A 58844-nucleotide genomic window follows, 5' to 3' on the forward strand; every position below is an offset into this window, starting at 1 on the left:
CTCTACTATATATCATATCATATTATATCATACTCTTTGTATATTCTTGTATGTACACATATTTATACATGTGTACATGTTATTATTATTATTATTATATTTACTATTATTATTATATATACTGTTGCTGCCATTATAACTATATACTGCTATTATATTGGTATAATTACTATCATATATAAATATATATTATGTTATATTATATACTATATATACTGTACTATTTTTATATACTGTCTAACAATAACATTACCATCATATCATCAGTACTATTACCATCATCTTGCCACTGCACTTTATCTACCTATTTATCTTGTGTTTCTGTTTTTATTCTTTCTACCTCAATATTTTTTATTTTATTGTATTTTATTGTATTTTATTGTATTCAAATATACCGGCTGCTATGACGACTTAATTTCCCTTCGGGGATGAATAAAGTAATCTATCTATGTCTCTATCTATCTATCTATCTATCTATCTATCTATCTATCTATCTATCTATCTATCTATCTATCTATCTATCTATCTATCTATCTATCTATCTATCTATCTATCTATCTATCTATCTATCTATCTATCTATCTATCTATCTATCTATCTATCTATCTATCTATCTATCTATCTATCTATCTATCTATCTATCTATCTATCTATCTATCTATCTATCTATCTATCTATCTATCTATCTATCTATCTATCTATCTATCTATCTATCTATCTATCTATCTATCTATCTATCTATCTATCTATCTATCTATCTATCTATCTATCTATCTATCTATCTATCTATCTATCTATCTATCTATCTATCTATCTATCTATCTATCTATCTATCTATCTATCTATCTATCTATCTATCTATCTAACAGTATCTGCAGGACTTGGGACAAAAGGAAGAACTCCACACAGCAGTGAGGAGACAGCTTGCCCCAACCTCCTTAATTCCGTTTAAGAAAATCACCCACAGTTGTGCAGCCAATTATCTTTTGTTCTGAGCATTTAACTTTCATGATTATATGAAAGTCACATTTTGAATACTAAATACTAAGACTTCTGTCACTGCTCAGCTGTGCTGTAATTACTGCAGAGCCAGGATTTCTAAACCACATCCGACTCAAACTTAGCATATGGACACGAACCCCTGCAGATATCATCAGTCGGCCTCATTTTTAACTTCGTCCAAACTTACATTTTAGTTTTTTGCCACCGTGAATTAAGTATTGAGGGCAACATTAGAAATACAGCTCACTGAATTGTGTTGTAGCAAATACAGTTTGTTTACTTCAGATATTCTTTGTAAACTGAGCTGTTGTTTTGTTTTTACAGTGCAGGTAACTATATATCTTGGTTCTGCAGGTGCTGCTGGGTTGAGTAGGCGGAGAACAAAGATGCTCAAATTCCAGAGGATTCCACTGTTCATCTTCCTCCTAGTTTCAGCTGCACTTCACATACACTACATTGAATTAACGAATGAGATTCATAACGTCTTCACGGTAGCCATTTTCTTAATTTATTCAGCAAAGTATGACATTTAATTTAGTAATGACTTGAAATGTAAAGGCTTAAATAAGGTCAACGTGAAATTGAACCCACGTCTGTCGTGGATCTCGACCATATTTAAATAACTGGGGAAATGAAATGTGACAAATGGCAGAGAAGGGGATTATTAATATCATATTTTTATGTGATTATTCGGTTTGTTTATGCTTTCCAAAAATACAGTTTATGTTTTCGTCTGTTAGGTTTTTGACATAATTTAAAAAACCAGTCATCCGAGTCGGAGCTGTCTGTGTTTCCTTGGTGTTTTAATTAAGCTCGTTCGTGACTATAGGAGTCAAACTGTAATCAAGGTGCAGCTGCGGTCTAGACAGTGTGTAGTTCAGTGGCATTAAGGTGTTTGCGGATGCGTCGACCTTTTTATCTGCATTGCAGCGGCGGGCGGGGGTGTCGGGGAATTCGTGACTTAATGCACCTTTTATCACGCCTGACCAACGTTTTGTGTTTCACAGGCGGCCGACCCGAGAGCTCACAAGGCATCAGGAAGGAATGTTTTAGAAGAGGAGGTTTTCTGTTCAGTGGCACCAGGATAAAAAAGAAGAGGAGAATCGTCTCTGTCGACAGATCTGTTTTATAATCAACTCATATATTCAAGTACTGGCTCCAAATTTAATTTAGGGGGATTTTAATCACTTTTAAACCTCAGCATGGTGTGGTCCCCAGTTTTATTACGGAGCTACTAACTCCCTATGCTCCAAGTCATAATCTATGATCATCCAACCAACACTTCCCAGTTGTTCCTGAGGCTGCATCCTACGTTCCTGTGTAAAAATGCGTCACCTCTGCTTGCCTCAACACAGACGTTTGGAGTTGATGACGTAGACACTGATAACCTGAGTTGAACCGAGTTAGTTCAGACACGATTTCAGTCTTCGCGGCTTCGTCAGATTAAATCTTCCACAGGGCCAGAACGCTTGTGTGGACTAAGATCATTTCTGTTTGACATCAAACACATTAGTGCGGATGTATCCTAAGTAGTTTGTAACATTGTTTAGATGAGTGCTAAAGAAATGAAGTGTTATTATTCTTTTATTTTATCCTTACCAAGGCTAGAACAGGGGTTTTCAACTGGTTTTGTCCCAGGGACCATTCTGACTAGAAAGTAATCTGCGGCCTACGTGTGTGTGTGTGTGTGGATAGAAGGAAGTTTTAACATTTGGTTTTCCATGTTGGTTTTTAAAAATCTCAAACAAATCTAGATTTATCTACTCTCTGTGTAAAAAACTACAAAAATGGTTTATTTGAAGTGCTTAAGAATTGAAAACAAAATTAAAATGCAGTTTGTAGTTGTACTGCATCTCAGAACCATATTTACATCAATATATAACGTTCATGACTTAAATGTACAGACATGTAGCTGACATGTTGAGAGATCGTTAAAGTAACGGAGATCAATAACAATCAACATAAACTGGGGCAACAACTGAAGAGGGAAGATGACAAAGTAATGCAGAATATGTCACAAATGATAATCATACAATATCACACAAACAATTGAGGCCTACTTAAGTTTAACCTCATGATCACCAGCAAAGTCCCCTCATCACCTTTATATTATTTTAGACATATTTTTCACGATATTCAAGAGTAATCTGGAAATGTGTTGAAATATCAGAGCGAATTTCGCGGACCGCCTGCAATGCCGTCGCGGACCACCAGGGGGCCGCGGACCCCCGGTTGAAAACCCCTGAGATAGAAGACGCTATGCACTTGAATGTGACTTGAAGCAGTGATGAGCGTGAACGTGCGCACATCCGTTTCTCTCCTGAATCATTGCCCCAGTTTTGGATGAGCAGTAAAGGCTCCTCGAGAGCAGCGCTTCAAAATACACGCTCAAGAAAGAGATCAAGTATCCTTGGTTAAGATGATTAGTGCATCAGAGAGGTGATAAATAGAAAGGATAGAGAGGAAATACTCTCATGCATTCTTCATGCTCCGTTCAGGGCGATGAACCTAAAACATAAAAAATAACGGAGGCCTCTCGGTCATTTCCTGTTTGTGACACAGCCCACCAGGAAGCACCATGCTGGCTGAACTCATTACAGCCTCAAATGACTTGGAAGTGCCTTCAGATTCCCAGAGAAGAGCCGGGGGAGGCTGCTGGGAAACAAGTCATCGGAGCCGCTGCTCTGCTTGTTGCACTCGAGCGACCTCGACACAGATAAGGAGCTAAAAAAAATAGTCAGATTGATGTTTGGACGTACTGTAATCTTCTGAAAGATGCTGCTACTCTTCTTCCACGGCCAGCACCCTGAGCGCCCTCAGGAGTGATGCTCTGAATAACACCAGCTGTGGCACTGGAAGTTAAAAATTGCTGAACCGAACACCTTTATGCCAAAAGTGTACTGAGACGCACCAAAAACAATTTATAGACACATACATTATAAGTGCTCGATTTGCACCAAGGGATATGCATGAAGTATGACACTAGACAAGAAAGTGTTCGAAACAGAGATGTAGCGCCGTGAATCTGATGAGGCCACTGCTTCCACTGGCTCCATCCGATGCTGAACTACAGCTCCGACCTCACACAACCGGTCAGTCGGGTTCATCAGCCGGGGGCCACCGGAGACAAATGGCCGCCTCCTGTCATACGTGTGCAGCACTGGAGTGGGAGAAAAACTGTGGCGCCACAAAGAATTAACTAAAAGTCCAATGTCTCCGTGGGGTCCAATGAAAGCGTTTTCTCATTCCTCCCCAGTGGTTGTGCCGCCAGCATTCTCAGAGATTGAAACAGAAGGGAAGGATGTGACTAGAAAGGAAATAGAGGGGAATTTCCTGTAACTTCCCGTTAGTAGAAATGAATCCCAATAAAAAAAACATTTGAATCACATTTCTACCTCCTCTCTGTTAAGTCGTTAAAATGATAATACATCAACATTAGTACCTTTATGCAAATCCTCGCATATCTTGTGGGTTTTGGAGAAACAAGTGTATAAACCATTAAAAGACATTTGGTCCAAACCACTAAACCAACAACTGCTCAGCCTCTCAGGGCAGTCGGAGTAGTTACAGCCTTTTAGTCTGGTTTCTATCTCGACTCTAATGACTGGCTTTAGAAATAGACTGACGCCTCTTGTTTTCCTCTCTCTCTCTTGTCCACATGCCCGTTCGCTCTTTTTATTTTTTCTGCCTCAGCCTCAATTAAATTGCTTTTTTATTTGTGTCCGGCTGTCTTTCTGGATTTCAGAGCGAGCAGGACGGAAAGACAAACAAGCCACCGTGGAGTTTTCTGTGTGATGTGGAGAAATATTGCATGGAGCTGTGATTCTAAACTTCAAACCAATGTACTGCGAAATGATAAAGACAATAATTTGATGACAGCGACTAAACACATTGAGCTGCTTCAGAAGAGGTGACTGAAAAGAAATTCATGAATCTGACTATGCTTGTTAATTGTTTGTTTAAACCATAACATCAATTTGCAGCCAGCAGACACATACTATCCCGGGTTTGTTTGGTGTTTGTCATTATGTTAGGTCCATATATCCTAATAATAAATTAAAGTGTAAAGTTTGGTTTCTGTTTATTGGCTGAGTTTCTCATTAGTGCATCTCTATTTCTTTGTTACCTCACCTTTACAGCCATGTGTTGCACAAACTAAAGGAGTTTGGCCCAGAAGTGGCCCAACACTTCCTGTATTCACACCTTTGGTGACATCATCAGTGATATCACTGGGAGCAACCATGTGTGAGGGGAGGTGTAATAGGTTTTGGCATTTTTTATTCTTCTACAGTAAGATATTGTAATGTATCGTTATATGGTTGTCTTGCAATATATCGATTATCGCAGAATCGCTGTATCGTGATTTTATCATTATCGTAGGTTATGTATCACGTATCGTAATGTGTGTTACTCTGTGATTACCGCCCCTGTATATAGACATAATGTAGTCAAATTTAGAATTGGATCCGGATTGTTCAATATCATCATCATCATCATCATCATCATCATCATCATCATCATCATCATCATCATCATCATCATCATCATCATCATCATCATCATCATCATCATCATCATCATCATCATCATCATCATCATCATCATCATCATCATCATCATCATCATCATCAGATCATAACTTAAACACCAGGGTAGTCTGCTTTGTCCTGGTTCTGAGGAGGGACCAAGAACTCCCGTCTCAAGGACTCACAAGTTATTCAAACACACACCCTGTTGCTTTCCACAAAACTCAAAGTGATTTAAAGTAAATTAGATAGAGAGCCGTGGCCTTTAGAGAAAAACAACAGCATTATAAAGTGGAGCTGAGCTGCAGAACCCTGGCGAAGGTACAGAGGCTTTGCAGTGTTGTTCCGACTCAGCTCAGAGAGCCATTAATCATGTGTGTGAGTGTGTGTTTAAAAGCCAGGGCAGGCCTAAATTTAGAGGTGTGTTTTTCCATCTGAATAACAAAGCTCAATTGATTTTTGTTAAACTTGTTGCACTTGTTTTAATAGGTAAATATTGATCGTAATTAGCTCGGTCAGCATCTGATGTGCATCTTAACCACACAACCCTGTCTCATGATGTCTGAGCTCATGAGAAACGTTCCCTGTGCGTCTCTGATCAGCAGAAATCTCAGGAGCTGAATCATGCGGCCGATGTCTCTGCAGGATTCACACATCAGCTCCCACATTTGCATATAATTTACAACCTACTGGTCTTAAAATGAGGATTAAATTTGACCATTGACAGTGAAACATGGCAACTGGCTGACATGTGCTTTGCCTCAGACACTCCTTGGTACGGTTTGTCGTTAAGCTAATTAATAATTGAAACACCATCGTTAATTAACATTGGAGCACGTTCACCTTTTAAAGTAATAACGCAAATTAAAATGATGAATCTGAATATGGTATGTATGTCTATGATATGAGGTCCAGTGTTTGTCTTTTCTTACTTTTTGTCTCTGCTACAACACAGAATCAATATTGAATTTGAACTTGGAAATATTATTTTATCTCAGGGAAGCTTTCTTAAACTGCATTCAGTACTGTCTCCTTGGAAGAACATTGTCAGGTTCTTAGAAAATGAACCGAAAAAATTAAATCAGAAAGTTGCCTGTAGCTGCCTGCAGAAATAATATGTTAAAATCACTGTATTTGAAGCTGATGAAACAATGATATAACAGTCTTGTATTTAAAAGGCTGTTTTAGTTCAGAAGAAGTTCAGAAAAATCCTAAATGAGCGACTGCAGGCTGTTTATTAGAATCACATATTAGAGTATTGTTTCTCTGGGAAAACAATACCCCCCCCCCCCCAACCAAAAAAAAGGAACATGCATTTGAGGATCTCTTCTCTGAAGTGCAGCAAAGTTATACGTGTTATTCAGTAGCTTCATCATAATGGGAAGGAGCACACAAAGACCAGAGGAGTTATTTTCTTAATTTAACCACAAGACACACGTGCATCCTTTCATTTCATCTCAAAACCTTGACGAGTATGAACTCAAATATGCCCACACAGAGTATTCAACTTTTATTCACCAACCAGGCAGTTGGTCACATGACCTTCATCTGCATAAAAACATTGACTGAAAAATGTGAAAGATAGAAAAGTACAAAAAACACTCAGAGCAGAGGGAATGTGAGCCGGGTAATATTCAACTGTGGAATGCTAACATATTTGTGTCCCACTGCCTGTGCAGGAAATTTCAAATACTAATATTTGAATAAAACATGACACCGAAAAGGAGATGAAATGTTAATAGTTCCCCAAATACACACTCACACATGTAGAACAATGCGATGAATGCAATGAAAGTATGAAGTGGATGAAGAAATGACCGAGGACCACAGCTGCCTGAGACAGATGCACAATTAATTTAGTGAGAATCTGATTTATTATGACCAACCTCACCAAACTGCATGTCTCCCATTCATATTGTGGGGAATAATTGAAATGCCAAGCAGTCTTACTGACTCAGTGCAGTGTGTGCGAATGAGGTGGTTCAGCAGCCTGTAGTGTGTATAATCTGTTTATGGGAGAGTGTGTGTGTAGACATAGATATTAGGGCTGGGCAATGATTAAAAGTTTTAATCGCAATTAATCGCAGGATTTCCCTGATTAATCACGATTAATCGCATTTGTATACGCAAAATCCAATAATGAATTAAAAAGTAGTGTATAGCGCAATTTTATTTTCAGTGTTCTGCCATATGAACGAAAGTGCCATAACATTTGTTGTGCAAAGACTTTTAACATCAGCACTTAATACAGTAGCAGTTAAATAAAATATTCAGTGTAAATCTCAACTTAACAATGTTATCAAAGCAAATACAAAATTAAAGCTCAATGCCACTGCCAGGGCATTAATGTTATCCTCTTCGTTATGAAAAATGTATACTCCTCCCTGCGTCTAACTGACTTTCACAATAAAACAATAAATAATCATACCTGAGTTAATGCGATGTAAAATAATTGTCTGGGTTAAATAAGTGATGAGTTAACTCGATTAAAACGAGTTAACTTGCCCAGCCCTAATAGATTTATATAGATATCTATACATATCAGGACATTTTACTTGTGAAGAATTTCTTCATTACAGTTAACTACAGCAGAAGGACAATCAGCAGCCTCTCTGGCCTCTGGCCCACACAGTCTACATGTCGAGCCTCGGGGAATGCTGGGAAGGGAATCCACTTTCTCGGGGAGGGCCGTGAAATATTAACCCGAACCTCTTTCCTGACAGTGAGCAATAGTTTGGCAAGGAATGTGTGTGTGCCTGCACGTGTGTGTACAAATTTGTGTTTTCCTCGTATGTAGGAAAACGGAAAAAGTAACTGGACCACGGTGAAACGTGGGTGTTGAGAAAGGAAGAGAGGTTCTGTTTGGTGTCTTCAGACGTGGCGGAGCTGCAGTGCTTCAACCGGCCATCAGGTCGTTTATATGAAGTGTTAATAGGATTCTTGAAATAACTTGTTTGTCTTTCTGTGGAGGTGCTGCGGTGGCGGCGGACTGTCCTCCTGTCTGTGCTTTGTGCACAAAGACTCACAGACTGAAGCAAGGCCGGAGTGAAGCTGCAGAAATCCTCCACGCATTCAACAACATGAAAAAAAAGCACAAACCATTCAGGAGTGACCGTGGGATGTGTTCGCAAGCAGCAGAGCCAGCCTCCACTTCTCACCTCATTCTCACTGAAGTCTTTTCTTGCTTCTCTCTCCAAACCAATTCCGCTCTCGGCTGACCCCGGCTGATCACCACCCAGAGGAGGGCTCAGATGGGAAGGGATGAGATGTTACATCCAGGAGGAGAGGCAGTGTTTCACTTAAGGGACGAGCAGTGGACCTCGAATGACACCATAACTCGATTTCAGAGCTTCTAAAACTTCTGCTAACGACGCTGTGGAGCCATAACGGCAACTGGAGACGGGAGTCAAGTGTCAAAACGACCACAGGGTTATTTGTGTGCACCTGATGTGAATTCTCATGGTCACAGGTGTAAACTATACTGACCGAGAAACATGGAACATCATGTGTCTATGCATGTTCTGTATATATGTATAAATATGTATACATATGTGTCCCCCAGCTTGTCCTACTTCTGCATAAGGTCAACAAATACATTTTATAGTCTAATTATGATGCTTCATGTTTATTGTATTAAAGGCATTAGAAATTAGCACTTGCTCCGAATGCTGCAATGCATTCCATTGGATTATTCCAGCGCAATTCTCGATGTATTGTATCTATCCCAGTCAAATAAACACTACAACAAATGAAGGCTGAAGAGATCAATCAGCATGTTTTACAGCCGCATTATTATTCCTATTCAAATATCTAAATTAAAGTTTTTGTTTTACAGCTGACCACATTAAACATTTCACTGCATCACAGAACATTATTGATTTGCATTAAGTCATCAAAAGACCCGTCAGTGTATTTAGGAGTGGTGAGAGCATCCACTGTTCATAAAGAAATATATGGCTTCCTGATATGAATGCTTTCATCTGGCATTAATAACGTCATTTGGATCCAGAGTCTGTGCAGCAGCGATCAGGTGATGGAGCCACGGCAGTGACCTCCTGTCAATCAAGATGTTTTTTCACTTGAAAACACAACTCCACCATCTTTGAGAAAGTGATTTTGACGTGTACTTTTATTTCAGTTTAGTTGGCTAACACATCTGCTCTTATTGTGGAAAGTACAAACGCCTGTTGCACTCCATCCAGGGACATAGTGTACAAAGAGTAAAATGGAAAAATTACACTTTCCCAGATCAAAAGCAGAGACAGAGAGAAAATAGGGGGAAGCTGAAGTCAGAGATAAATTGTTTTTGCAAAGGGTCGTTATTCAGCAGTGAAAGTGGAGGAGACATATGGCAGCAAAGGGAAGTGTAGGCTATTAATTTGGAGGTCAATAAAAGATGGGGCAAGAGGTGAGTTTTTTGAAGGAAGGATTTCAACTCTACAGTGTGTATCATCCTCCTTTGCTTTAAGTTTGGGGTGAACGGGTTCATCTGTCATCGCTGCTGCTGTCAGTGTCTGGATCATATCTGTGAGCTGGATACTTACACTGAATGTAAAATGAGACTGTGCTGACAGAAACAAACAAAGAAAACACAAAACATTTTCTTCATTTCAGAAACCAAATGTGTTATTTCAGGTCATCAGAACAATACCGCATTGCATTGGGACACAGTGTGTGTTTTATCTTATTCTGTAGTGCAACAGTGATATATACAGCTACACAGGAGGATCGACTGGCATAAGATGAAAATGAATATCGTAACAATACCCGAAGCTTATTTCACGGGGGGATAACGGTAGGTTTTTCTGGTTTGGAATTTAAATCCCTACTTTAATATAATCTTGTTTGGGTGTAGGAGCTGGAGCACCATTCAAAGGGAGTGGCCCGAGTGAAGCGAGATAAGGCAGTGCAGGTTTCTGCTGGGCTGCTGAGATGCTCTACTGTACTGTTATAGACTGTTTGTCACTGGGGGGGGGGGGGGGAGTGGGCTGTTTCCGATGACTAATCCTGCCTTAAACGGCTCCTGTGACATTCCCTATTTGCTTACTCTTTTGCTGCGCGTACACTAAAATAGAGGCGTAATAAATCACTGCACATGTGAATCTACAGCATATTTTATGAGTAGATCATAAAAGATGTGACTGTGATATTCAAATGTCATCGTGTTCCAGGCGACACACACTTAAAAGGCACGAGAAATACAACTTTTCCTGCGTCTGTGTGTTTGTAATTTTGCGATGCTGCAGTGATCTGCCTTCAGAGCTCCTCTGCTCTTCCTTCTTCCGTCTCTGGGTTGCTGTATTTGGGAAAAAATTGCAGGTTTCAGCATCGTTCACCAGCAACTGAGCCGGGTGACTGTGTGGGCGGGAATATGAAAGGCAGAAATCTAAATGTGTCTGACACAGCGTCCGCCGAGCCTCTGCAGATCCCTCTGAGAACCCTTGGTAGACTGGCTGCAGGTATGAGAACATAATTCAGGGGTGCCTGAAGCATTACAGATAAATGTTAAAGGAATAAACCAAGTGGCTGTGAAAAACACATTAATATAATGTCAGCGGGTCTAATAAACAAACCTGTCATTTCTGTTGTTCTCATTTCCATTGTCCTTTGCAGTTGAGGAAAAAAAGAGAGCAGGGGTATTTCCCTCTCAGCCCCTAAGTGACATGCCATGACAGACCCCGACAGCAGGGGTAATTGTTGCTCTCTGAGAAATGTCACAAACAATCACATTGTTTTTTGTTTTTTTTTAAAAGACAGGGGAGGAGAGTTTTATGACCAATGTTCTGCTAGGGCTGCTCGATTATGGAAAAAATCACGATTATTTTGGACGAAAACGAAATCACGATTATTCAAACGATTATCAATATGTGCCCTTATTTTTTTTAAATTACTAACCGGAAGTACGCACAGGGAACGTTTCTTATGAGCTCAGACATCATGAGACAGGGTTGTGTGGTTGAGATGCACATCAGATGCTGACTGAGCTAAATACGATCAATATTTACCTATTAAAACAAGTGCAACAAGTTTAAGCTGAACACATTAAACATTTAACTGCATTACAGAACATTATTGATTTGCATTAAGTCATCAAAAGACCCGTCAGTGAATTTAGGAGTGGTGAGAGCATCGAGTGTACATAAAGAAATATATGGCTTCCTGATGACTTAATAACGTCATTTGGATCCAGAGTCTGCAGCGATCATGCGAAATCACGATTATTCAAACGATTATCAATATATGCCCTTATTTTTTTTAAATGTCTAACCGGAAGTACCAGTCACTTCCGGTTCCGGTAAACACCTATTACGGCTGCGTGTCTTATTTCTCTGTGAAACCATGCAGGATATCGGTGCCTGGTTATTCAAACCCTTAATGATGACAACCCTAACACTCTCCATAAAAACACTTTGTAACTGAGAACTTTGGTGCTCTCAATATTAAATGCCAAATAATCGTTTCAACTCGATTATAGTAGTTTGGAGATCGTTTGATCCAATAATCGTAATAATATTTTGATTAATTGAGCAGCCCTATGTTCTGCACTCTCTCACAAAACTGTTTTTGCCCATCAGGGGAAAGCTCCATCAGCGGCTCGGCTCCTCGAGGCTCCGGGGGGGGCCACGGGAGCAGCAGCCAATCAAAACCTTTCATCCTGACGGCTTCTGAGGGACGGAGCAGCTCTCACCGCTGCCTCTCGCCCCTCAGCTCCTCCGTGTGAAGGGTGAGCGACGGCAAAGCAAAAGGTTCGGGGTCTGCTGCCTGATAACAAGCACAATTGCCCCGGCCATTACCTCCAGGGTCCGTTCAACAGTGAGGCCGCAAGGAACAGGAACCCCTCTGACATCTCAGCTCATTCTTTAGCCCTTAATTAAATCTGAATGTCATGGGGCTGCACATACAGTCTTATCACACTGGGATATATTTCCCACTCACTTCTCAGTCTGACAGTTGTTATCTTTTATGAGCAACCTGTTATCTGTCGTGATGGCTGATAACGGAGTGATTGTGTTTGCCGTTAAATAATTGTTCATCCAGGGAAGACAAATTATCCTCTCGGTAGTCACCTGCTTAACATTCATGCAGGTCTGATGGAGACGAGTGGAGCGGAGCGCGTATCATCTGCCTGATAACATGTAAGTGGAGGACGCAGGGAACGTGCTGTGCTCGAGGGCAGCAACACAGCTCTGGGTTGTTTTCATCCATGTTGGGCAACAGAAGACCAGATCTCGATGTCGAGTTAAAAACCAGGACTTTTATTAACGGATGCTTTCTGCTTTCTTTGTGTATTTTCTGTCTACAACACACATTCTTCCCCTGAAATAAGCTTTATTTTTTTAAAGGATATTTTTATGGGAAATTAAGACATTGTTTGATAGGACTGAATAAAAGTGTGAGAGCAGGGGAACTATGTAGCGAAGGGCCGAAACCCAACCTGCAGCAGGACTCGAGAAGTTCATGAGGTGCCTGCCCGAACCAGGTTGATGCCAGAAGAATGATAATTTTTCTACTTTTCCATTATCAACACTGTTTACTCTCTGGACAGGGTGGACGCTGGACGTAGAGACAGTGCATCCAGCTGGACGATAGGATAAAGTCGAGATAAACAGAAATGAGTCGGCAAAAACCAGGATTTACTATCCACTGAACCAGTGTGCCATCCCTGGTTGCTTCTACAATAACGCAAAACATCAGATGACTGTGTAGTAGAAAATTAACTAAGCAAGGTTGAAAAAGTATTTTGTATTTGGACAGTAAGTGTTTGAAGCTTTCTCAAGAGGCTTTTATGACTTGTATTTACATACAACAGATGTTTGATGACTTGAGCTGTTTTCTGGTCTGAACTGTTTATGACGTCAATACAGTGAGACCTTTTGCGACTTAATTACCCATCAAAGGAAGGAGTGTATCTCTTCTTATCACCTCAGGAAACACATGTGAATCAGCTGTTATGTTTAGTTTCCTGTCCTTCCCCCACCTATGGGAACCTGTCTTGATTGGATCAGAGAGACAGCCCTATCCCCTGGTATATAAGATCTGTGTATCTGACTGTTCTGCATCTTCACTCTGAGTTCCTTGGGACTCCCTGTGTTGATCCTTTCTGCAGAAAGCCCCTTGTTAAATACACGTAGATGACTTTGTTGTTTCCAGCCTCTTGTATCTCCAGAATTCTACCACAACCGTGGATGTTTTTAAACACAAACTGGATTGAAGAATTGGTCACCATTTTGTTTAACTGTATTGGATTTGGCTGAAACGTGATTTGTGGACTCAAACACTTGACCCACCTGCCATCGGCATAGAGGTGAGTAGATAATGAATTATAATTTTTGGATGAACTATCGCTTTTATAAAACAATGATCTGACTTGAAATGTTGTTTGAAACCAGATATTCTACATTAATTAATTTCAGTCTTTAAGCTCAGTACAATTAAAACAATCTGTTATTTCGCAATATGAAATTGAGCGTTTTAATTTGTGCTCTAAAGGCACCAATTTAAGCAGATCTGTTAAAAATTAATTTGTGAATGACTCTTAAGGCAGTCGTTTTAAGAGCAAATTATTTTCTTGCAAAGTGATGACCAGACATTTGCACATGCCCCAAGAAACAAGTTAAAACAGAAATATTTTCATGTCAAATACAGATATGTTGAATGTATTAAATGATGAGCTCACAACAATGAGTTTAAATAACATTTACTTGCTCATGTCTCACACACATACACATACAGAGACAACCATGGCGGTACAGATGAGAGGATAGCAGTTAGAATCGAATCAATCGAAATGAAAGATGATCAAACAGTACGGCTGCATCTCTTGGTCCATACGCTACATGAGCAGTCTGCTATGGCGCCACTCTTGGTCACATCAGCTTTCAAAACAAAACAGGCAAACAAAACAAAAAAGAAAACAAAGAGCAGCAAATTCATTCAGAACACCAGACCGGAGGGAGGTAAGATTCAAGAAAACTAAAGTTTGAAACTTTTTGGGGGCGAAGGGGAAATGATCACGCTTTAACTATTTACACAGCAAATAAACACAGAAATGGTAAATGTAGATGGAAGCCAACACAGGGCAGGATGAGATCACAGAGAAAACACTGGTAAGGCTCAAGTGTAGCTGCGTTTGCCAGCAGAAGTCAGAGGTAATGGGTTTTCACAATCAAACTGTCACCCAGATAGTTATTCACAAAAAAAAAAAAAGAATGAAAGAAAAACAAAGACAGTCATGTCACTGACCCATCACCTGCCAGTAGCTTCCATTAGAAAATCCTCAGACAGACTCGACTCGCACCATTACTGGGAATACTTGAACATCGGCTGCGTCCATCATTCCAGCTGTCATCGTCTAGAAAATAATGTGTCTGAGTCCGGACACTCGCTGAGGAGCCTGTGTTCACTGAGCGCTGGCAGCTTGAGAGATGGCACACAGCAGATGTTCACTGCCCCACCCAACTCAACCACTAAAAAAAAAACAAAATAAAGTGTGTGGACTTTTTAAAGACATTCAAAATTTAACTTAGCAAACAACTCACGTAAAAAACACAGAAAATATTCAACTCCCGGAGACCATGTAAACAGCACCCTCTACAGGAGAGAACAGATTAGCGTTGCGACATGAGCCCTCCGAGTGCACCAAGGAAAACAACCAGTGTAGAGAACAGACCCCGTAAACAAGTTTGGAGGGTGTGGATCAAAAAGACAAACGACGTGGAAAAAGTTAAGGCTTGAGGGGAAAATATGCCAGAATGGTAGAAAAGCTTCACCTCAATAAAACACAGGCAGGTACATGCAGCTGTCAGCAGCTGGATGGAAAGCTGAATGTTAACTGATGAAGCGAGGCCTGATTCCAGAAGAGTCATATGATAAAACAAACCTGTGGAACGAACAAGAAGGGAGAAAACAAACACCACAACACAAATACACCATCTCATGAAACCAACTACTGAACTTTTTACAGGGAAACAGGAAGGCTCCTTAACGAGCCTCGGAAGTAAAGCTTGAATGGGCGTCCCTTTGCCTAATGGTGTGGACAGCTTCCCTTTAGCGCTATTAAACATTAAAAAAATTATACTGGCCCAACTAGCTGTAGCTCTGCTCATAAACCACACTCAACACAGGAATAAAAACGAAAAAAAAAAAGAAATGCTGAAGAGAAAAGACTTCAATAGCTAATTAACCATTTTTTCTCACTGTACAAGTTGTTCAACAGAAAATTAAAAGTCAAATAAAAAAAAAAAAAAGTAAAAACTTAATTTACCAACACACTAAAATCATATATATATATATACACAAAAAAAAGAAACCAACCAAGAATTCTCATGGAGAGACACGAGCGTCCAGATAGCAACAGGCCGCACTCTTCAGCGCCCTCCAGGGGTCACTCAGAAGAGTACACATGAGACAAATCCAAAGACTGCAAAGTTAATTGGAGGAAATGCCATTGTGTTCTATAGCTTTTGAATGGCTACCCGTAAAGCATGAAGTATTCAACTGAATTTAAAGTATACGCTTCCGCTTTAGGTAGGAGTCCGCATAATGGCCACCGAGGCCTTGGGAGTGCTGGCCCACGTACCCCCCCTCTGGGCTCGGTTCTGGAGACGGGATCAGCCGGGAGAACAAACGCTTGTGGCTACCAATGGGAGTCTGTAATATGCAGCAAAAAATAGAACGTAAAAAATCAACAGTGGAACAAAACAACAAAGTGGATTCATTTAAAGAAAAAGTGGACAAAAATGTAGAGATATATATATATTTTTAAAAAAAAAGGATTAGTGTCTAAATTACCTTCACAGCAAGGTCCAGGCCTGGGGGATAGTTTGAAGTGTGACTCACAGGAGGCATTCCCACCGCCTGAGGACACACAACCATCTTTCAGTGACCTCATGCACTCTCAGCACATTAATTATTAAACATGGGGTTATTCTTAGAATGCAACCTTCCACTTTTTTTTTCATCTTTTCCTGGGCTGACTCGCTGTTCTTGCACTGACGAGTAATCGATAGAGTGAAAGTCTAAAAGGCCTAAAACGTTAGGTTTACCCTGTTGAGCTGAGTGCTGGGGAGGCTCCCGTTACTAGAGTCCTCGGGTCCTGAGCTGTAGTACAAGGACAGGTCTGGGTTGGGGGGGTAACCGTAGTGGGAAAATCGCTCGGTGTATTCAGGCAGACGAGAAGCCTGCGGGAAAGAAAAATCAAATGAGATCAGCACAACTGTTTGATTATGAGCCCAGTGGGGAAATAATTTAACAGCATTAAGCATTTGCTCGCACCATCTTGAATTTGTTGAATAAAAAAAACACTACCTGCTGTCCGAATCCTGCCAAGGCTCCGGTGTCGAGGTTCTCCTGCTGCTCGTACAAGTGGGCCAGAGGATCCTGGGGAGAAATGCCAGATGGGCATAAGGCTAAATCGCATCATATAGCCTACTGAACGGGCTGTGCACAAAACTATAAATTCAAGAGATCACTATAAGCTGTCTACTAAAGTAGCATCAACCAATATAAGAGTAGAAGTTAAAAGAGATGTAGTCTTTCCACAGACGGAGCAATGGAGGCTGTTGGTTACCTGGTGTAAAGGAGGGTATTCAGGGCTGTAGGAATCCTGGTAGCGCAGGTTGTAATTGGGCTGTATGCTCTGGTGTGCCGGCTGGTTGGACACATTGCTCAGTGTTGGCCTCTTCCTGTAAGGATGAGGTCTGCAGCTTCCTCCTGGATGAGGAGAGGGAAGACACATGTCACACCCTGAATAAATAAGGTGATACAAACAAAGACTGGTATGTTGGAATCTCAACCACACCCTGCAAACAAGAACCTCACCTGATGGAAAACCACTGTTGACACTGAGGAAGGCACCCTGGGGATGCGTCATTTCTTTGGGAGGATCTCCTAGTATGGATATCTGACAGAAAGAAGAGAGGTGATTCGTTTTCGGTGCCAATTTCTGATATTAAATACGAGTAAGAAGCTGGACGAGAGGCAGAAAGGCATATAGAGGAAACGGCTTGGGACCTCACCCCTTGTGCTGTGAGGCCATCTGCCCCCATCATGCCAGCCATCATGGGCATAGAGATCCCCTGCAGGGTGGGAGAGGAAGTCTGGGGGAAGGTACATGCTGCTGTGGGAGACTCCTGATCCCTCGAGAGGCCTCTGCCAAGTGGCATCGGCTTAAGAGGATCCGCCTGGAGACCGAGACCTGAGACCACACCAGCCAGAGAAATGAGAGGAATGATCAGTTATCATCTTCAATATTCCTCTCTTCTAGGTTGTCATATTAGATTAGCAAAAAAAAAAAAACGAATCTTGCAAATAAAAACAAATACAATCTCAGACATGCTGATGTTGGGATTTCTACCACATCATTTTAAGCCTCATCTATTAATTCCCCCGTGTTCAATGTAAAGAACAAGAAGCATGACTAACAGGCCAGTGGTGCAAACAGATGTTTCGCATCATAAGCAAAGCAAAAAAAAATAAAACATGCAGTCTGTGGCTTAAGGAGCTACGACTGGAGTCGGCGGAGGCCAAACCTTGGGGCAGGTCTCCAAGCAGATGGACTCCCTGCTGGCCGGGCAGAGCAGCCAGAGGATTCTCCCCGATGAGTCCAGCCTGTTGGCCAGAGGAGGGGTCAGAGGTCAGTGTCACAAGAGGGTCACACAGCGTGGATACAGCACTCGAGCAGTGGAGAAAAAAAAAAATAATAAACTACCAAGCTACACGAGCACACTCATCAGCACCACGGCTTACTCACCGCGTATGAAATTATGTTCTCACAGAATGGGTATTTACAATTGCGGTACACCTACCACATCACTCTGCACCACTCAAGAGAACACCCCACACATGCACACAAAAACACAAGCTTCACACTTTCCAGGCGAGCGAGAGCGTACCCACCGAGGCTCTGAGTCGCCTATCACCAGTCACATAAAAAGACCAGGATCCATCTAGCTTCACCACCACCACCACCTCACAAACACCGATAGCCAAACACAAACACCATTGTCACTCACACAAGGCCCTAGGGGGTTTTCTTTATTGTGCAGCACCTGAGCCCAAAGAAGATGATTTCCCAGAAAGGCTTGCTGAAGGTAAAGAGGCAAAGAGTGAAGGGGTACAAAAGTGCGTGTGAGTTGGAGAGGATGAATCAAAAACAGGCTGAGCGGCTCAGAGGAACATGCCAGGGGAGAAGGCAGGAAGCAGCCGTACCTGCTGAGCCTTGGCCTGGCTCTGGAGCAGCAGCTGGAGCAGGGCCGCGGAGAGGGCGGGGTTGGCCAGCAGGGGCATCGTGGGGGCGGCCCCAAGGAGGCCTGCACACAGAGAGAGCATAAGGACTAGGGTTCCAAAGGGGCGGAAAGTTTCAGGTAAATTTCCGGAGGGTTCAAAATTCAAAATTTCAACCCTCCACTGTGCATTCTTCCATCACATGCACAGATAACTCCCAGCATGCTTCACTCTACAGCAGGGCTATTGAGGCCTGCTGTAGAGTGAAGGACTAGTCAGGTAGGTTTCCATGATATTACTGGGGAAATATATTAGCATGCTGATTGAGGATTGTTCATCTGTTCATCGAGCCTATTTCCATTCATTTATCCATCAATTGTAAAATATTTTTACAGACTATTCCAATTGTTTGGCTAACTATTTATATCTCTGGCATTGCATTAGTGTTTTTTTACAAACTTTTTTCTCATCTTATTCTACAGAACAATGCCACGTGCACTCTCTCATGTGTGGAGACATTTCACCTCATCCAATGTAGAAGGAAAGGCTGTGTACATTTGCAAATACTGTGCAAAGACCTATGTTAAGAATGACACAACGATGCAGAAGCATATAGTCAAGTGCCCAAAGTTTCCTCAGGGCTCAAATCAGCCTATGACAAAACAACATGTTTATATTTATGTCTGTATATGACAAGGTAAACACAGTTAGTATAAATTACCCACAACATTTCCAGTTTATTCCCGTATATTCCCATGGAAAGTTTCCAACTTTGAATATTCCCGGAATTTTGCAACCCTAATAAGGACCCACAGCGCCAGAAGAGTTTCTCAAAATTAAACATTAATGAAGCGCTTGTGATAACTCACCTTGTTTGTGGCCATGTGACAGAGGGTTGAGCAGCATCTTGAGGGTGGCTGGGTTATTCAGGCCGGTGAGTATCTGCATGGCAGTGGGATCAGGGAGGAGACCTTTACCCCGGTTCACAGCCTTGGAGGGGAGAGGCAGAAAACGGGTATTAGCAGTGACAATGTGATGGCAAACTGGATGATTAACTTTGGACATGTGCATTCAGTCTCAGTACGACTTGTGTACCATGGTTTGGGCAGCAATCAGAGCAGCCAACATGCTTCTTCCAGGAGGGCCGGGGGCACAGAAGGACACCCGGATGTGTGTCCCGCCGAGCAGCCTGACGTCAGAGAGTCGCTGTGCCTCTTCCGCCATCTCGGCAGTGGCAAACTCCAAAATTGCGAACCGGCGAAAACTTCCATCTTGTCCCTGAGCCAACTGCGGAGAGGAGAGAAAATGTCAAAACAATCTGAGAGAGTCAATTAGCCCAGGGACCCGTAACACCCGGGACAGAGCAACTGCTTAAATCAACCAATGAAGTGATGTTGAAAAGACCACATCATTAGTTTTGTTCGCTGACAATATAAAGTAACAGGTTCTAATATACCAGCCTGACATGCAAGAGTGAGAAAATGTAAATGTCCACTTTATGAAAATGTAGCTTTTATTTTAAACTTTCCATAAATACTCGATGCTCTGAAAAAGTTTGGCAAACTTTAATGGATCCACATTATTTTTTCCTTAAACAAAAGTTCCAGCTCCCTTTCCCCCTAACTGTTCACCCCCTGTTCTTGTCTATGTGGGGTGTCCTGTTATTGAATGTTATTGCACTTTGTATTGGATATTAGGACTTATGGTCAATTTGTATTGTTATATTGTATTATTTGCCTTTTATTGTCATTGTACAGCACTTTGGTCAGTTTATGCTGTATTTAAATGTGCTCTATAAATAAAACTTACTTACTTACAGATCAATTCTGAAAAACGTATCACTTTTGTGTTCTATACTGAAATAGGCCCCATTATGCTGACTAAAGCTGTAGAGTTTCTTTAGAACCTTCACCAATCACTATGAGCCTCATGAATCACCACCAACAGGTTTCACAACTTTATAACCAGGCCCCTTCTAGTTTGTCAAAACCACTATTAAGAACTATTTTCCTTTAACATCACATTAAAGCTTAATCATCACAGTTTTTCCCGGAATCCTTAAAACCATAGAACCAGCAGAAAGTGCCACTATGCCTGTCGTGCAAAAAAAAAGGACAAGCCTCTCTCATTCCAGAAAGGCCGGCTGAATGACACCACCTGGGGGAGTCAGGTCATCACCATAGAAACCAGCTATGCTCATTGCTATAGAAACTTAGAGCGACCATGTGAAAACCGGGGTAGAGGTGAGAGAGAGCAAAAGTTCAAATATGGAGTATAATTGCAAAAAAGATTCCTGCCGTCTATGACTCATCCCTAAAATGATTTCATACACTGTCAGGGGCAGATGTAAAACTCTGTGATTCACACGGAAACACATCAGTCAACCTCAGTGTTTTTTAATAATGTGACCTTGCACCACCAGAACAGGTAGGGATGGTTAAACAAGTCGAATATCAAGTGGAAGCCTGAGTGGTTATAAATCTACTACTCTTGGTGGAATTTGCAATCAGGATCGCCTATCTTCTAGTGGTGGGGGGGAAAAATCGATTCTGTTCAGTATCGCGATATTTTGCGCCCGCGATTATATCGATACTGTAGCACAAAGTATTGCAATATTTTATAAAAAAAAAAAGGAGGAGCACTTTAACATCTGAGCATGTTGCCTAACTATTTTTTCTGAACAAAAATGCCAATATTCCCAAATGAATTTAACATTTTGGGTCATGACCTTGCAGCCAACTGGACTGGACTCTAGTAGTACACATTTGTTTATTTTTCTCAATTTGATTGAAGCTCTAGGTTACTCTTATTTATATGATTATTCTCAGGTTTATGTTACTCTATTATGTCTGCTTTATGTTACTGTATTGTATTTAAATAATTGTAAGTTATGTGCTGGGAGCTCAGTGTTCATGTGAGAGGTCTCCTATTCAGAAAATAATTATAAAGGAGTTGAGCAGTCTTATTTTCCTCATTTTTTGTAATGCCTTTGAATAATATGGGGGACATGAATAGCAATATATCGCAGAATTGAATCGCAATACTTGCAGTATGGCAATACATCGCAGAATCGCAATACTATTGAATCGTGGCCCAAATATTGCAATACTATTGAATCGTCTCATTTTTGCCAATTCCCACCCCTACTATCTTCTGCATTTTAATTTGAGTGGAGGCAGTGAGTTTGTGTGTGGTGGTGAATTTGACCTGGCAGAAGACTGGCGCGTGCGTGTCGGCCAGGGCGCTGCGGAGGTCCTGGGCCGTCAGCAGGTTCGGGGGGAGGCGGTCCACGCACAGACACTTGGAGTGCAGCAGCGGGTAGGTGAGGGAGCCCACCTCGGTCCAGTGGACGTAGAGCATGCGGGAGCCCAGCTGCTTCCCCAGCAGCTCGGACTTGGCCCTGGCTGCCGAGTCCTTCTTCATGTACTCCACAAAGCCGTAGCTCTTGGAATGCCCGGTGGTGGCGCTGTACACCAGGAAGCAGCGCTCCAGGTTCCCGAAGGGCCGCACCAGCTCCTCAAACTGCTGCTGGGTGAAGGCCCGGGGCAGGTTGGCGATGCACAGCAGAGCATCTGTCGGCTGCAGCTGCACGGAGATCTCCCGGTCCCGGAGCACATGCTGGTGGAACTCGATGATGGCACACTGGGCCTGTTCTCCATTGAGAAGAGTCACAAACGCTGAGGGTGACAGAGAGGAAGAGATAATAAGCACAGTGTGGTGTGTGAGGGAGTCAAATTTGTTCAGTCAGCATTAACAACAAGATCTATTTTCAGATAGGGAGCAAACTTTGATGGTGACACCGGTTCTCCTGGCAAAAGAAAGTTCAGTTGGCACAATGTCACCACACACCAGCTTTGATGTCGCTGCAACAGTTCCCTAATGGAATCTACGATGGCTGTCATAGTGGATGACAAATTAAAATGTGTTTTACACCTAAAACGCCACATGGAGACCTAAATGAGTTTGTTACCAGCACTTCCTGTCTACAGGGTCTGTGACAGACGCATTGCAGAGCAGACAGGTTTAATACAACCCCTTAGAATGCTGCTTCATGTGAAATTGAGGTTATACATTAAAGTGTAATATTTTATCTAGGGCTGGGCAAGTTAACTCGTTTTAATCGAGTTAACTCAAGTGATGAGTTAACTCGATTGTTTATCCGCCAATTATTTTCTTTTTTCCTGTTCTGCAGCAGTCAGCAACAGACTTTCACAAAATAAAAGCCTGACTTTCACAATAAAACAATAAATAATCAAACCTGAGTTAATGCGAGATAAAATAATTAATCGAGTTAACTCATCACTTGAGTTAACTCGATTAAAACGAGTTAACTTGCCCAGCCCTAATTTTATCATTAAAACCGATGATGTAAAAAAAAGCAGCTCGTTTATGATATGGCATAAACAAGATCAGTTTGTCATTTCATTATACACATTCAGTTCTTCCAGCTACATCAGCTTTCCCACTTAATTAATAATGACAAACTGATCCGTCATCACTAAGATCATTATAAAATAACTGCCAGAACTGTAATTTTCATTAAGTCAGGAACGACTGAATATTTTCACAACCCCAGTTCCACTACGCTACCTCATCAAGAAGATAGTAAACGCATTCTAGATATATTAATAACCCAAATTGTATATGGTAAATGGTTTTGTATTTATATAGCGCTTTTCTAGTCTTGATGATGACCACTCAAAGCGCTTTACAGTACAGTTTTACCTTCACCCATTCACACTCAAACACAATACAAACTCAAATCATGAAGATCTTAAAACTTGACCCTCGGGAATACTAGGTAGTTTTTATAACAGCTTAAAACAAATTATAATGATACAGACATCTACAATAAGGAGAGTGACGTGTCTGTCATTGCCACAGCGCCCTCTAGTCTAAAGGACTGGAACTACACTATGTAACTCTGGTATAGCTTGCTGGAACATTACAACTTGCCTTACGATTTACGTCACACACCAATCTGAGTTGAAGCCAGCAGCTATTGCTATAAACGCACATTTTTGGGGGATTAGCACATCCATTATATCCAAACATATTTTTACTAACTACATGTACATGCTTGTTAGTTTATCATGGTAAATGGTTTTGTATTTATATAGCGCTTTTCTAGTCTTGATGACCACTCAAAGCGCTTTACAGTACAGTTTTACATTCACCCATTCACACACACATTCATACAGTGCATCTATTCTCAGCACTGTGTTATTCTATGGGGGGGCCATTCAGGGTTCAGCATCTTGCCCGAGGACACTTCGGCATGCAGATGGGTCAGACTGGGGAATCGAACCGCCGACCTTCAGGTTGGAGGACGACCACTCTACCAATAGATATCATATATAAAGGCTAGATGTCTCGGCCGCGTTGCCGGCCAACGGAGACGAACGTCCGCACATGGCGGCCATCTTGCTAGGGGCCAGCTCGCTCACCCATAACATTGTGTTGGTAAATAACCATAACTTGCTCAATTTTCAACCGATTTTTAAACGGTTTGGTTTGTTATAAACGTCAGCGATGTAGATAAGACACTGCATACTTATGAATAATTGTGTTATTTTCTAAAAAACAAATGAATAATTTATGCAGTGTCATAACTACATCTCTACATCGTTTAAAAATCAGTTGAAAATTGAGCAAGTTATGGTTATTTACCACTACCAACACAATGTTATGGGTGAGCGAGATGCCCCCTAGCAAGATGGCCGCCATGTGCGGAGGTCCGGCTCCGTCGAACGAGACATCTAGCCTTTATATATGGTATCTATGGCTCTACCCCTCAGCCACAGCCGCCCAATTATATTATATAGTATATGTGACTTCCAACAGTTTTATGTTGGCATATAGATCACACGCCACAATCCTTCCACCGATTCCCACCCGGTCCCGACGGCAGTGAAACCGACCTGTTCCCTTGTATTTGTCCACGAAGCAGTACTTCAGGTCGTAGTTGCACAGCAGCTCGTGGACCTCCTGGAAAAAAGAGAAAAGTCGGGGATTACATCTTTAAAAAAAAACAACAAATTGATCAAATCAGTGACTTCAAAAAAAAAAAAAAAACAGAAAACCCAGATTTAGATCTTGACATTTGTTAAATTGTTTTTAATTGCACATTCTGCTTGGTCACATAATTAACCAATTCATGTCCACATGGGGAAGCTAGTAACAAGTGCACCTGTTGGGGAGTGAGAGAGAGAGAGAGTGAGAGAGAGGGGGGGGGGGGGTAACTAACTCATTGTTGTAGGAGAAATTGCTCTGAGCTGCTTTTGGCCCATTCCATTCACAAACAAAATGGTGACGCTGTCTAGCATTTTCTGAAACGTGTTTTTTTTTGTGTTGTCCACACGCCTTCAACACCTTTTGTTACATTGCAACTCACATCTCGAACCAACCCCCCCCCCATCCCCCCAATCCCCCTGCATCACCACCACCACCAGCCCCCCATCCCCCCCCCTTCTGTGTGAACAATGGTACCGCCCGCAGGCCCACCGCTCCCCACGAGTCAGGCACGTTCCAAAAAAAGTGTGGCATCATGAGTAAAAATCTGTGGCTTCATGGCGATTCACCGACAGACGAGACTCTGGGTGTTGGTAACAAAAAGTCAGTATGGTTGGGAAGAGTGTCAGGAGGTTGACTTGTGTGTGGAAGGAATCTAACACACACTAACACAAACAGACACACACAGACACACACATCAGTGAACTGGGCCTGACAGGTCACACAGGCCACAGATCACTGACAGTTATAGATAGATAGATATAGATTACTTTATTCATCGCCGAAGAGAAATTAAGTCGTCATAGCAGCCGGTATATTTGAATACAATAAAATACAATAAAATAAAATATAATAAAATAAAATAAAAAATCTGACCACCTGTAGCTCTGTGTCGGCCCAGTCACTCCCACTGGTTTACACACATCGTGGTATAACGGTGTCATGTGGACAAGTCCTGGTGTTGTGTCGATGATTTAAAAAAAAAAGTTTTAAATAAAGTTTTAAAAAAAAGCTGCTAACGAGTTAAATGGCTAGCGGGGCTAACTTGTGTAGCATGGCAGGCAGCACCGCAGCTATGCTAACGGCTAACGCTAGCCGAGCGACCCCCAGTCAATCAATCAATCACCCGACGAACACGAACTAGTTTCGGGTTTATTGGGTTCGGAACTCGCACCTGGTTGCTGACGTCGGACGGCAGGTTCTTGATGATGATCTTCCTCCGGTTGTAGAACTCCCGGCGGGTTCTCTCCAGGCGGCTCTGCACCTCCTCCGGGCTCAGGGACGTCAGGTCCTCGTCCACCCGCCGCTGACACTCGCGTCCCGGCCGCGGCTCCTCCTCGTCGGCCTCGGCTTCGGGGGGACCTCGCCGGTGGTGGTCCCCCCCGGTCATCCAGCTCTCGGGCTCCGGGTCCTGGTGGTCGGTGAGCGGACGAGGGGCGAAGCTGGGTCCCGGGTCCGGGCTCTGGTCCCGGGCAGCTGCGCTCACAGACACCGCGGCAGCCATCACTAGTGTCGACGGAACTTTGCTCCGGTCCTGAAACTCCGTGGGATTTGAGCAGTTTAAACAATACACACATGGCCCCAGCGACGCTTCTGATTGGACGAGAGGGGGACGCATTCTCCATGACTACGACGTAACGGACGACGGGGGCGGGGCCAGTGGTCGTGCTCCGAATATAAAAGCTGCAGATCGATCGGGGGGGCCCCCACAGGCTGAAGGGGCCCACTGGTCACAACCATAGGGTCACAACGCCTACTCTGGTATTTTGAAGCAATGGAAATCATATGAATAGATAGATAGATAGATCGATGGATAGATAGATAGATAGATAGATAGATAGATAGATAGATAGATAGATAGATAGATAGATAGATAGATAGATAGATAGATAGATAGATAGATAGATAGATAGATAGATAGATAGATAGATAGATAGATAGATAGATAGATAGATAGATAGATAGATAGATAGATACATACATACATACATACATACATACATACATACATACATACATACATAGATACATACATAGATACATAGATACATAGATAGATTACTTTATTCATTCCCGAAGGGAAATTAAGTCGTCATAGCAGCCGGTATATTTGAATACAATAAAATACAATACAATAGAACACAATAAAAAATATTGAGGTAGAAAGAATAAAAAACAGAAACACAAGATAAATAGGTAGATAAGGTGCAGTGGCAAGATGATGGTAATAGTACTGATGATATGATGGTAATGTTATTGTTAGACAGTATATAAAAATAGTACAGTATATATAGTATATCATATAACATAATATATATTTATATATGATAGTAATTATACCAATATAATAGCAGTATATAGTAATAATGGCAGCAACAGTATATATAATAATAACAGTAATATAATAATAATAATTATAACATGTACACATGTATAAATATGTGTATATAGGCTTATATATACAAAGAATATACAGAGAGTACAGAGTAGTTTTTGTGTACACATGTATAAATATGTGTATATAGACTTATATATACAAAGAAAATACAGAGAGTACAGAGAAGTTTTTGTGTAATCCTGCTTACTAACAAACAAGAACATTCAAAAACCTAACCTACCGGGCAGAGGTAATGTATCTATATACATGTCGCATTGCAAAAAATTACACAACATGCATAATTCTAAAAGTCAACATTTAGGTTTATTTATTTAAATATGATATTATTGTATTATATAAATGACATGTACTACTTTTGCTTGTTCCACATCAAAGTAAACATTTAACCTTCACGAAGGAGGGACTTTTGAATTAAACCGGTGTACCTAATAAACTGGATACATTCACCTCTGCCAAGGAAGTTCTGTTTTCTTCTTTGTCATTTAGATTTTGTTTTCAGGATTACTCAAATACTACTGAACTGATTTATATCAAACTTATAAGGATGCAGTGTGGGTCTCGTTAGAGCCCATTCGATTTTGGTCAGGTTAGGAGGTGAATACAGGGATTTATTTAATAAGGCATTTTGCAACACTTGATTGACCTGTCAGAGAATTATGTGTGATTCTGAAAATATTAATATATATGTAGGGGGTAGGTATCAGTGAGTTTGTCCTTTCTGCTGCGGATCCAATTCAAAACCTGGATCTAGTGCTTTAAAAATATTTTAGTCTTTTTCTTTTCCTGGTATCAAATAGCTACAAACCTGTCGCCAATGAGTGGCTGAGATAATGTCAATGCAGGAACGTAACAATAGTTATGACATATCTTTTACTGTTTTAGAAGTGTATCCAATTTGATATGAAGGATGTTTGTCGTGAAACCAGAGTCGTCAGTTTCCCGCAGGGATTCTGAGGAATATAATCAGACATTCAAAGAGGTCTGATATCTATGAATGTGTGCAATTTGGTGCGGCTTGATTAAATATAAGGGCACTGTTGGGCCTTGTTGGAGATATGTGCTCTACTGAGTGCCATTATCAATATTTTCAGTCTATTAGTAGAGTTAGATGAGATGGTGTTCCACTAAGAACCTGTAGATTTGGTTTTGGTTGTTAAATAGGCCTCCCCAGTGTGCAGGATAAATCCACCCATACATTATCTGTACTGCTTATTCCTTGAGAGCGGATAGGGGGGGGCTAGAGCCAGTTCCAGCTGACATGCAGAATAAATCCAGGACGGAAAATTTGATGACCGGCATAACTATAAAATATGAATTCACAGAATTTCTACACTGGACTGTGGCAGCTTGTGTCAGCTAATAGGAGACTTTTCTCTGCACCGTGACTCAAGGACACAGAGACTCTGTTGCATGTGGCCACAGGATATCTCTGCTCCTCCAGGGGCCTTTGCAGTGCAGGCAGGGACTGGAGGGGCCGGGCCGATATCAGCTGGCTCCCGGTGGAGTGTTTAGTTTCACCCGACCCGATTGTTATGGATCAGAGCGGTGCAGAGCTGGATCTGCATGAATGGCAAAACCTCTTCCTCAACAATAGGATCAAGAATGCCTCAGACAGGTGACAGTCAGTCAGAGGTGTAAAAAGTACTGAAATATTGTACTCAAGTAAAAGTACCTTTACTTTGATGAAATTTTACTTAAGTACAAGTAAAAGTACCCATCTAAAAATCTACTCAAATAAAAGTAAAAAGTAGTTCATTTAAAATGTACTTTAAGTAAAAGTTACTTAGTTACTTCCAACAACTTGATGGGGGTCGCTCCTACACAGTGCAAAAAAAGGACAAGGGGTAATAAATTCTATCCAACAACAGTTATTTTTAATTAAAGGAGAATCTTTACAAATATAAGTGCAATGACATTAAACATGTCAAACAATAAACATTTAACATGTCAACACAACATTTAAGAACTTTTGGGAGGACATGTCAAGTTCAGTTCATTTCATAGTTTTAAGGCGGAAAGTGAGAATTGCCTTGCGCCTTGAACTATGTTTTTTTTTTACTCAGTAACGGATGTAATTTCCAATGTAGCGAAGTACAATACTTCAGTCAAAATCTACTTAAGTAAAAGTAAAATTACCTATTTCAAAAACTACTCAAAAACTTACAAAGTACACAAAAAACTACTCAATTACAGTAACTTGAGTAAATGTAATTCATTACTTTACACCTCTGCAGTCAGTAGCGTGTGCTGTGCATCCAGATGTCAGCAGCACCACCTTGAACTGTCTCATGGCACTGATCATGTCCAAATAGATTTCTCAAATTGTATTTTCCTGATTAAACCGGTGAGAGCTTGCAGCAGCTCTAATCCATATAGCAGGTTATGCTGGGTCTTTCTCAATTTGCATGAAGAACACTGATCTATGCACGTGTTAAATGCAAATAGCGGCTGCTCCCTGACACGTAAACATGTGTTAACTGGTTCTATACCGGTCTGGGATAAATTCAAATTACAGCAAGGTTGTTATTTTTCTGACACTCTTGCGGTAAGAATGGTAGTATAGATACAGTATTTCCCATAACTGAGCTGTTTTTTCAAGCTACATTACAATATACCTTGTCTACTATATTTATCTATTGTCAGTGCATAGTTTCATTTAAAATGTGCAATAATTCTAATGTCTGTCTACACCTTGTCTATCTCTTTGTGTAATTTCATTCAGCTGCGTGGTTTGTCCTTATATCCACTTGTATCATATTTATCTATTCATTCTTTTACTTATTATTACAAAATTAAATTAAATCTTTTATACCTAATTAGCAAACCATAGCGTTCTATACATGCGTGACCTGGATTCAATGTAATTTCGTTATTTTGTGCACTTGCCTTGTGTATAGTTTTGAATGACAATAATTTGTGTGAATTTTGATCTTGGTACATCATGTTTTCACACACATTTTCCTTTCAGGGAATAATGCTTAGATCTCCATTTTCCTCTGTTAAGGACGATATTTTTTGACAAATTAATTAATTGTGATATCAGAGCACATCTCTATTATAAGAACTAGACAGTCAAATGTAGAATTATGTAGGGGCGCTCCACTGAGTGCCAGTGTAGTTGTATCACTTTCAGATCCCTATAAACTAGTGAGGCATGAGTTCTACTGCAAGAGAGATGTAGCTGTGCTTTGTTGCACTCTGGACTTCCTGGAACACATCATGTAATAAATTTTAACACCGCTTTGACAAATGCCTCAGTGTACTTCAGTCACTAGAAAAAGAACATATGAAAAACTTTATATTTGTTTTTGCATTTGTTTTTATTTATACAAAATGATATACAAAGTTAACACACACAAAAAACATTAAAAAAATTACAAATATAATGAAGGACGTCCTATTCTGAACAGTTTCCGTGGTATTTTGCAAGATGACAGCTGATACTGGGTGTCTGCCTGCTCGTGCTAGCATCTTTACCCTAGAAATGAGCCAGGAAATAAACAGTTGAATGTATAATTGTGTTAATATCACATATATGAGGACAGCAGTGGTTGTATCGAAAAGACATCAATGTCCAATGGAGGCAGCAGGCAATGCACAGCAGGAAACACATTACTGGCTACCAGGTTATAGGTGGTTGCCATAGCTGCAAAGTGATGACATGTTGACAAATGGATCTTCAGCTAATTCATCAGAAAATCGGAGCCAGGGAAGAGTCAATGTTTCCGCCAAAAGCCTTAAAACGTTCAATGAGGGATGTGAATGTCGGCCGATGTGTGGGATCTGTAGCCCAACACTGCTCCATCAACACTTTCACCTGTTGGAAAGAAAAGTAAATATGAGAGTATCAGGCTCCTTGTCACGCCACATGTCAACTTTATGCACAAGCATTTATTGTTACCTCGTGTGGACACTTCTTGGGACAAGGCAATCGCAGGTCTCTCTCCAACAGTTTTATGAGGTCCATCACAGTCATCTCTTCTGGTGGTACAGGCACCATTTTGGGAAACTTCTACAAAAAAAAAACCCCAGCAAGAAGTGACTTAATACAGGGTACGTCAGATATGAAAATATAAACCTTTTCTGGTTTGTTTTAATAGGGCAGAGATGACGTACCTTTGGAGGGCTTTGATTGGTGTCACAGTCGGTAAAGATCTCATACAGTGTCACACCAAAGGACCAAATGTCGGACGAAAAGGAGAATTTACTCTCCTTCAGGCACTCGATGGCATACCTATACAGAGACAAAATACAGTGAAGTGGTCCGAGGCAAAGAACGAAACACTGAGCACACTGAAAACAACTGAGAAAATGCATTCTGTGACATGACAACTCCCAGAAGTGAAGCCAAAACTTTGTGATCGCCCCCTGGTGGCCGGCCACAGTATAGATCATAAAACCCACAGCCTCCATGTTAGTGGGGGGGACATTGACAAAACTAAAAGATCTAATTACGCTCTAAAAAAATGATTTCTCCTAAGAAGTTTGTCATTTTTGGTTAGTTCTTGTCACACTGATGTTGAAATAATAATTTTTCTGATAATTGAGTTTTTAATTAGTTATTTGATGCTATAAAAACGGAGTAATACGTAACAAATGAAAGGTGAGACTGACTTGAATACTGTGGTTCCACTTCACTAAGTCACTAAATGTAGCTAAGACTCTGGCTGCAAATGATTTCACCAGCACACGATTGCAACATCTGTTTCTGGGATATCTATGTAGTGAGAGGAAGTGGAGACGCCTCACCCATCTTTATTTACAGTCTAAGTTTAAATGCTGCATGAACTCACCAGTACACTGGACTGTCCCCATCCTCCCGGACACGATAGTATATTTCACCTTCGGGCATGTATTTTGTCAGACCAAAGTCTCCAATCTTTACCAAGCCGTCATGTTCCACCAAAACATTACGGGCAGCCAGGTCTCGATGGATGTATCGCACTTTGTGCAAGTACTCCATTCCCTTTAAAACAGAGAGAAAAATTACTAAGAAGGGTCAAATGTGGATTTAAAACCAATAAAATAAGTACCAAGGAATATAGTCCAATCAAAGTCAATCAAAAACATTCTAATTATACAATGTCTTGATTAACTGACAAAAAAAAGATGTAAACTTCAGGTTTGTGATTAACAGCATATTGAATGATTATTTCCTGGTTGGTATTTTCCTGGATTCTGAGTGTAACATAATTCTATTGCTATTAAATAACTCAAACAAGATGAAAGAAAGACCGTAAGCGCTACTCAATGAAATTAAAACATAATATGATGGATTATCTCTCTTGCAGCTGTCTGGTAGGTAGTGAATGGAAATTCTAGCTGTATAAAAAGAGATTAAGAAATACCCTGCTTCTTCTTCTTCTGAAAGAGACACCAACAGGACACTTTGTGCAGTTTGCACACAACAACATTCAGAGGTCAAGAGGAGAAGATAAGCTCAAACTACTGAAGTATCTAAACTCACCTGACAGATCTGCTGAGCAAACATCAGGCATTGTGGCACACCCAGTTTGCGTGTGGAAATGTAGTCTCGCAGACACCCCTGAGGAAGGTACTCCATTATCAGCTGCACCACTTGTCCTCCTGTCAATAGACAAAGCAACAGTGCTTTTATCCTCCTGTTCCCATTACATGTCAAAGGCTAGGATGACCTGCTGCTTATCCAGGTTGTGGAGGAGCTGTAAGGCTCAACACACTGTGTGTTGAAAGTGCAAAATATTGACATATAATGGAAACAGCCTTTCACTTCGACAAGATTTTCATTATTTACAGAGCACCAGCAGGGAACAAAATCAATAGCCTAAATGATCGAAGTGAAAGGGCTACTGAACAAGCACTCGTTTGCACATGCAGACACTGCACGATGATGTATATTTCAGTAAACGGATCTGGAGCAGACAGCCGAGGACTCACCCAGTTCAGTACAACAGCCCTTGTACTTCACAATGTTGCTGTGATCGAGAGACTTCAGAATCTCTATCTCCTTTATCCAGCCGTCAGTCACATGCCCATTCTCTTGTTTCAAGGACTTCACCGCCACACACTCCCCAGTCCCGTCATTGGCTGGGTCGTACCGGTACAGAATGACTTTTCCAAAGTTACCCTGGAGACAGAACAATGAGCCGTGGATTACTTTCAACATCCAGGATAAAAGAGAACCACTCATGATGGAGTACGAGGACTCACCTTCCCCAAAAACTGAATCTCTTTAAGGTAGCGTTTATGGAAAATGCTGGGGTCCATGTCAGGGAGAGTTTCACGGGTAGATATATCCAGATCTGTGTCCAGGAAAAAACCCCCACATGTTCATTACATATACTGAGACTGATTGAAAGACTAAAATCAAAAGTGTGAGTAAAACCCTACTTTTCGGCATGATTTCCGTGAGCTCTCTGAGCACACCGCGGAATGAAGGCCTCTCCACAGGCTCGTAGGTCAAACACATGCTGATGAAGGTGGCAAGTTCCTGGGAGGACGGTTCAGCGAAGCGGCCCTTCTGCTGATAGAAGCGCTCTTTCTGTTGAGGGCAAAAAGTTCTGATGTTACAATTAAGGTGTCAGAGGAATAAAATGGGTGGTTCACGATAAAAAAGGGGTTAAAGGTTCAATGTGTAGGATTTAGTGGCATCTGGTGGTGACGGTGCAGATTAAAACCAACTAGTTCCCCTTCCCTCACCCTCCCCTTCCCTGCCAAGTAAAAATAAAACACAAAAGACCCCCTCAAGGGCCAGTGTTTGGTTTTGTCCATTCAGGGGCTACTAAAGAAACATGGCCGGCAACATGCCAGATATAAAGCTCTCGTTCTAAGGTAATGAAACAAAACAATTCTTAGTTTAAAGGGACTCTTACCTTTGTTGCATTTTTACACTTTTTTTGGATAAGGTTAAATTGGTATTAATAAGGTAATGACACTCTAAAATGCAAGACAGACCCACCAGGAGTAAAAACAAACAATTATTTCACTCTCATAATATTTAGTGAAAACTTCAACCAATAAAATTCTTCGGACCGAAGGACCTTATTGGCCGACAGACCTGTCTGTTTGCTGCATGGAAACAGACAGGAAGCCCGTCTGCTTCTTGTGGCGCATTCGGGCCCGACATCATATGTGAATGTAAATGTATATAACTTACCGAATCCATTGCTTTGGTAAACAAAAACTCACGTGCATGCGCGGAGGCAGTAGGTTGTAAGTCTGCTTGTAAATAAAGTTTCTTCAAAAAAACACCGCGGATGGGAACGAGGGGGTGGGGGCATTGGAGGAAGGCGGGATGAATGTGCTGTAATTCTCAAATGCAACAAAGGTAAGAGTCCCTTTAAGGCGATTATTTACTTATAATAGCACAATTATATAAAATTTCTGCCGACATATCCGACTGATTTCTACACACTGGACCTTCTATGCTACAATATGGGTTTACATTAGCCAATGCATATCCACTCATGGGAAGATCGCCGTTGTTGCAGATTTCGAGCAGAGTGACACCAAAGCTCCACTGGTCCGCAGCAAAGCCAATGGGGGCAGGACTGTCGATACACTCGGGGGCAATCCACGGGATGCGCTCAACACGCTCTGCAAAACAGAGTGGCAATATTAAAAACAGAGGTAACCTGTAGAGTATTGTGTAACGGTGATTTCAAACTCCAGAAAGCGCAGAATTTAGATAGAGAAAACTGAATTTAGTTTTACAAAAGCAGCAATTGTTGTTCTAATTTTATTCTAATGACCTCAATCAATTAAAAACACCAAAAACGTTACACCAGAAATGTTGCTTAAGAATCTACACTTTTGGTTTTCTGTGTAGTGGTAACACCAACACAAGATAACAGGAAACAGGTCACATGAAATGCTCCGGTTGAAAGTTCCTGTTTCCTGAATCTGATTGGAACAAGGAAGAGCAGTAGAGACATAAACTTTTCTTTGAAGTGAAGTTAAATTGGGTAAAGTAAGTTGCTGGTACCGACCATTCCGTGAGAGGACACTCAGAGCGATTCCGGGGTCACTCAGCTTGATGAAAGGTGTAGTACCCGGCTCCAGCCCTTTCCGTGCCACCAGGATGTTCTTGGCACAGACGTTTCCATGAACCAGCCCTTTGGTCTCCTGCAATAGTGAAAGTGGCGCTGGTGTGATACAACGGTCATGAAAATATGTTTAGAACAAACACTTTTAGTCTTTGGGAAGAATTTACTGCTGTGAGGGAAATTTCTTTTTGTTTGTCAGCACATTTGAGAGGCTTGTCTTCCCTTTAATGATGATGTTCCAGTGAGTTGTACTGAATTAAAATCTGTGTTTTAGTGTTTGAACTCACAAGATAGCTGAGAGCACTTGCAAGTTGTTTGGCAACAATTAATTTCCACTGCGGGGTCACTGCTGCCTTTTCTTTGCGAAGGAAAACATCCAAAGGCCCAAACTCCACAAATTCTTCCACCATGATGTCTGCAAAGACAGGAACACACGTCTGAGAGGTCAAGTGTCAGCTCAGAGACACTAGCACAAACAACACGCTGAATGTGGGTTTGCATTTGATTCATGGCTCGCTTGGCGCTGGAATTACAAATATGACTACAACCGTCTAAAAGCAGAAGTGAGTTGACTGAGGTGTCATGTCGCTTACTTTCAGATCCTTTGACAGACACGCCATGCACGAACACCAGGTGACTGTGGGATACCTGGCTCATGAGACTGGCGGTTTCGAAAAATGCCTAAGAAAGAAAAGGGAGAGAATTATGAAAGAGCGAGCATCAAAGACATGAGCATACCTGCACCAAGGAGGCCATGTTACCTGTCTGTTAGTTAGGATTATGCCTGTGGTGTATTTTAGCTAGATAACTCTTTTGAACATGGTCATAAACCACGATGACATGTTACCATCTTCAGTGTTGATTCTCAAACTCTCACACTCGTTAAAAACTATCCCAGAGTGTATGGAATGTATGCGTTAACTCTCTCCCCCAGAGAATACTTTCGACCTGTACAATGAAGACGCCTTACACTACAAGATGCTAAACATGCCCTTATTTAGGCTGAAGACCCTGTTGTGTGATGTAATGTTATCTATAGGTTTGGGGTCCACCTCCCATCTATAAAACTTCTTGCTCTGCAGGGAGACTTCAGATTTCACCATTTTGGCCTGTGTGATTTCTCCAAGTTCCGGAGCTTGTCTTGACCTGTACTGCTGTTGTTTAATAAACATCATTTTACTTGTAAGTACTGGGTCCGCGGTCCTTTTGCTTCATCATCAACTTCTACAACAACAAGGCGACCTCTCGGCTGACAAGAATACACGTCATGCCAAAAATGTATCCAATCTACTGAGTGCATTTCTAGTTAATATTTGGATTTGATAAACTATATCCGTTAGACGTCTGAGAGGCTGGTGGCTTACTAGTGCAACATCTTTATGGCTTTGGTCTACAATCTTGAGAACCACTTTGATCCCTTTGCGGTCGTTGCCGTTGTTATTGAACTCGTCGTCATCGTCACCTCGTCCCAGCCCGAGAAGACGGCCTGAGTAGATGTTAGTTCTGGTCCCGCAGCCCAGGTGCTGTTCCTGTAGACACACGCAACACACATCTTGTCAGTAACTAAGCTTGTCAGGTGGAACAGACGATCACAGCGAGGTGACAAGTGTCCGTCATCACCTGAACAATCTGTCTGTCCTTGATCGGGTTGAAGCGAAGCTGGGTCTTGATCCGGGACAAGGCCTCAGTGTTCACCCGGTCCACTCCTCTCCTCATCACCAGAAGATTGGACAGTTCTACATCACACGTAGACAAAATGTATGCAAGATCATAAATATTCTACAACACAGCCACAGAGGCTACATCTACACTACTACGTTTTAGCTTTAAAATCCATCACTGTTGCTGTGCTAACGCCTGCCATTAAGATACAAGATACATTTATTTGTCCCAAACACATGCACAGACATGCACAAGCACACTCATGCAATTGTAGGGAAATGTAACCTCTGCTTTTAACCCATCTGGTGCCAGACACACAGAGCAGTGAGCAGACATGTACGGCGCCCGGGGAGCAGATGTTGGGGGAGTAAGGTGCCTTGCTCAGGGGCACTAGACAGGGTAGGAAGAATCCTCTTGGATTTTTGGACAGATCAATCCAGGTTCGTCTTTTTGTTGTTTCTCCGTGGAGTCGAACCAGAGACGAACCAGAGAACTTTTCTGCCCATAGTCCAAGTTTCTGCCACTAGTCCACCGCCTCTCCCATGCCATGCACAAGACCTCAGCGTTTTTAAGAGGCTAAAAATGGGGAAGTTTGGAAATGCCACGGAATGTGCTTCAGGATGAACTATCTGTGGTTGCGTGCTAATACGGATTGGCAAGAACGGAGACTTTTGGAAATGATGACTCAGTCACCCGCACCCTCTTGTTAATTGGTTCTTAACAGTCAGGACTCCGCTACCAGCCAAAATGTGAACACTTATCTTTTCGTCCGTGAAAGCAGATCCCTGATCTTACCTTTCACCCTTGTTGTTTCTTGTTCTTAGTATTTTCTGTGATTCAGCAAACAACTGCTGTGGACAAACTGATTCCTGTTTACAATGCATGCACATGCCCAGCGTACGTTAACGGTCGTTAACAGAGCCAAAAGTTTCAAGTGGACAGAGGTCATTTTGATCTTGAAATGCCACCTAGCATGACAGCCCCACACCGCCATCTTTCAAAAAGGATATAAGATATAATTTATTTTATATTTTTCTTAGTATACCTGACTTTTTTAGCTTTTTCATGGATTTTCAAGAGTATATTGATAGTTTCTCTATTTTATCCCCCAATATGTAAAGCGTCGTTGAGAACTTTGAAAAGCACTATTTAAATGGAATGTATTATTATTATTTTTTTAAAGAATGCGTACTAATATGGAGGGAGCCTAAGTCACAAGAAAATCAAAATACACTGGGAGATGTTCGCTCATAGCCAAACACATCCACAAACCTGCTTGTCTTGGCAAACAGCATTTTTTCACGGTGTAGCTGTCTGGTCCAGACTTGAGCATGAAGGACTTGAGGCTGTCGGTGAGCTCCTTCACGCTGGAGAACTCCTGGTCCCAGCCCTCCAGGCAGAACGTCGACTCCTTGTGCTGGATCCGAAACTGCTTGTGGCTCGGTGTCGATCCGTTCTGTGAACACAATGTATACACACACACACAGGGACTGAAAACCTTCATCGCTGCACTGCAACAATTCCCAGGGAGGAGAGTGGGTGTTGACTTACTGTATTTTTGTTTAGCACAGCCAGGATGATGCGGCGATAGTCGAGAGCACTCCAACGCACGAGGAAAGCTCCCTCCTCTGCTGCCTCTTTCTTCAGCTTCAGCAGCACAAAATCATCACTGGAAACACAACAGAGCTTGTGATATAAACCAATGTGTCTCTTTATAGCCCGTTTGTGTCTGTGAATGCATGTGCAAGAGGGAGAAACTCACTGCATAGGCCCATGCAGTCCATTTGCTTCACTCAGCACTACCCTTGGGGGAGCCACTTCATGACAAAGATAGTGGTGGGCGTCTGCAGTCAGCCGGTAGTATCCATCCAGGAGCGAGATGAAGGAACGCGCCTCCTGGCTGGAGTTCATCTGAACCACCTACATACACGTACAGAAAAACACCACTGGCTTACAATCAGAGCTCCCACCTACAGAGACATGCACATTCTAAACACAACACCGTGCCCTAAGTGCACCAGAAGCCAGAGCGCAACACATGAGAATCAAGGCCTCCGTGCTTATTGTACAATACACTCAGACACTCGAAGGACTGAACAATCAGATCAGCAGAATAATAAACATACAGAAGATCAATTAGACTAGTGCATCACAAGCTCATTTATCAATTATATTAATGCATCAAGGCTTTTGCTTTTACATAAAGGAGTAAACCGGTGCTCTCACCAAGCAGTGATTGTCCTGAGTGCTAATGCACACATTAGCTTCGCTGAGGGCGATGTGAGTGATCTCAGGGAAATCGCAGAAGGGGCTCAGTGTGTTGGGAGTTGCTGCATTGGACTGGCTCGACTGGTTCTTGGATTTCTTTATGTAATCGCTCCGGAAGTAACCATTCACCTGTGCCTACGGAAAAGAGACTGAATGAATATCAAGTCCACACAACATATCACAGAATGAGACCTTTAGAGCCGGGGTTTTCAACTGGTTTTGTCCCAGGGACCATTCTGACTAGGAAGTAATCAGCGGCCCACTGTGTGTGCCTGTGTTTTAGCATTGGGTTTTCCATGTTGGTTTTATTTAAAAACCTCAAATAAATCTATATCTACCTAAAAACCTCAAACAAATCTAGAAAAATCTGTGTAAAAAACAACAAAAACGGTTGATTTTCAGAGCTTAAGAATTGGAAACAAAATTAAAATGCAGTTTGTAGTTGTACTGCATCTCAGAACCATATGTACATTAATATATAACGTTCATGACTTAAATGTGCAGACATGTAGCTGACATGTTGAGAGAAGGTTAAAGTAACGGTGATCAATAACAATCAACATAAACTGGGGCTACAACTGAAGAGGGAAGATGACAAAGTAAAGCAGAATATGTCACAAATGATAATCATACAATATAACACAAACAATTGAGGCCTACTTAAGTTTAAATTCATGATCAACAGCACCTTTATATTATACTTTTCTTATTATATATATTTTTCACGATATTCAAGAATAATCTGGAAATTAGGGCTGGGCAAGGTTAACTCGTTTTAATCGAGTTAACTCAAGTGATGAGTTAACTCGATTGTTTATCCGCCAATTAGTTTCTTTTTTCCTGTTCTGCAGCAGTCAGCAACAGACTTTCACAAAATAAAAGCCTGACTTTCACAATAAAACAAAAAAATAATCAAACCTGAGTTAATGCGAGATAAAATAATTAATCGAGTTAACTCATGACTTGAGTTAACTCGATTGAAACGAGTTAACTTGCCCAGCCCTACTGGAAATGTGTCGAAATATCAAAGCAAATTTCGCGGACCCCCTGCAATGTCGTCGCGGACCACCAGGGGGCCGTTGACCCCCGGTTGAAAACCCCTGCTTTAGAGGCTTTAAATGATGTGTTGACAAACCTTCTGAACTGGCACCTTCCTCCACTGAATCCCCTTTGAGCCCGACACCTCTATCTCATGGGTGGTGGGAGCCGGGAAGTCGTCCTTTGAATCTCCCTGCACACGGGTGTTGTCACCGTAGAAGCCGCCTCCGTACCCGTCCTCCCTCAGCTCCAGGTGGGACACGGGGAAAGTCTCGGAGCCAAACCGCGGCACAAGATGTTCCAGAGTAGAGATGTACTTGTACATGATCTCCTGGGAGCCCAGCCGCCCCTTGTCCACGGTGTGTTGCTGGAAGGTCCGCACAAAGTCTGCAAACACCCGGTTGATCCTGATCCTTGTCAGGAAGTTGTCTTTGGAAATGTGTTTGGAGAAAGACTTTGGAATGCAGCGCAGGAAGCTGGAGAAATGAAAATATATAAAATAAATTAATGTCACCTGCGTTCAAAGATGGTTTTGCGATCCAAAGGAGAACGTGGATGGTCACACGTTCGAGACAATTGAAAATAACTTAACAAATGTAGTCATTGAAATGCCTTTAGTCTTTGTTACTGTCGCACAGCTTATGATGATTCCACGAATAATTACCAGACTTTCTCTGCGACTTCTTGTAACGTGCAGCCGGTTTGCATCGCCCGGTGCGAGAGGTGAAGCACCGCCATCCCCAAGCTCTCGTTTTTGAAGCGACTGAGCTCCTCCTCCGTCTGAATGTCTTCCATCTGCGCCACTTCATTCACAAATTCATATTTAGCCTTTCGGAGACCAAGGAGACAAAGAGGTTAGTGTCACATTCTTCATCACCACATAGATAGATAGATAGATAGATAGATAGATAGATAGATAGATAGATAGATAGATAGATAGATAGATAGATAGATAGATAGATAGATAGATAGATAGATAGATAGATAGATAGATAGATAGATAGATAGATAGATAGATAGATAGATAGATAGATAGATAGATAGATAGATAGATAGATAGATAGATAGATAGATTACTTTATTCATCCCCGAAGGGAAATTAAGTCGTCATGGCAGCCGGTATATTTGAATACAAAAAAATACAATATAATAAAATAAAAAATATTGAGGTAGAAAGAATAAAAACAGAAACACAAGATAAATAGGTAGATAAGGTGCAGTGGCAAGATGATGGTAATAGTACTGATGATATGATGGTAATGTTATTGTTAGACAGTATATAAAAATAGTACAGTATATATAGTATATAATATAACATAAAATATATTTATATATGATACTAATTATACCAATATAATAGCAGTATATAGTAATAATGGCAGCAACAGTATATATAATAATAATAGTAAATATTATAATAATAATAACATGTACACATGTATAAATATGTGTATATAGACTTATATATACAAAGAATATACAGAGAGTATGATATAATATATTATATATAGTAGAGGTATAAATATAAGTATTTGACTATACAATAGATAATATAATATACTATGAGTGTAAGAATATGTAGACAAGAGTGTGCAAAAGACAATATTATTGTATAAAATGATATATAATATCAATATGGTTTATATTAAAACATATCCGAATGATGGGAAGTAAGTGTATATGGAGCGGAGTGTTGTACAGGTACACAGTGCAAGGAGACAGGTATATTTAGTGCCACATATACAGTATGTGCTGTTAACTAATGTGTAATAAACTATAGAACAAACCTGAGAGAATAAATACTCCAGGGATGTGATGTCCAGCAGAGGGGACCCCCGGTGGTCCGTCCCGGATCGGAGCCGGTAGCGACACACAACTGGCTCCTCCTCATTCAGTCCGTGCCAATTGTGAAAGTAAAACCTGAGTACAAGGAACCAAGACAGGTTTTGTGAGTCAGCTCGGTGTGTTACCTCTGCCCTGGTAATCCAGTGTTACACAAACATGGAGCCAACCTCATACTGTAGTGAAGGATCAGGCTGGAGTCCTCCTCTGGATTGAAGACGTGGTTCGGACTGTACCAGCAGCGCAGGAGAGGGTTGTACAGAGCGAACAACACATGGCACAGAGGTGTTATCCCTGAGGAACAAAAACACACACAGATAGATGACCACATGAAAAGAGACAGAGCTTTCATTCTGATCCGTGTGGGTGTGGCCAGTCGAGGTGGTCCTCCTCCTCACCGACAGCCTCAGCAGCGGCGATGCACAGCTCCTCCGCCGTGACCTCCCCACTCGGGTGGGACAGATACCTCTCGCCTTCGGGGGTCCAGAGGAGGAACAGATGAATGCCTTTACCCTGAGGGGGCTCGGCCTGGCCTGGAGCCGGGCCGGACCAGGACCGCCTGGACCACCACATCCTGTACATGGTTGGGATGAGCCACTAAAAAACACACACACACACACACACCACACTAACACACAGACACAGACACAGACACAGACACAGACACACACACACACACACACACACACACACACACACACACACACACACACACACACACACACACACACACAGAGACACAGACACAGACACAGACACAGACACACAAACACACACACACACACACAGACGCACAGGCACACACACACTCACACACACACACACCAAACAGATGAACAGACACACACACACACACACACACACACACACACATACACACACACACACAATAACAGTTTATTACTATTGTATCAATCAGCTGTTGCACTGGCTGGAATCACGTGTAAACACAAACGCAATCTTAAAGCGACACTTTGCTTTTTTATCATTTCTCATTTTACATCATCATAATAATAATTATTATTTTAAAATGAATAAGTATAGAGACAAATCAAAAACCACGTGTATAAATAGAATTAACTTTATTTAAAATGCGACAGCAGGTAATAGGATCAACTTGTTAACAGGCCTTCCGGGGATATCCCCACGTCCGACTTATTGTTTACATGACAGATCCCATTACACATTACGTTAAGTACACATATATTAATGTGTGTCTGTACAACACACACTGACTGCGTCACCGAGCGGCTCAGGAACTTGGATTCTAACCATTTATACAGTCTATGATTCTAACGCATGTTTCCGACATTCTATCCGAAGGTCTGTAGTCACCTGGTTCCTGTGTGGATGAAGAGCAGTCAGCCGGGCCTCATAGTCCCATCCTGGGGGGGTCTTCAGCCCCGGGGGGTCGCTCACTGACTCGGGGGGTTCGCCTGGTTTCGACGGAACTGAACCACCGACTTCTGGCGCTTCCCCAACCCGAGCAGACCACTCCCTCCTCCGGCCAGGCACGTACTACCGGCCGGCCTTTCAAAATAAACGTCAGGGAGTCAAAAGTGTTTCGTTTTCCGTCTTTGTTTTGAAATGGCATTGCACTCACATGCATTTATTTTCTTATTTCCTTTTCTTTTAAATACCATTGAGACATATTCTTTTGTTTCTTAAAATCTGTTCTCTTCTTATTTTGAATTATATTTGTACATTTTATTTTCATCTGTAATGTATGTGAAGCACTTTGAGCGGCGTTTCTTGTATGAAAGGGGCTTTACAAATAAAGTGTATTATTATTATCCTCATTGTTGTCATTAGTCCTTTTAAAGGGCAGATTTGAGGTGTAGCGTAAATACAGTTCGTATTCTTATTATGGCGATTATAATAAAATAAAATATTATATAATAAGTAAAGAAAATTATTATTTTCATTAATTACATTCCATTGAAAGTAATACTAATAATAATATAATCATTTAATCTCCACCCTTTGCCAGAATTTAGGGTTCAACTTTTAATACAGATGTCATTGTTGTTTATATTTTGGGTGAATGTGGGTGTATTTTCTCTTTGGATGTTCCTATTCGTGGTATTCATTATTTTGCTGTTGGTTGGTTTTACTCGATTCAATAATAATAATAATAATATTCAATGAGGGTATCCTCAGACATCTTCAAATGTTTTTGGTTTGTTCTGTCGTTCACCGGGCCGGCCTTTCAAAATAAACGTCAAGGAGTCGAAAGTGATGGTTGTTTCGTTTTCCGTCTTTGATTTGAAATTGCATTGCACTCACATTCATTTCTTTTCTTATTTCCTTTTCTTTTAAATACCATTGAGGCGTGTTCTTATGTTTCTTAAAATCTGTTCTGTTCTTATTTCGAATTACATTTGAACATTTTTTATTTTTTATCTGTAGTGTATGTGAAGCACTTTGAGCGGCGTTTCTTGTATGAAACATGCTTTACAAATAAAGTGTATTATTATTATTATCCTCATTGTTATCATTAGTCCTTTGAAATGGCAGTATTGAGGTGTGGCGTAAATACAGTTCGTATTCTTATTATGGCGATTATAATAAAATAAAATATTATATAATTAGTAAAGTAAATTATTATTTTCATTAATTACATTCCATTGAAAGTAATACTAACAATAATATTATCATTTAATCTCCACCCTTTGCCAGAATTTAGGGTTCAAACTTTTAATACAGATGTCATTGTTGTTTATATTTTAGGTGAATGTGGGTGTATTTTCTCTTTGGATGTTCCTATTCGTGGTATTCATTATTTTGCTGTTGGTTGGTTTTACTCGATTTAATAAATTTTCTTTTCTAATTTCCCTTGTATTTAGAAGCCCAATCCCAACTTCAATGAGGGTATCCTCAGACATCTTCAAAGGGTTTTTGTTTGTTCTGTTGTTAGTACCCACTAAAGTGCCCTATGCTTGTCTGACCATATGCAGCTATAGAATGAGCCAGTTTGTGTAATTATCCTCAGGCATAACTGCTTTTTGTGCTTATTGATTGTTATATAATGTACAATCTCACAACATAAGCATTTGTTTACCTTCTGTATCACTCATGTGTAAATGTAATTTATTGATACCAAAGGCTTCCATTAGAAACCCCAGGCACACGTGCTTACACGCATTACTAAACAAGTCTCGCAGATGGAGATTGTTTTACTTGTGATTCTCGCCGGTCAGACATCAACCACAAAACCACAACATCTGGAGTAGCTGGAAATAATAAAACCTTTAGTTAAGCAAGTTAGTAGAAAATGTCACATCTCAAGACCCTGAAAGTCAAACAAAAAAATTTGAATTTGGAAATGACAAAGAAAAACTTATGCACAACACAGGGCCTGTACAATAAAGCAAGTTCAACACACCCAGAATAATGTTTGTTATTTGGCTTCACTGAGCCTAACATCGGAAGTCCTTGATAACATGTTCTATAAACTGGTAATGAACTGGTTCAGGCAACACCAGCATCAAGGCGAAATGTAAAGAAGATTACTTAAGAAGAAATGCATCAGAAATAAATTATGAATGTAAAAGGAGGTTTAAGGATACACTGTTTATCAGCACATTCATTTGATTAAGTTTCTTACTCTCCTTTAATAGTCTGATGAACACTGGAGCCAAAGCAGACCGAGGAGAAGAAAACTAGTTTATGTGTGATGAGGACAATCGAACTTAAATTTTCTTTTACAATCATTGGAATATTGAACAGGAGTTTTCCCACCGAAACACACCAGAGGGTTTTGATAAAAATTTTTCTCATGTGGTTTCGAGCAGCAGCAATAGAATAACGGTTTAAAGCATCAACACTGACAGGAATCAAACATTTTTATTTTTGCTGAGATAAAACTAAGCTGTAATAGTCAAGTTCCCTCGTAAACTACAAATCCTGCTTTGAAGTACAGGCCCCTGAAAATGTATTGAATGTTTTCCAGCTAAAACTATTGAAGCAGGTAGAAAAATCAACAGGTGTAGACACATAAATGTAAGAATACAAATTTTAGGGACGTCCAAACAAATAAAAGGCCTAAACACAAGCAGCAGTTTATTTTCCAAGCAGGGGTTAATGATAACCCCTAAAAACTCATCTTAATATATCAGAGAAGAAATTCCATTGAACCTTGGTTGGCAAACTAGTCATACACATAACGGAGCTGCAATACAGTGGGTAAGAACGTTTGCAAGAGCAACAAATCATAACATCAACATTGATCATTCCTTCTTATCTTCTTCCGGCTCCTGTTTCACCTCCTCATAGGTGGCATCTTCCTCTTTTTCATCCCCATCGTCTGCCTTGGAGTTGGGGACCCAGAGGCCCGATTCTATGCACTTCTTCATGATACCCTTCGCCTCCTAAAATATGTTTAATCGTCACATTTAAAGAGTGAATGAGTGAAACAGAAAAACGAAACATTTACTTATCTGAAATATATTTCCCAACTGGTCACGGTAAAAAACAAAGAAACCTACCGTTGGGTCCATTTTGCTAATAACATCTTGTAACATCTGGATGTCCTTCGAGTCAAAGCATTTCTGCATCTCCTGCAATTTAGGACGTAAACATGAGGCGTTTCAAACTTACAGGAAGAAAGAAAAGAAAGTCCTGAGCATTCTTGGCATCAAAAGAACTTACCTCTGGCAGGGACTCGTACACGTCGACCGGATCTAGCCCTCCTGGCCCCAGGCGCTTTTGACGTTCCTCTTCCTCATACTCCCTCATGGCCTTTTCTATGCGGATCTTTGCCCTACTGCGAACTCGCTCCTTAAATGACTCCAGCTCATCATTAAAAGCTTCCTGGTACTGCTGATCTGCTGTCTGTAAATGACAGATACACACAATGAGTTTATAAAAATGTAGCATGTGTCCTCCACTGGAAATTACCCAAGAACCCTTTGAGGAACTTATGAATTTAGCTTGCTTAAGGAGGAAGAAATATATGTAGCTCCACACGTCCCTGCTCCTGTGTCTATACTTTCTGATTCAAAACCTACTGGGACAGGAGGAAGAGGGAGAGAAAGAGAGGAAGGAAGACGGTCCAGTCACGAGTGAATGAAAGACGAAGCACTAATAGAGAACAAAGCAAGTGAATTGGAAGAAATCACCATGGAGATGGGGTCTTCAGTCCACACGTCTCATTTTCTCTCATTAATTACACCAAACTAAAAACAGTCACGCAACAATAATTCTGAGAACAAGATGACTCATTGTTATTTACTCATGTGTAAAAATTGCATCCATCATTTAAGTAATTAGCTTCCTCTTCACAGTTCACTCACTGACTTTAGTTCCTCTGGTTCCATTGTTCCTGTAACGTTCTGGTCTGTAAAGGGACTACAAGTTATTAAATACGTTTTGTAGCATCCAAACACATTTAATCACCTTAATCTTGGCGAAAAATTGACGGAAGCACCCGCGGGGATCCACCTTGAGGGTTTTGGCCAACTCTAGAATGAACTGCATGACGATGGTCTGATGAGCCACTTGCTCCATCAATGCATGTTTCTACAAAAAGAAGGAAACGCATTCAGAGGCGCATAATCTGTACATCTTAAAATACGTACCATGTAAGGAATCTGCACATCTGAAAAGAAAACAGTGACCCGCTTCTTTTGTTGTTTACCTCCTCAACTTCAAGGTCAATGCACATGATGACCAAGTAGTTAGCAGTCTCCTCACATACAAGATGAGAGTTGTCAGAGAGGTACATCTGGCTGTCGTCCCAGCGTCGCATCATGCCTGTAGTAAAGACAGAAATGAGGTAGCGTCATTACTTTCAAATACCAGTATACCATACAATGCAGTAAATAACAATGGCTAACAAAGGGCTGTGAGCAGCAATGTGCGGACCCGGGCACTTGTGATCTAGGGACCGGTCAAAACGGCTCTGTGTTGCGTGTGTTTTGTTCACCGGGGGGAAGGATAAATATGTCACTTCCTGGGTCTGTCAAGCTGCGCTGGACCACGCCCACTAATCACGAATTACAGTCCACGCCATCAACTGTCGACCACACGGTGTAAATATAATGTCAATCAAATTAAAGTTGTAATGACAATGTGTAGTGAAGTAAAAAAAAACGTCCTGTTTCATGGCTAATCAGTCGGTAGCACCATGTCCTTTAGCTAGTTTTGACATTGGGAGCTGTTAAGGTTTGGACTCTGACAATAGAGTATTTTGTTGCTGATAGGACAATGCACAGTGGAGTTACAACTGCATTTTCATGCTGATCAGTAGGTGGCGCAATGACCCTGAGTTAATTACACATGCGATTCAGCTATTTGGCCACGCCCATTCCATAAAACCATATGAAAGATGGGGGCTGTTATTACACACATGTAGTTTGAGGGAGAGTGAACAAAGTACACTTAAGTTACAGCAATTACGTGTGTCACAGGGACGCGTTGAAATTGACGCCACGCAACTAACACAGTGTTCAAAAAGCTCTAGGAGGAGTTCGTTAAAATAGTCAACGTGTAAACAGCCAAAATGGCCACTAAATCCAAAATGGCCGACTTCCTGTTGCATTAATCCAATTGGTGCCAGATCTTTTTTCCCATCCGGTCATGATACACGTGAATACCGCATTTCTTGAGGATCTGTTAAACCAGAGTTGAGCCATTATGCCACGCCCATTTCAATTACTCCAGAATACTTACATTTTCATCACGCTGGATGCACACGCTAAGTTTGGTCACTTTTCAAGATGGTTCAAGTCGTTAAAAATTTGCCTGAATAATACAAAAATTTCAGACAGTGCCTTCGCACTGTCTGTGCTCGGGCCCTATTAAAAAAAATATATATTCTTACCAAAATGTTTGATCTGCTTTTCATTTTTCTCCACAAAGGTTTTATGCTTTTGCTCTTTCTCCTCTTCAGTCGCTTCAGTCGAGTCCGGTATGACATTAACAACGCTCTGTGGAGGACAGTGACAGGGAATAATCATGAACAATGAACCAATCTGTACAAAATCTGAGAAAATAAAACACCATGGTTTTCAGAGATTAATTTAAGTCTACAACTATTGTGTGTTTCAATGTGTGATATATATTATATATATAAATATATGATAGATATTGTTAATTCCCTCAACAACAAACCATTTTCGAAAGTCATCCACAGGGAAGACAAAACATGCAGCACTCCCAGCTTCACTACATAATTAGCTCAACCATAGATATCATATATAAAGGCTAGATGTCTTGTTCGACGGAGCCGGACATCCGCACATGGCGGCCATCTTGCTACAGGGCATCTCGCTCACCCATAACATTGTGTTTGTAGTGGTAAATAACCATAACTTGCTCAATTTTCAACCGATTTTTAAACAATCTGGTTTGTTATAAATGTCAGAGATGTAGTTATTACACTGCATAAATTATTAATGTTTTTTAGAAAATAACATAATTATTCATAAGTACGCAGTGTCATATCTACATCTCTGACGTTTATAACAAACCAAACCGTTTAAAAATCGGTTGAAAATTGAGCAAGTTATGGTTATTTACCACTACCAACACAATGTTATGGGTGAGCGAGCTGCCCCCTAGCAAGATGGCCGCCATGTGCGGAAGTTTGTCTCCGTTAGCCGGCAACGCAGACAAGACATCTAGCCTTTATATATGATATCTATGAGCTCAACAGCAACTAAGGGTCCTTCCAAAGCCCACTGGTCCCAAACACCTTCTAATCAGAAGCTGCAGAAATACAATGGACAGGCCCGAATAGTGATGTTAAAACATAGATGTTGATGGCACAGAGCCTGGGCCAAAAGAGAATAGAAAAAGCACATTTGTTTATTTTTATATGATAAACCATAAAATAGTAAGTTAGTTTACACAGTAGAGCGCATACCTAGACCAAACCACCCTACACAACCTGGTTTTCTCCTTCTTGTAGTACCAATATCAAAACAAATAGTTAGTAGTCTGATAACCTGAATGATTTGTTTGTCATTAAAAACATCTTCAAAGAAAGTGATGAAAAATATGTGGATCTCCTTGTTAATCCTAACCAGTATTTAATGGTTTCCTCAAGCGCCATCCCTCCACCAAGAATGCTGGAAATCTGTTTAGTAGATTTTGCATAATTCTGCCATTACTACAAAACTTTGTGAAAGATGCTGTATACGTGAGGGAAGAACCCATTACATTTTGGTGTGGATCCGGGAAGATAATATCTTTGAGTATTACTTCCTAAAAAGCGTTTAGGTGACTGGTATTTATGAGTGTGTGGATGTTGGTGCAGATACTGAATAAGAAATCTGGATCTAGCGAATGTGGTTTTATAATCTTCTTCATAAGAGCTTCGTACGTTACCAAGTCAAAAACAGACTTGAGTCTTACTGGGAAGAGATCCACAAACATATTAACAATGTATTTAATGTGAACATCCCATTAAAATGTGAAACTTTGTTTTTGGGCAATATATTGTTTGAAACGTGGAACATAAAAGACAAAAAACTGTTGTCGCCATACTGTTGGCAGCTGGTAAGAAATGTGTCACGAGGAAATGGTTAAAAGTGGACCCTCCCACCATTGATGAATGGATTGAAATTGTGTATGGAAATGTTATGGAAAAGATCTCTTTTTCCCTCAAGGTCGAGAAAGACATTTTTTATAAGACCTGGACCAAATGGACTGAGTATGTAAAACCAGTTAGATTTTATTTGAATATATTTGTGTTGTGTGCTCCCCGGTTGTGTTCTCTGTACCTCTGTTATTGTTCCTACATGGAGTAGCTTAGGTCCATAAAACAAAACCCCAGAAAGGCAGTATGAACAAAATCACCCAAACTTACTACATCCATCCTTTTTTATGTCCTTGACAGACTAAAGCTGTATTTAATGTATGTGATGGAAATGTGCCTTTCTAAATGAAAAGAGAATTTCAAAAAAAAAAACAGGCTTGAGGTTATGTTTTGTACGTGTGCCAAGAAGCAAGCTAACACCAGACTCCCAGAGTCTAAAGGGAGTGTGACTCCTCTCTTGCTTTCCTGTCTTTGAGCCCCCCCCACCACCTTTCTCCACCTCACCTTGCTGAAACCCTCCTTGCTGAGCGTGTCCACGTTCCATGGCATCTTCTTCTCGTCCCGGGTGTGCTCATCCCTCTTCTTCTCCCACTCCCGCGCCTCCTTCTTCAGCTTCTTCTCCTCCGCCTGGGCTTTGCTCAGCTCTGCTTTGGCGTCGTCTGTCTCTGTGATGTTCAGCTCCTGGACTTTCTTCTGGGCCTCTGACAGCTTGCGTTTGCTCTCCGCGGCCGCCTTGTTCAAGTCTTCCTGTTTGCTCTGGTACTCTTCCATTCGATCCACCCGAGCCTGAAGGGGACAGGCGGCATCAGATCAGTCACAACAACAGGGACAGCACGGGGATCTCCAACAGGGACGTTTACGGGGAATATCCAGGATGCACTATATGCAAATATCGGGCCAAGTACAACAAGCCAAGCTACTGAATACAATCTTTTTGAATTATAAGTTATACATAGGGTTGCAAAGGGGCGGAAAGTTTCCGGTAAATTTCCAGAAACTTTCCAGAAACTTGAGCTATTGAGGCCTGCTGTAGAGTGCAGGACTAGTCAGGTAAGTTTCCATGATATTACTGGGAAAATATATTAGCATGTTGATTGAGGATTGTTCATCTGTTCATCTAGACTATTTCCATTCATTTATCCATCAATTGTAAAATATGTTTACAGACGATTCCAATTGTTTGGCTAACTATTTATATCTCTGGCATTGCATTAGTGTTTTTTTTACAAACTTTTTTCTCATCTTATTCTACAGAAGCACTCTCTCATGTGTGGAGACATTTCACCTCATCCAATGTAGAAGGAAAGGCTGTGTACATTTGCAAATACTGTGCAAAGACCTATGTTAAGAATGACACAACGATGCAGAAGCATATAGTCAAGTGCCCAAAGTTTCCTCAGGGCTCAAATCAGCCTATGACACAACAAAATGTTTATATTTATGTCTGTATATGACAAGGTAAATACAGTTAGTATAAATTACCAACAACATTTCCAGTTTATTCCCATTAATTCCCATGGAAAGTTTCCCACTTTGAATATTCCCGGAACCTTGCAACCCTAGTTATCCAGCATCCAGTGGGGGGGTCGTAGAGCAGCTAACACCTCACACATGTCACGTACGAGCCCCCCACTTCTACCCCCAAAAAAGAAAGTGCTTCAAACACAGATGTGTCTTCCAGCTGTACCTGGTGTCTCCATCTGAAGAGACTGGGGGTGTCGATGTTCGGGTGGGTGTCATCTTCATCGTCCGACACCTCGATGTGGTCCCACACACTGTAGTCGATCCTGGACATGACGCCAGCGACAACACAGCACCAGCGGCGTTAGCTCGGAATGTGACTTCGTGGGCAAATCCGACTTCCACCGGAGATTCAGGTGGAAAAGCACTTAAAGCAGAACCTCAGAGGAACGCTTGATTTCTACAGGATGTGTGGTGGTGGGTCCGGGCAGCGACGGGCGGTGCTCAGCCAACACAGGCTCAGATTAAGCTAGCTAGCATCGGCTAACGGGGCGACTGTACTTTCTAGAAAGAATTGCTGCTACTCATTTCCGGTTTACGTCAGCGCGGCAATGCGTAGTCGGCCTACGTCATCGCGTAAAAAGCGTCTCAGAGTCCAGCCTCCAAAATGATCCGAAATCAACAAATGGCCTCAAACATAGACTAGATATCTCGTTCGACGGAGCCGGACGTCCGCACATGGCGGCCATCTTGCTAGGGGGCAGCTCGCTCACCCATAACATTGTGTTGGTAGTGGTAAATAACCATAACTTGCTCAATTTGCAACCGATTTTTAAACGATCTAGTTTGTTATAAACGTCAGAGATGTAGTTATGACACTGCATTAAATAAGTGTATATACACATATTTATACATATGTACATGTTATTATTATATTTACTTTTATTTTTATATATACTGTTGCTGCCATTATTACTATATACTGCTATTAGATTGGCATAATTACTATCATATATAAATATATATTATGTTATATTATATACTATATATACTGTACAAATTTTATATACTGTCTAACAATAACATTACCATCATATCATCAGTACTATTACCATCATCTTACCACTGCACCTTATCTACCTATTTATCTTGTGTTTCTGTTTTTATTCTTTCTACCTCAATATTTTTTATTTTATTCTATTGTATTGTATTTTATTGTATTCAAATATACCGGCTGCTATGACGACTTAATTTTCCTTCGAAGATGAATAAAGTAATCTATCTATCTATCTATCTATCTATCTATCTATCTATCTATCTATCTATCTATCTATCTATCTATCTATCTATCTATCTATCTATCTATCTATCTATCTATCTATCTATCTATCTATCTATCTATCTATCTATCTATCTATAACACGTTTCGTTTTTTGTTCTGAGGTAAAACTCTTTCATTATTTCTTTAAGTTAACCATACATAAAGTATCAATTTTAAAGAAACATTTTTGTGAAAGAAATTTCCTTATTGACAATTTATATAAAGATACACATTTTCACATCATTTGATTATTGTTTTTTTTGTTGTTGTTTTAATCCCTAATAACAAAAATCATCGTCATTAGTTAAAAGACTAATGGTCGTTGTTTTAAACTCTTCTTCGACAAATACCTGATAAACAGGAAACATTTTCACACATCAGAGGTAGATCTCATCATAATAATAATAACTTTATCAAACTCTCAGTTTCAAAGCGGGCAGCTTAGTAAAAATCACAGGATGGAAAATCCTGAGCACAGCCAAAAATTAAGGAATCCCAAACATTAAAGACAATGTGTTTCACTTCCTCACTGTACTTTCATGTGAGACTAATACATTTACAATAATAACAGTGCAACTCCTCGTGTGACACAACAGGAAAGTCATGTTGACTCACACATATCTGTTCAGCTTTGAGAGGAGTCCAATATTTGTAGGTGCAGCCCACGGATCCTATCAGCTAATCCAACCTAAAAATAACCTGTGTGGGTTTGTCATGGGTGTGTGTGTCAGGCCTTTAACAAGTTACAGGTTGTGTGTTACTGTGTGTTGTGTGGTGACATGCACAAACAAGCCTCCCTCACATTTGATGTGGGTGTGTCCAATGAAACAAAGACACTGCAGAAATCACTCAGTCAAACTTCCCTTTAATAAATAAATACTACATTGGACAGCTGATGTCATGTTGTTCAACTCTGTTCTGTAACCGTGCCGGAAAGGTGCGACATTATTAAACAACACTAAAGTAAACTATAACATTAATATAGATTGCACTCATACCTTCTAAAGCTGGAAAAGATCAGATATTCAGTGAAAGATAGCTCTAACAAATTTTATATTACATACATTCTTCCACTCTCTCCAGCTTTAATACTTAATTATTACTTAATAGAATTTTATTATTATTGTTATTTTCATTGAATTGTGTAATGTATTGTTCGCATGACCACGTTCATGTGGTCCAAAAATTAAGAAAAACATCCTAGGAGGTAGACTGTACATCTTACTCTTAACCCATCGAGATGCACAGTGTTTTTATGGTGTCAATATCTCTATATATTGTTAATTGTTGTACAGAGATTATGTGATACTCAATGTCAATTTGACATTGATTCCTGTTCTACTGTGCCTTAATATTTAAAAAAAAAAAAAAGATTGCATTCATACTGTGGCTGATCAAAGCTCCAGTGTATTTCTCACATGACCTGTCACACATAATGTCACCTGTGAGTTCATAATCATCCACATTATGCATCAGTTGCAATAAGGGCTGCTCAATAAATCAATACCAATAAGTATTGATACAATGCTTACGAGTCTTTAAATTGTGAGGATTATCGATATCGGCTGATGTGACAATATTTATCTCGATGTAATCTTTCAGCCCTGATGGCACTTTGAACAGCAGTGGCTGAGTGAGAGCAACACACACACAGAGCCAGTCTGTGACATGAGGCAGCTACGTGGGACTCCTCTTCTCCTCCGGGGGTCGAGTCTGCCGGAACCCGGAGCAGCAGATGGAGTTTCCGGCCTGAGTCTCACAGCAGCGTCGCATCTCCCGGATCACGTCCTCACACATGCTCTCCACGTACTTGTTGGCTGCAGGAGGAGCAGAGGACAATGTGTCAACACATCATGGTTCATGACACTCAAGTGTCAACACTCCGCTCCATATACACTTACTTCACATCATATGTGATATGTGTTAATATAAACCATATTGATATTATATATCATTTTATACAATAATATTGTCTTTTGCACACTCTGTCTACATATTCTTACACTCATAGTATATTATATTATCTATTGTATAGTCAAATACTTATATTTATACCTCTACTATATCATATATTATATCATACTCTCTGTATATTCTTTGTATATATAAGTCTAAATACACATATTTATACATGTGTACATGTTATAATTATTATTATTATAATACTATTATTTAGGGCTGGGCAAGTTAACTCGTTTTAATCGAGTTAACTCAAGTGATGAGTTAACTCGATTGTTTATCCGCTAATTATTTTCTTTTTTCCTGTTCTGCAGCAGTCAGCAACAGACTTTCACAAAATAAAAGCCTGACTTTCACAATAAAACAATAAATAATCAAACCTGAGTTAATGCGAGATAAAATAATTAATCGAGTTAACTCATCACTTGAGTTAACTCGATTGAAACGAGTTAACTTGCCCAGCCCTACTATTATTATTATATATACTGTTGTTGCCATTATTACTATATACTGCTATTATATTGGTATAATTACTATCATATATAAATATATTATGTTATATTATATACTATATATACTGTAGTATTTTTATATACTGTCTAACAATAACATTACCATCAAATCATCAGTACTATTACCATCATCTTGCCACTGCACCTTATCTACCTATTTATCTTGTGTTTCTGTTTTTATTCTTTCTACCTCAATATTTTATTCTATTGTATTGTATTTTATTGTATTCAAATATACCGGCTGCTATGACGACTTAATTTCCCTTCGGGGATGAATAAAGTAATCTATCTATTTATCTATCTAAGTGTGTGTGTGTGTGTGTGTGTGTGTGTGTGTGTGTGTGTGTGTGTGTGTGTGTGTGTGTGTGTGTGTGTGTGTGTGTGTGTGTGTGTGTGTGTGTGTACCTTGTAAACACTTTTGAATCTCACATGCTTGCTTTTGACACGGATCTTTCTGCGGCATGTCTGAAAGAAAACACACCTTTTTTAGAAATCTTTGCACCGGTGATACACAACGGACACACACGGACACACACTGAGCTAAAGACTCACTCACCCCCACCTCTGTCCCTTCAGGGGACTTAGTTATAAAGTTAAAACGCAGCCAGGTTCTGGATGATTAAAGGTCGCTAAGCTAACGTTAGCCGCTCACCGTACTTCCTGCCGGGAGGTGACGTTGTAATCATGTGACACGTCATTAGCCAATGATGTCATGTCTATAGGAAGTGCAACAGCGACATCTGGTGGTTTATAGATAGAGAGTCACCCTACAGGATCCTTGTGGAAACAAATTGTAACCTTACTTACTGTTCACATTTTTTAAAATACAAGTTTAATATTATTATTCGTAGTCATTTCTGTTGCATATCAAGTTGTGTAATATTATCTTAGGAATTGTATTATATTGTTATTATTTCATTATAAAATATAATTATTATATATATATATTATGTTGTATACCATAAATATTTTATATAGTTGTAATTGGGATACATGTAAAGGTATTATTAGTGCAGTGTTGGTGATATTTAAAAATGGCATTGATTTAGTTGGTTGATGAGCAAAATATTTATGGTTTTTGATCCAAATCATTCATATGTTTATTTCATTCTAAGGAACAATTCTGCTTTACTATGGAAACGCCGTGTATGTTTATTTGTTTTATCATTTTAAGCCATACAATTCAGCAACAGTAAGCAGCAAAATACTTCTTTTATAATGTCCACAGTGCTGCTAATAAATGAAAATTAAATAATGTGATTTTTTATTTAAAGTTTATTCATAAAGATAAGCAAATTAAGAAACAGTTCTTATTTACAGTACATATCTTTAACATTAAGTATTAAAGTTGCAGTATTTCATTTACAAGCATACATTAACAATAATGTAGTCATAAGAGCTATATTATGTGTTGCTAATGTTTAGTGGTACATGATAATGCTATTATTGGGCAAATATGTGAAGCAAAAATATACATTAGATACAGGATATCACATGAAGAGCATTAAGAGTAGACTGAAGATGAAAATACATTCATGTTAAAATACTGAAATAGTAAATGGGGAATATAGTATATTCTGGTCTTTTTCTTTATGAGATCTGATTCTGGATGAGGGCAAGATCGTCATAAATATCTTTTGAGTTATATAAACGCATTGTCATTCCTGTCTCCAAAGCAGCAACAGTCAAATCCCCTTGTATGTCCAATGAGGTTCTGCGATCCCATCTGAAGATCACTCGTTTCAAACGCCTGAGTGAAAGGAAAAGAACATGCAGGTTAGGACTCAGAGAGCAGAGACGACTTACACACAAGTTCTCATCAGAGTTCCCCTCTGACCTTTGGTCTTGGCCTTGACAAGGAACTGCTTGCTCTTCTTGTCCAGTGCATTGGAGGCGGTGCAGACGTAGGTCCCCGGGATCAGTGAGGAAAAGGTAAGAACCGCCTCATCCTCCATCCTCTCCTGCGTAGGATGGGAGGACTGCCAGCTGTACACCGGGGGGGGATTCCCTGTGGCAGTGCAGTTTAAGGAGATTTCAGCGCCCAATGAGAGCTCCAGCACTTCTGGTTCAGGACTGAGGAACGCTGGGGGAACTAGAGAGGAGATCACAGGGATTAGATTCACTTGTTCAACATATAAAAAGTATTTTTAAGATTGGGGGAAGGCATCGGGACTCACAGTACACCGAGGCATTGAGCGGCTCGGAGGCCACAGCAGGAGGTGGTTGTGGTCCCTCTGGTCCCAGCTCCAGCTCTGCCACACACCTGTACTGCACTCCGTTCTCGGCTCTGGTCGGCGTGACGACGAGGATGGAGGACACTTGGACGGGCGAGGAGGACGTGAGGTCAGCGAAGGAGTGGTTATAAACCTCACTCTGCCCTTTGTACCACCTCAGGTTCAGATACTGAACAGGAGCAACATTCTGAACCTCGCAGAGCAGCTGGTACTCCCTCCCCTCCACCATGGGGCCCGTGTGGTTCACAGGCCGGATGGAAACACGATCCGGGGTTTCTGTACGAAGGATAACACAGAGTTCAGGGCGGTCACACAGGTTTGTATGAGTCGACCACCAGCTAGATGACATCACATCACTCCAATCCTGGCTTCTCTACGTTGGCTTCTTTTGGTATATGTTATATGTTATATGTTATATGTTATATGTTATATGATTTTTATTTTGTAAAGCCCTTGCCTTCCAGGTCAAAAGATCACAGGTCCCACTTACTACGTACTTACTACCTATATATTCATATTTTTTTGTTTTAATTTAATATTCCCCACTCCACCCGGTAAACATCTGCTTCATTTTAATATTTTTCTGCTTCATTTTAATATTTTAATATGTTATACGTTATATGTTATATGTTATATGGTATGTCAATTCTTTTTTAAATTTTTGTAAAGCCCGTCTGTGTAGATGCTGCCTGCATAGATGCTGCCTGCCATGTCCCAAGAATTTCACAATAAACTTTGATTTGATTTGATTTTGATTTGAATTATCCTTGGTCTCGGGCAAAAACATCATGCTCACCCTATTTGAGCCAGCCCTTCAGC

At 40.7% G+C, this 58844-nt stretch overlaps 4 protein-coding genes across 6 annotated transcripts; all 4 read right to left on the reverse strand.

Moving 5' to 3' along the window:
- Positions 1 to 15805: 15805 nt before the first annotated feature.
- raver1 (ribonucleoprotein, PTB-binding 1) lies at positions 15806 to 26268 on the reverse strand. The gene is made up of 15 exons (XM_061090230.1): positions 25939 to 26268; positions 24674 to 24740; positions 21960 to 22429; positions 19848 to 20039; positions 19622 to 19742; positions 18738 to 18838; positions 18542 to 18613; positions 18038 to 18137; positions 17546 to 17724; positions 17349 to 17430; positions 17098 to 17240; positions 16836 to 16907; positions 16574 to 16708; positions 16320 to 16385; positions 15806 to 16178 (listed from the first exon to the last, which is right to left on the reverse strand). The coding sequence occupies exons 1-15, from the start codon at positions 26266 to 26268 to the stop codon at positions 16032 to 16034; spliced, it is 2277 nt and encodes a 758-aa protein (XP_060946213.1). The 3' UTR covers positions 15806 to 16031.
- Positions 26269 to 30469: 4201 nt separating this feature from the next.
- tyk2 (tyrosine kinase 2) lies at positions 30470 to 43467 on the reverse strand. Its single transcript, XM_061089561.1, has 24 exons — positions 43332 to 43467; positions 42395 to 42624; positions 42167 to 42290; positions 41942 to 42074; positions 40819 to 40982; positions 40252 to 40630; positions 39075 to 39251; positions 38611 to 38768; positions 38400 to 38517; positions 38121 to 38304; positions 36807 to 36922; positions 36551 to 36715; positions 35780 to 35867; positions 35474 to 35601; positions 35130 to 35265; positions 34586 to 34737; positions 33532 to 33682; positions 33352 to 33443; positions 33079 to 33268; positions 32630 to 32748; positions 31956 to 32128; positions 31279 to 31396; positions 31064 to 31174; positions 30470 to 30979 (listed from the first exon to the last, which is right to left on the reverse strand). The coding sequence occupies exons 2-24, from the start codon at positions 42576 to 42578 to the stop codon at positions 30854 to 30856; spliced, it is 3486 nt and encodes a 1161-aa protein (XP_060945544.1). The 5' UTR covers positions 42579 to 42624; positions 43332 to 43467; the 3' UTR covers positions 30470 to 30853.
- Positions 43468 to 45827: 2360 nt separating this feature from the next.
- LOC133022566 (hsp90 co-chaperone Cdc37-like) lies at positions 45828 to 52593 on the reverse strand. Its single transcript, XM_061089390.1, has 8 exons — positions 52226 to 52593; positions 51043 to 51324; positions 48820 to 48925; positions 47635 to 47750; positions 47394 to 47516; positions 46647 to 46829; positions 46484 to 46555; positions 45828 to 46366 (listed from the first exon to the last, which is right to left on the reverse strand). The coding sequence occupies exons 1-8, from the start codon at positions 52331 to 52333 to the stop codon at positions 46226 to 46228; spliced, it is 1131 nt and encodes a 376-aa protein (XP_060945373.1). The 5' UTR covers positions 52334 to 52593; the 3' UTR covers positions 45828 to 46225.
- A 1576-nt stretch (positions 52594 to 54169) lies between these two features.
- cmc4 (C-x(9)-C motif containing 4 homolog (S. cerevisiae)) lies at positions 54170 to 56453 on the reverse strand. 3 transcript variants are annotated; one of them, XM_061090219.1, is made up of 3 exons: positions 56354 to 56453; positions 56197 to 56256; positions 54170 to 55137 (listed from the first exon to the last, which is right to left on the reverse strand). In XM_061090219.1, the coding sequence occupies exons 2-3, from the start codon at positions 56252 to 56254 to the stop codon at positions 54998 to 55000; spliced, it is 198 nt and encodes a 65-aa protein (XP_060946202.1). In that variant the 5' UTR covers positions 56255 to 56256; positions 56354 to 56453; the 3' UTR covers positions 54170 to 54997. The 3 variants fall into 3 exon arrangements, with proteins under 3 accessions (XP_060946202.1, XP_060946201.1, XP_060946203.1); XM_061090218.1 differs by having other exon boundaries at positions 56348 to 56453; XM_061090220.1 differs by having other exon boundaries at positions 56344 to 56453.
- Between the last annotated feature and the right edge of the window lie 2391 nt (positions 56454 to 58844).

The sequence above is a fragment of the Limanda limanda genome, chromosome 17 (genome assembly GCF_963576545.1).
Source record: "Limanda limanda chromosome 17, fLimLim1.1, whole genome shotgun sequence".
In the NCBI taxonomy this organism is placed as follows: domain Eukaryota; kingdom Metazoa; phylum Chordata; class Actinopteri; order Pleuronectiformes; family Pleuronectidae; genus Limanda; species Limanda limanda.

What these genes read in the sequence shown, in the direction of transcription:
- tyk2 (XM_061089561.1), bottom strand. Translation starts at nt 42,578, where the DNA reads ATGTACAGGATGTGGTGGTCCAGGCGGTCCTGGTCCGGCCCGGCTCCA. An exon ending in CTCAGGACAATCACTGCTTG is followed by an intron (nt 38,769 to 39,074) that starts GTGAGAGCACCG and finishes ACGTGTATGTAG; the next exon opens with GTGGTTCAGATGAACTCCAG. An exon ending in GGGGACAGTCCAGTGTACTG is followed by an intron (nt 31,397 to 31,955) that starts GTGAGTTCATGC and finishes GTCTCTGTATAG; the next exon opens with GTATGCCATCGAGTGCCTGA.
- raver1 (XM_061090230.1), bottom strand. Translation starts at nt 26,268, where the DNA reads ATGGCTGCCGCGGTGTCTGTGAGCGCAGCTGCCCGGGACCAGAGCCCG. An exon ending in CCAGCACTCAGCTCAACAGG is followed by an intron (nt 16,386 to 16,573) that starts GTAAACCTAACG and finishes GTGTGTCCTCAG; the next exon opens with GCGGTGGGAATGCCTCCTGT. An exon ending in GCCTGGACCTTGCTGTGAAG is followed by an intron (nt 16,179 to 16,319) that starts GTAATTTAGACA and finishes TGCATATTACAG; the next exon opens with ACTCCCATTGGTAGCCACAA.
- LOC133022566 (XM_061089390.1), bottom strand. Translation starts at nt 52,333, where the DNA reads ATGTCCAGGATCGACTACAGTGTGTGGGACCACATCGAGGTGTCGGAC. An exon ending in GCAAGGAGGGTTTCAGCAAG is followed by an intron (nt 48,926 to 51,042) that starts GTGAGGTGGAGA and finishes TGTCCTCCACAG; the next exon opens with AGCGTTGTTAATGTCATACC. An exon ending in AATTTTTCGCCAAGATTAAG is followed by an intron (nt 46,830 to 47,393) that starts GTGATTAAATGT and finishes TGTCATTTACAG; the next exon opens with ACAGCAGATCAGCAGTACCA.
- cmc4 (XM_061090219.1), bottom strand. Translation starts at nt 56,254, where the DNA reads ATGCCGCAGAAAGATCCGTGTCAAAAGCAAGCATGTGAGATTCAAAAG. An exon ending in GATTCAAAAGTGTTTACAAG is followed by an intron (nt 55,138 to 56,196) that starts GTACACACACAC and finishes CTCCTCCTGCAG; the next exon opens with CCAACAAGTACGTGGAGAGC.